Here is a 72,089-nt window from a genome sequence, read left to right on the forward strand (position 1 = left end):
TTTTTCTACCGGCATCAAGCTGAAGTGCCCGCAGTATTTCAGCAGCCAGCTACGTTGATGCTGCTGAAGGGTTTGGCACTGGCCGTGAGAGATGCCATTGCTCCCTGGGCACGGCCTTCACCCCTGCTTGCTGCCTGGAGCTGTGCCTGTCACCCCGCGAGCCCATTCCAAACACAGCGTTATCATCAATATTCTCATCTATCACAATATTGGCGGGTGTTTCTTGCTATCATTTGACAGGCTGGAGGGGATTTTTTTCACTCCCCTTGCAATTATATTTCCAAGTCAATTATTACACCCCAACTAACTATGCCTTTGAGTCCCGTAATGTTTCCATGGGTCCTGGTTTGAGCAACACAGGACTAATTTCTCTTCTAATGCTTGGGAAAACTGCACTTTTAGAAGACTCTAGTGTCAGAATTTGGGAAAATATTTACTTTAGAGACAGCTAGGCTAAGGTCTCAGTGTTTCCGAGCCTTGCCAGGTGCGAGGATGAGGAAGAGCAGGACCTGGGCGCTTGAGCAAGACCCAGGCTGGCCAACAGGATTATTTCATACCACGAACGTCTCATTCAATATAAACTAGAAAGTTTGCTGCATAGTGCTCTCTCTCCCTTGACGGTGGTGGTCTGCTTGCCTCGGTGCCAGACACCTGTGCCCTTCCCTTCCTCCCGAAGCCGTACTGCCCGCAGTGTCCGAAATTTGCCATCCACTGCCGGGAGCGCACAGCTTCCTGCTGGTAGAACTGGCTCAGCATAATTGTTTAAATAACTGTCTAAACGACTATTGTCGTTTGGTTGTTGTGGGTTTCTCAAACCGTAACCCCACGGGGTGTGAATTCACAGGGTTTTTTCGCCAGACTGGAGTAACTGAGGAGATCGCGACATAAAGATCCCAAAATCCCGGTTTATTCACAGATGTCTGCCGGAGCGCCCCTCCGCTGCCCGCTAAGCGCTGTAACTGAGGAAAAGCCCCGTTCCCAACGCCCGCAACCGCCGCCCCACCGGCTCCCCGCCTCCCCTCGCGGTGACCGCCGGCGGGCGGCTGACACTGGAGAGGCCCCGCCCCGGCGGCGGGGGCGGAGCGGGACCCGGATGCAGTTGCTGCCCCGGCGGCGTGGCCCCCAGTTCCTGTGCGTGCCCTCGACCTGTCGCCTCCCTCCCTCGGCGACATGTCACTGGTGGCGGAGGCCTTCGTGACTCAGCTGGCCGGTGAGGGGCGGGGGCGGGCGGGACCGGGCCGCGCCGCGCTGCGCTTCGCGTCCGGCGCTGGGCTCCGGGCGACGGTCTGAGAGCAGGAGCGGGCCCGCTGGAGTGCGGAGCCAAAGCCCGGCGGCCTCAGTCCTCTCCCTGCGTGACCCCTCCGGACGGGGCTGGGGCGCCGTGGGAGGCAGCCGGCCAGGCTTCCCCGGGGAGGGGCGGCTGTGGAAGGCGGGCAGGGGGACGCAGAGGAGCTGTGGAGAGCTCGGCCCCCGGCGCCTTTCCCTGCCCCTCGTCCCCCGGGCGTCCCGAGGTGAGGGCAGGTCACCCGGCCCAGCTCCCCACGGAGCACAGCGGGGCCGGTTCACCGGGCCCCTAACCCCTCGCTGTGCTAGGGTGCACCCTTGAATAACTTCGCTACCTTTGAAACTGTTTACTTCTCGTCAGTGGACTGAAAACCCCCACTCTGTTTATAATTTCAGCAGCTGGAGTTGAGTCCTGCTCTGTGGGAGAGCTCAGTGTGGTGCCGTCCTCTCCCAGCCCCCCACGGGCGCGTGCCGTGTTCCCCATGCTGCTTTTACGAAGCTGAGGAATGTAAGGGTACCTTTCCTACTGTTAGCGCTCTTATGATCTGCTGCAGCTGGGCCATGTAAACTGGACATGAGTCTTATCCTAAAACAGAAATTGCTGTGTATCACAGGGGAGTTGTTTAGCAAAAAATCCTATTAATCTGCTCTGAAGTTAAAAAAACCCAAGTAGGCCTGTTGGATAATTCCTGGCTAGGAAGTTCAAAATACATTTGGTATGTTGTGCACTGAAAATCAGTGCATTGGCCAGTTCTCCTTACTTGTCATTCTCCGTTCCTGATTTCTTGCTGCTACACAAGCTCACAAGCAATAAATACTGCAAGGAAACAGCATTTTAATTGCTACTGACCTGTTGAGGAGGAAACCGGTGTTTTTGTCCCAGGAGCTGGGTCTGCTGCCACTCGGTAGAAGCCCCAGCGTAAGAGTCCAAGATGGATTGTCTACTATGAATGTACAGTTTCCATAGCAGGCTTGCCCCTAACAGCTAGGTAAAGTGAAGGTGGTGGATCTTGAATCTGGGTGTGTAGAGGTACCTGTAGACAAGCTTGAAAGTTATGGTGGGCTTTTGTGTTGACATTCGTTAATTCATGGATGTTAGCACAAACCATGCATACGTTCTAAGGGCCAGAGCCCTAGATCCTCAGGATGTGGGGAATATGGCATAAAGCAATGCTGGTCCTGACTGTTTACTAGCCTTTATGATCTCTTTAGTATATTTTATTTATATTATGAAACACAAGGATAATGACTTTTGTGAGTAGATGTTGATTCTGCTGCCTTTGTATGCTCTGTGACCTTTATAAATATTCTAGAGTGACAGCTTGCTGATATTTCCTTTTTTTCTGGAATTACAAATACTCAAAATTATACTGTACATAAGCATGTCACTGCTTTCTTGTTGCAAGTGCTGGGGTTTTTTTTGCAACAGCTTCCCACTAAACAAGCAAATTGTTGTGGAATACAGCAATGACAGATCAAAATTAAGCACAGTGTAAGGAAAATGCGAGTTTGAAATACCAGAAACATGAAGACAAAGTTCTGCAACAACTGGCTATTTCCCTCCTTGCTGAAGCGTTCTTCCTCTGTTCCTGGAGAGATTCTTGCCTCCCCTTTGATGTAGTTGCATACTGCTTATACTAGTCTCAGACTCTTGTGTTAACAATTGTACTATTAAGGTGTTTTGAGGGCATCAGAGCTGCTTTAGTACTTCTGGACCCTCCTACAATTTAATAAGCTCAAAACAGTAACACCTCATCTTCTACCTGTTGGTCACAGGTTAAGTGATGCTCACTTTCCTTTTATAGGTAAAGTAATATGTAGGCATCTAATAGAAAAATACTGGCAATGCTCCTCTTTTTTTTACAGAGCAGAAACGATTGGTGCTTATTTTATTAATCTTGTACTTCTGCTGGAGGTGCAGCTACTTACTGTGACTCAAGGTACAGCACAAATCCTTGTTGCAGACCTGTCCACTGAATCATTCTTTAAAACAAAATTACGACATTGCCTTTGCTTTCCCAAAAGTGAATCAGTGTCAAAAGCAGTTATCTGCCTTGAAAATAAAAAATATCTTTGCAAATGGGTCATGGCCTTCCTAGCTCATCTGTATTTTGTACCAGTCCCAGACTGAAACTAAATAATGACAAAATCACTTGATTTGTTCATATGGAAGATTTTTCTAAGGAAAAAAGAAGACAAGTTATCTGGGATCTTGGCCAACACTCACCACAGTTCTAGATTTCCTGAGACATTGCACAGACACAGCAAATACTTCACTCTGGAACCAAAAGGTATAAGTGTCCCACAAATGTAAGAATATTTGTGAGGAAGAAAAATGGTGTATCTGCAAGGAAAAAACACCACCTAACAATGACGCTTGTTTTAATAGTGTCTTATCCCCATATCTGTAGTTGTGAATATGGCCTTTCTGTTATGTATGTATGGAAATGTGAGAATGATTGAGAATTTTTTCCATGCCCATACAAATGAAATTTGATTGGTTTGTCATCAAGGATTCTGTTCATGAAGATGGTCACTTTGTCATGGCAGTTGCAATGAGCTACTGCTGTTCCCAGATGTAACACCTATAAAGCATGGGTCTTTGCATGCAGGTGTTTAAAGACAATCATCCCAGCATAGTTTGTTTTCTAGAAATGTTTTAAAAGCTGAGGGGAAGGTTTTAGTAGAGAAAAGGATCATAACTTTCTATTACATATTGACTTGCCTGTGTATGCATTACAATATTACTACCTATCTTCACCTTTCCTGCACCTTACACATTCACTTCTGACGTGCTTATTCACTGTCTCGGCACAAACTGAAATACAGAAAATACCATCTGAACATAAGAGAAACTTTTTTTACTGTGAGGCTGGTTTAACATTGGAGCAGGTTGCTGAGAGCAGTTGTGGAGTCTCCATCCTTGGAGATGCTCAGCACTGAACTGGAGATGGCCCTGGGCAGCCTGCTGCACCTGACCCTGCACCTCCAGAAGTGCCTTCCAACCTCAGCTGCTTGATGACAACCAGTTGCTCAGACCACTTGCACTGCTGCAGTAATTCAGCACCCTCTCTGTGTAACATGCGTTCACTTGAACATGCTAAGCATGGCCTGCTGCTGTAATGCACTAATGATTAAATACAAAACAATGACTAAATCACTTACGTGGAGTAAAACACTTGCTTTAGTGCCATTCAACTCTGTGCTTATTCAGAAATATAAAGAGGTTGATGCTGTATCTCAAGGAATAATAAACAAATATTTCCATAGCTTCATGAATTACAAGCATGTTATGTCACATATTAAATCATCTATTTCTGAACTGTAGAAAATATTAATTGGATAATATGGTAGAGAATTTGTTTAGAGTAGCTCAGCATCAATCACATATTAACAGGATAGGAAATGAGTGTTTACACTGTAAGAAGAATTACAGTGCCAGCTTTAAAGCAGTCCAGAACATTAATCTTTCTAACTCTAGTAGTTGTAAGAAGCTGACTGCTCAAATCATCTATAAAAGATTGTTGAAAAGATATTTAACTGATCACTAAATTACTCAATATGCTTTACTTTTTTCCTCAAAAAACATTAGTTTTAGATCAGTGATCAAAAAAAGAGAGAAAATAATATCCTTGTTTGTCCTTTGATCTCTAGAAAATTACTTCTGTTTATTGCCGTTGAGTTACGTCCAAGGGTCTTAGGCTAGTTATAATACTGAGGGAAATGAATGCAGTTTGAAAAACAGATGCCCTTCTGCCTTTAGATATCTTACATTCTTAGTGAGTCTACCTCCAGTGAGGCATGCCAGAGCAAAAATAAATCTCTGACGTGCATGTTTTATGTATTGAGACAAGCTGCAATTTGGCTGAGAATAAATACAGAGGTAATGAAACTTGACCACCTGAATTGTTCCTGCACATAAAGACATAAAATTTAAACTGAGTGTGTGTTACATGCATAGGTAAATGTTAACATTTCCTGCACATGTAAGGTGAAAAAAATAGTTATTCTTGCTTAATAATAGATTGTTTGTAGCACAGATTGTTTAAGCCTTCTGCAAAGATGCTTGTAGTCAAAAAGAGGTGATTTGAAAATAGCAAATTTGTCAAGCTGTATGATTTTATCTTACAGTGTTCTTTTACATGTGCTTTTTTTTGTGTGTAATCAAACTAAAAGGAATCCCTTTAACTCTTGTTCATTTTCAATAAACAAGTCTCTTACACAGCTCTTGCCAATTTGTGCTCAGACACAAATGTTTTATGACTTGAGTTGAACCAATCCTTTGAGTGGATTGTCTAATTTTTTTTTTTAGGTCAGGAGAAAAATGACTTTCTTTCACAATTATTATAGTACAGTACATATTTCATTTTGAGATATTGTTATTTCTTGTTTTTAAGAAGCAATATAATTACAGTTTATAATAGAGTGTGCTTCTGTAGTTGTTTCTAGCTCCATTAAGACTAAGCAGTCTTTCTCTAATCAGCATTTTATTGTTATATGTTTTCTGCTAAAGTAATATCTTCTTTTCTCATGCCAGAAATTAGATTGCTCTAGAAATAATGGTAGCAAAATTAGTAAATGAAAAGTAACACGTATTTTGATATTGTCCAGTTTGATTTGCAAATGAGCTTTCATCAGTTGTAGAATGGTTCGGATACGAATGCTGTTCAGGAGCCTAACTGTTCAGCTCGCAAGAGGTCGTAGAAGAATGACTTTGGAGAGGAACCAGATTTTTCTTCTCTTTCTCACTCCTTCTTTCTCTCTGGTCCTTAGATGCTCTGTTCGCTGACTGTCCCCAGGCACTAACCTGGTCTCTTCTTGTAGGTTTGTACCCAATGAGCCCCTTCCTTTTCAAAACGAGAATGAATAGAAGGGCTTGGTTGCTGTCCTTTGCTCTGGTTGAACAGGCGTCGCATGTTGCTGCCCTACTGGGCACTTTCATCTGTCTGTCTTGAAAGTGAGTTAGAAACTGCAGGAACACATGCAAGCCATGGGGAGGACAGAGAGAAAGTCCACACCAGGCTCTGAAATTTTTATTATGACTATTTTTAAATTCTGGTCTCTAGTTATTAAGAAGAAGATGTAGATGTAATGTGAACATGGATGCTTTAATATAAACTGGAAGAAGTTAAATGTAGTAGTAAAGCCTATGAAATGTGTAGAAAGGATTGGAAACATCAAAGGAAAAAATTACAATGGTGCTGCAAAGCATGCAAGAAAAATTGATTCCAGTCTCATTTAGGGTGAAAAAGCCCAACAGAAAAACTGGAATGTGCATACTGAGTTAGAAAGTAAAAATGCTGAGAGATGGGAATTTTTAGCAGTTCTGCCTTCTAGCTGTTGCATAATGAAACTGAACGTATCTTGCTAGGTATGCAAGCATTACGTTGGCTTCAAAGTCCAATTGCATGTGTGGTTTTTTTGCACTTGAATGTCATTTTGGAGAAACTCTGGATGCATTGGAGTGTGTTCACTGAAAGCCTTGGAAAAGAAATGAGGAAGACTGTGAGGGTATGGTTAAGAGAAAAGGATAAATGTTTTCAGATTTTGAAGCAGGGAGTCTGCAGTGTTTCCCGGAGGTGAGGAAGAGCCTGAGAGGTACTATCGCAGATGTCAGTGTATGTTTTGAGCTGACTTAAAGACCGTGAGCCCTAAAGCACCGTCTTCCTCCTTGCTATTAGCAGTGCCTGGCTGGCTGGCTGCATCAGTGCTAACTGTTTGCATTTCTGCCCTGCAGAGCTCTCCTGCCTAGAGATCTTGGCTCTTCTTGTGCCTTTGTGAGACCAGCAGAGAGAGTCTCTGTTGTCATCAGTTTGTATCTCCCAGTACTGCTGCGCTCAGTGCTGTGGGTGAGATAGGAAGAGCCTTAACGAAAGCCAGGGGGACCAGTGCTGGGTGAGCAGGAGTTGCGTGTGTGAGGAGCAGCTTTTGGAGCAGGTATGGGATATTGAGGTCCTGTCTGGCAGGACAGATGTGTAGGATCTCAATCATGGATCAGAGTAGGGGTGCTGTGGTTGAGAAAGCAGGGAAAGTGATCCTTTGGGGCATTTTGCAGAAGTGGTGTTCAGACTGACAGATATCCTTAGGGGAGGAGGAATTCAGGCTACCACAAAGAAGAGGGTATTTCAATCTAAGAGAGCTTTCAGAGGACTGATGTAAAGTATACAAATGTAGACAACATAGCTAAGAAATGTCCTACTCCAGTAAGGCACTTAGGGCATTCATGAGTATCGTATCTCCACTGTCCTGCTCTTCATTGCTCCTGTGCTTGAAGTTTCACTTGGCAAGGGACTTAAGTAGCACAAAGGGAAGAGATTGATTTAGAGATCTATGAAAAGCTATAATTAAGAATTACAGAGCTTCTTCGAGATGAAACATTTATGCTGAATATCAGGAAAAAGTAAAATAGCTCCAGCTTGTCAGGACTTTATAAATAAATCTTTTGAGATCATTTTGCTGGCATACTGTCTGATCTTTTTCTGAAGAAATCCAGATGTTGATTTAGGAACAACTTTTATTTATGGATTTGGTTTTATTGAGATTTTTTGGCCTTGTCTTCTGACGGAGGCGTGATTGTGTGAGCACGGAGATGCTGAGCGATCTCCCTCCTGTGGCCTCCCCTAGCAGTGAGAGCACTGAGCACCCTGGAGGATTGAACCGCTGATGTGTACGCCCTGGAAAGTTAACTCAAAGACAGTAACAGAATTGGACTAATGCTTAAATACATGCAATTAATAGCTTGCTTGGAGGGTGAAGAAGCAGATTGTGTCATGCTAAATGGCTGCTGCAGTAGTGTCACACGCAGACTCTCTTAGTGGTGCAGCCACAGGAAACTCGAGTTTGAGAATTGCTGCTGCGATTGAGTCTTTACGTTGACAGTCTGCTTGATCAATAATTACTGAACGGTCATGATTTATCTGAATTGTAATACCTCTATGAAGGAGGTCTGGGATGGATTTAAGTAAATGATGTAATTATTTGATACATGATTTAATGCATATTGTTTAACTTGTGTGAAAGTCAGTTTTCATTTGGCAAGGCACTATGAAACACTTCTTGGTCCTTTGTCAGCAGAGCCAGTGAGTTGCTGATGCTTTCATTTTTTCTTGGCCCTTGTTAGTTTACAGGATCAGGCCAATTACATGAAATTGATCTGTACTCACTGTGGGTGGGTTGAACTGGTGGGTCTTAAGGCAGCTAATTCACAACTTGCTCCAACTTCCTTTATTGATCACCCTTAATTTACGAGATGTATATTTTTAGCTGCTTTGGTTCCAAAGTGGCTGCAGCTTCTCTGTATTAATCAAAATACACCCCTCCACTTATTTCCTGTAGTAAGGATTTAGAAATACATCAGGTTCTGGCATGTTCTTTTTAAACAATGTATTGCTACTTGCAGATATGACTGATTTGTATTATGAAAAGAGAATTAAGTGATGATATGCTTCTTTTTGTTGCATCTTGACATCAAGTGGTGAATAATCCTCTTTCCTTCTGGAGTCTGGGAGATAGCATTCTGTGTGGTTTTCTTTGGGTTTCTTTGGTGCTACATCCGTAGCACTAGTCTTGGGAAACCAGAAATGTTAACTATTTTCCTGCTGATTGTTAAAATGATTGCTGCATCATGTTTGGAGACTTCTAAGTAATGATGTTGGATGTGGATGTTGCCCAGATGTAGGACTAAATTTCTTTCTAGTGTTTACTCTTGTGAGAAAACAGTTTTGAGGTATCTCATTATAATTTAATCAAATTTGTACCTAGGGAGAGGCTGAAGGAAACTATGTGGAAATAATGTGTAAGTTAATCTCTCCGGTTATAATATTGCAATACAGTGATTCAAATTAATGCCAACTTTTTTTTGTTTTTAATAGAGGATATCTTGCCTTTTGGCTGTTTTAACAGGCCTTTAATGCCATGTGAACCAAGCTGGTAAATACGGATGTTTCAGCTTTCCTCCTTTTTATGGAAGTTTAATATCAAAGTGTTTAAGCAGAATATAACAGAATGGAAACTGATCCATGCAAATGTGATGACTTCAGAGAAGTCTTTATTTCTGTACTCTCTGTAAACTTCTTAATGTTTCAGGAAATTGCTCTGTCTGAGAAGATCAAATGTTGCCGGGCCAGGTCCTAGTCTCACCTACAGAACGGCACATGCTGAAGTGCATGGAAGAGATTGTTAGTCGACTGAGTACTTCATTTAGTGATATGGAAGAAAGATAACAAAGGATAAATTGCTGGCATACTGAGAATTCAGTAAATTTTAGTTTTTAGGAGATTTGGGGCAGAGTTTGTCTTCATTTGCTTCTCACTGTATAGTTTCAGCACTTGAGAAATAATCAACAGGATAGTAACATTCAGTCAGTTCTTTAACTTTGATTCTTACAGTTTTGTAGCAGAAAATTATTTCTGTCTGCACTGCCTTCCAAAAATATTCTTGCCCCATCAGAATTGTATGGTATTGCTAAGAGCAGGGAACAACCTAATTTCAAGTTGAGCATTTTCCTCCAGAAACTTAACCTGTTGGTAACTTCATTTTCTGTGCAGGAGGGAACATCTTGATGCCTGGATCCAGAGGTCTCTGATATTTGTCTGTCCCCGATATTCAAGAATGCTGCAGCCTGACAGCAAGTGGGCTAAATGGATGGCAGAGTAGCAGGGCAAACCACACCGCACACGCTACTGCTTGAAACTGGCTATTCATACTAGACTGCTGAAACTGCTGAATTGTTGTCTGGCATATTCCACAATTTAACATGCAAAGTACTTAATGTCTTCTCATTTTCACAGTCAGAGTCTTATTTTTTCTAAGTAATAGGATTAAAGGCCATTTATTTCATTACAGCTCTTTCATCATCGTGAAGCTGCTTGGGGAAGGTGGATGAAAATGTCTGTTTCTCCCCATCCATCCAGGCAGAACTGACACCGGATGAATGGTTTCCCAGTAATTCAGAGTACAGGAGTTGAAACTGAGTTTTGTATACTCATAAAAAGACTTGAACAGCCTGGACAAGGAATTGGTGGGGCTAAGGCACTTTAGAGTGTCTTGGCAATGCGGTGCTTCCTCTTGCACAGACTTCACTTGGGAAATGTTATTGCAGCCTCTCATTCTTTGAACTAAAATTCACCTCTGTGCAAGTATAGTAATGCTTTGAGAGCATTAGTTGGAGCTGAGAAGCGTGTAGGCCTCAGGTGAGCTGCTGATCCCCTGCTGATAGCAGGATCCAGTGCTCTCAAGTGTCTCTTCTTGCAGCATATATGCATTCTTCTCTCTTGCTGTCCCAAAAGTATTTGGGTGGATGAAGTCTTATTATTGAAATGACACTCTAAACGTCTGGAAACATTGAAATCAAAACGCTAATTGAATATCTGTCTCTGGCCTTAATGCTGCTCAAGTAGAACGTTTCACCAGAAAGTCTGAAAAATGCACCTAATGCAATACATTTTTAGCGGCAAAGAATTTGACATGACTGTCATACCTCATTCTGGTTTTTTTTTCAAAGTTTTTTTGCAAGGGCAAAAATGATGTATTTTCTAAGTCATTCTCTGACATGACAGGTGAGTAGTCTCAGAATCTGTTTTAATAGGTAGTTACAAACCTGAGTAATTAAACTCCACTGGGAACATGCAACACACTAGTTCACAGAATTTTCTTCTAAAAGTTTAATTTGACACCTAAGAGCCCTGTTAACACTTTGAAATCTGCATTTTCTATGCTAAACCGTTAGTAAGTAAAACATTTTGACTAACAAACACACTGAGCTTAGTGAAATTTTCATGCATTTGTAGTCATCCACAAAACCAAAGAAGATTTTATGTAGGTGGTCTACTTGCCAATTGACTTCGGTTGTTGTAATGCTGCATCTGTTGAATTCCCAGCTCCTAAGATAACAAGGCTTATGCAGTGATGCTTTCTGTGTCCATCTCCCTTTAATTCTCATTTCCCAGTAACTTTTGAACTCAAAGCTCATTTCAGGCAAACCTAGCAGAGAGGACTGATCCTGCACATGATTGTTTCCTGTAACTTGCATTAAAACAAGCAGTGGGGCAGGGGAGAAGCAGGGAAGGACAACAGTATGAGGTTTGGTTGTCCTAAACAAACAGCAGACAATCCACATGAAAGACTAAATATTTGAATTCTTTAAGCATGGGAAAAGTTTCAGTAGGGTGGGAAAACAACTTTTACTAAAGACTGCAAGCCTGAGAGACAGACCCATTGAAAACCACACAATAGTAATTCCTCTGATTATGGAGGCAGAAGGAAGAACCAAGTAGTTCCTTATTCCTAAGATATGTACAGAAGCTATTCCTGTAGGGCATACTTCCAGGCAGTTATTTCATCCTGTAAGCAGCTAATGGTAAAAATGTCTGTTGCGTAGGATCTAACACGTAAATGTGATTCTGTGTTGAAAGCTCCTGAAACTGAATTGACATCACATTTGTGAATTTTCTCATTATATACCTAGTGCCACAGTAGCTGTGGTTAGCAGGGAAACGAACATCTACAGACCAGAAGATTATAGTTGCCGAAGGATAAACTGGATTTGACTTCATTAGTGCGAAATGATAAGTTTGTGAGGAGTTATTATAGCATTAATCAACTTGATGGATTGGAAATATGACAGAACTGAAGCAGCGTGTAATATTAGTGCCTATTATTCTACAAATTATGTCTTCACCTACATTCATAAGGCAAGAGTCATTGCCACACATTAAAGATGTTACACACTTTCTCCTCTTGTGGAGGCATGTGACATCCCTTCAGCGATTCCTCCTCCTCTCTTCCTCCAGCGGGGTTCTGGTCTCCCTTAGTTGCATATTTTCACCTTACAACTAATAGAAGGCGGCTTGGGAGCTGGTATTTGAATTTAGCTTGCACCTTACGAAACTGGACCTCTCATGTAGCAGTGCGTATTTAAACTTCTTGTTCCATCAGAAAAAAAATAAATTTCATATTCTAAACATCTTGGGAGAAAAAGAGCGAGTAGAAATTGACAGATAGGGGACAGATAGTGAGTAGGTATTTTATTCTTTGATTCTGGCGAATTGTGCAGGCTTTGTGTGTATACCTCTGGTATTGTCAGAACACGATCTGTCGTGTGCAATTCTGAATGCACGCTGCAGAGTACTTTTTCCAGGATGTAAGTAATACTATGTGAATCTTAGTGTGAAGTTGATTGTTTTAAAAGCCAGCCTGTATGGTGGCAGCAAAACCAATTATCTTTTATCTGGTCTGTGCAAAGAACTTAAGGCCTCAGTTCAAAGCTCCTGAGCATGTGTCCACCTCATCCAAACATGGTCAAAATTGTGACCTCCCTCTGGAGACTGTCAGGTGCCAAGTGTAGGGGCTATTATTCATTTATTTTCTTAGAACTGCTGAAATTTGCAGTTTAAAGTGTACTAATAATGAAGGCTGCGATTTTCATGTGGCTGTTTGTCCTCACTTCATTTACTTTTCCAAAGACATATATTAGTACACAACTAAACTGTGAATGAATGAATGCAAAGATTTTAAACTACCCATGTCCTTTTCTTCCCTTAAGTTAGGTGCGTATCCCTGCTTATAGTAAGACTGTGGGATAAAGACTTCATATCATGACTAACAAAACTAAAATCAGCAGGTACAGTTCATGAAAAGCTGTATGTGATCAGTAGAACGTGGAAGGAAAACTTAAGAAAAACAAGTTACAAAAAAATATTCTACTTGTGTTTTCGTTTATAGCATGGATATGGCATGCCTTAGCGACGGTGTAGTTTTGGATTCTGTGTGCCAAGAAGCTGTTTCTTTCTCTCTCTCTCTTTGACTACATATAGCTTAGTGCCAAAATCAGACTGGGATTAGTGTTTTAATTTCTTGAAATATACTTAGCTCTTTTATTGGAAAATGAAAAGTTCACTTGATTTTTGTGGGCCTGAAATATTTCAGCCGCATGCTTTTGTATAAGTAGGCCACTTCCAGATTGGGCTGGAATCCAAGAATTAGATACAAATCTGACATTTCAGTCTGAAGAGGATCTGGCCAAAAGTTTCAGTAGAAATGGGCCCATGCAGTTTGAATTCCTCCGTACCATTTCGGGCATGTAAAAAGGATGTTTTCACTAGTTGACTGGAGTGTTTACAAGATCAGTGTACCTTTGTGACTTAGTTACTTCTCTAAGTATCTCAGAGTCCAGCACGGATAAATTTGTTATAGTAATAACATTCTTAATTTCCTTATTCCATTTGCTCTTGCAAGACTTCAGTGGACCTGAAGAAATGTATGTTAGATAACTTAAAGTTAAGGCTGTAGTACCGCAGACACTCTCTTAGCCTCTTTTTATTTAAAGTAAATGTACTTCCACCTCAAGAATTTTTACTCCAGGGCAAAACTTTAATGGAGGGGTGTAAAACCAATAACTGCTACAATAAAACATAAAACATTTTTTCATGACACGTGATTAGTATCTTTCTCATGCCCATACTAGTATAGCTTTGATAGGCTCTGTGCCTTAATGTTCGAGGTAGTGACCTTTGCAAAACTGTGTACAGTGTTATAAGCTTTACAGTTCTATTTTACTTCCATAAAAATTAATACTTCATGAGTATCCAAAAAGAATGATAGTTAGAAAACTGTGCATTTTTTTTTCTTTGAGTTCTGAGGGCAAAGACACAAAGAATGACCTTATTGAACCCAGAGGTGTATTTCTGTTGGAACCACATATAGTTATTTACATACATTATTGCTTTAAAAAAATATTACGTTATTAGAGCATTAATTTTGTTTACAAATAGCTAGTTTGGGTAGAATGCATGGTATGAATTGGTATTTAAAAATAGATTTTTAATCAGATATTGACAATGGAGACAAAACAATGTGATAACCTGTTATCTTAATGCTACCATTAACAGTAAATCAGTACTGATTATTATTTTTGCCTTCCCATAAATTCAAGTGGTGTATGATTGATTAAGTGCAATGGTTCTCAACTAGAAGGTGTGATTGTCTTTTATGTCCTTGCCTTTTTTTTTTTTTTAACAACTGTTCAACTGTTTTGAACAACTGATTATGCAGGTTTTTTAATGCATATTGACATTCCCATTTTAGGGTTGACCAGTACATCATTTAAAGCAATAGGTAGTCCCAGTCATCCTGGTGGGTAGGTTTCTGACATGTCTGAGCACCTGGCTTTGTGGATATTATATAGGACCAGTGAGTACACAACTTCAAAATGCAGAAAGGTTTTCCATTTCCCCAAAGCATTCTTCACACTTGGTTTTGGAGGTTTGTGCCTCTCTCCTCTGGGTCTTGTTCTGTTCTTTGCAGAATTCTTTGTTTAGTACCTTAATAAATAGTTGCTCTTGAGACTGGCCAGAATTGTGATGGGAATGTGCACAAGGATGTCTTTATGGTGGAGGATAAATAGCTGCTTTAGCTGCTTGAGAATTACAAGGCCATTCTGTAACGTAGCTTGAATTTTAGCTTTTCTTGCAACATTAAATTTTGGGACTTAGTCTTTTGCTCTGTGTTGTCCCGCTGTGAGCCACAGAAAAGTCCGGGAGAAGAGAGTGACAGTGGGACTTTTTTAGGGCAGGTTAAATCCTGCGTCAGCGTCTTTGCAGTTAGAGTTCCTACGCTAGGTAACGTGTTCAGTTAGCATCTGCAAGCACATTGTTGTTTGGCTCGCTTAATTAATTCATCTTCTTTCCACAGCCGCAGAGCCTTGGCCTGAAAATGCTGCGTTGTATCAGCAACTGAAGGGTGGGTATCCTGTCTTTTGCAATTAACAATTACTTTATATTTAGAAAACACATTAAATATGCACTAAGATAATTAACTGCAAGGAAGCACTGAAACTGTTAGGAGTCCTTTGTGTTGTTTATCTGGTCAGAGGTTTTAGCTACACTTGCATCTGCCAGTATAAACCAGCTATTCATGGCCTATAAGGTCCTTGGTTTATTATTGACTCATTATATTGGCTGCTGTAGGCAGTGTAAAATGATGTGGTTGCAGGCACAGTTGGCAGATTTACTGCACCAATAGCTGAGGCAGCAGATTTTTGAAGTCTTGTGGTAAAGTGGGCTCTCAGTAAAAAGGAACTGTTAAAATGTATAGGCTAGGATGGTTCAGGCTCCCTTTAGCAGCTCTTCATATATCATCAGATCACATTATGGCCCCCATTTGGGGCTCAGCAGCCTGCTACAGTTGTCAGAAGACTGCAAAGTAATGAAGACTAATAGGTAGCAGCCCTAGTCTTCTAAGCATGGAATTTTTATTGCAGTGAACTTGTCATCTTTCTTTTGTGTGACAGACCTAGACATAGTGTGCAATATTAACTGCAAGCCGCTTTTATAGGTTTCTGAATGCTTTTACTTTTTAGCCAGAGGAGTTATGAAGATGTGGCTTTATTTAACTTTGATTAGAAGAAGAGTAATTGGCATAAAACTCAAGCATTTGGTTTTTAGTTGTGAGCAATTTTTATTGTATGATAAATGCAATTGCATTTGCAGGAGAAATATTCCTGGTATTCTTTTTTTTTTTTCTCCTCTTTTTTTAATATTCATATCAAAGGTTTTCTATTCCAGCTGCATAATAATTATATATGTGCTCCTTGTTTTATGCGTGAGAAATGCAACCCAGAATGAAAAACAGGTCAGTAGCTAAATGGGTACTGTTTTTTGTAATTGTGTTTTTTTGTTTTTTCTTTCAACAGAGGAACAAATTTTGCTTTCTGATAATGCATCTTCCCTTGCTGTTCAGGTAAAATGTCATCTTTTCTAAACTAAAAATGTTAATTTCATTTTATTTTTTGAATTATTAGTATCTAGCTAAAGCAACTGTATTTAGCTAAATGAATAATTTAAGAATTATTTCTGTCAAAATCAGTGACTTATTTCCTGCATCTGATGTGCTTTACATGGAAGTGCCAGAGCCTAAAGGGCATGAGGATTTTGAGAATCCTATATAGAGTGCTGCTGCTTGTACACGTATTTATATTGGTCTATGTTTGTACAGTATCTGCTTGTCTGCCTACTCTGGGAACTGTGCATGGTTCCCATCTTTTGTCACTTGGTATGCTAGTTCCTCTTGTAACATCTTGTGTGGTGCTTGCTGGTTATTTAATTCTCAAAGTTAATACTGCCCCAAACTCGAGGTATATTTGCTTCATGCTGTGGGCATCAAGTCTTTATATGTCTCTGATAGGTTTTCTCAATTTCATCATGTATATGGAGTTGAGATCCAATGTGGTTTTTAGAAATAGTCCATATAATTGATAAACTTGCATCTGTAATTGACTTAAAAGCACCTCTGTGGTGTGAAGTCTGCGTAAACTGCATTAATGTGTTAGGTTCAGTAACCCCAAATCTCAGGGGATGTTTTCCCCATTAGTAGAGAGGGCCTGGCTGTCAGAAGTGATGGCGAGCAGGATGTCTATAAGGTTCCTGTTCTTCAAAGCAACTTTGCTGCTGCTTTGCGTAGTACGGAGTTGCACTGTTCCCCTGCTGCTTGCTTTTTGTGCGTGATCTAGCTCAGAGCAGCTACAGCAAGCGGTCTTGGAGGGCTGTCCAAAAAGGTGACATCTCATTTAGCTGAAGTGGGACACTTGGTAACTGACGTTACTGGTAAAAAGGTTAGGATCATTTGATCATGGTACTATTTCCAAAATCTCTAACTTTTTTCCTTCTAGTCTGGCAACCTAGGAAATACCTCTAAGAGTAAATTCTATCACAGCAAAAAGGTACCTTTATCCTTTGCTGGAAAGATGAGTCATCGTTGATACACCAAATAAATGTTCTTTTGGTGGCAGTGTTTATTTGCTTGGGCTTGTGTTTTATATCGTGCCTCACAGTAATGCAAATAAGTGTTTTTGTTGCTCACTTGATCTCCATGTTCCTTTTTACTCCAGCAACTATATTTTTTGTGGTTCTCATGAATTTTCTTACCATCTAACAATACGTATAGGTGTGGCTTGTATTTGAAGCACAAATAAAAGAAGCAACAACGTAACCCTAAAATTTCCTTTTCTAATGCATCATTTTGCTTTACTGTTTTGAGTCCATTGTTATCCTACAGATGTCACTTAGATGATAAATTAACTATAATATATTAAAAATGCTTGTTTTTCTTCAATATTCTCTAGCTGGACAGCTGATAGTAGCCATGACTATAAATATGGCTCTGGGGGATATCTGATCTTAAACTTTATAGAACAATTTTGTATTGGGGCATCATATCTATTTTGAAGAATCTGTGTAACATGGTTATGACTGCAAAAGAATAGCTATCCTTGGTGTCTTTGATGCTTTTTGAAACGATACTAGCATCTGTAGTTGTGTATTACTAGCTCAGTGATTAGAAAGCTTTAAATATACCAGTGTGTTTTGCATAAGGAAATTGCTGAGCTCCTGTGTTTCAGAATTTACTTTTTATTCTGATGAGAGTCTGTTTATCTTTCTAGGGATATCTTTTTGTTGGTTTGTTTTTTTGGGGGTGGGGTGTTTCTTTTCCTGAGGAAGAAATGGGAACGGGGAACAGGAGGAGAAATAGGAGCTGGCACCTGTTACTTTTTTCCCCACTGTTTCTGTTCCTTTTCCCCCTGTTACTGACTTGGGGCATGCGAATATCACCAAAGCTTGTTCATGGCTTGTTGAACTTCCATGTGGTGAAAACGCATCAGAATTTTGAGTCCCTCTGATAAAAAGAGCATGTGGAGTCAGCCGCCATCCTTTAAAGAACATAGTTCACAACAAGACTCTAAACGTGCTGCAACTGGTCTTTCAGATCTTTCTCAAAATCTCCTTACAGCACCTCATAATACTGCTCTGGGATAACTCTCAGAGGACATAAATGCAGATAGCTATATATAAAATAAAGAATAAAATCCAATGCCATAGTAAGTAATTAGTGAGAGTAAAAGTTGACTGTTTTAAAATTGCCAACCCTGCAATACAGATGGCATTACATGTACCTCTTCTCAACAGAGCAGATCAAGCAGACAGCAGAGCGAGTTACTCTCAGTGAAGGTGTAACAGACTGTTGAAGGCATTTTGTTTGAATTAATGAGTAGTGAGGGCTGCAGACTGAACATAGGAAGTTGGTTGAGTCTTACCGTTTTAATAATGATTGGACTTACGACTTCTCATTGTGCAATGAAATCTGGACTCCTGACTATAACTATGTGTGGCATAAGAGAGGGGAGGACAGAGTCTTCTGGGAATTGCTGAGTAACTCTGGTGGTGCCTTTCAGTAGTTAAAACCCAACCAAACCAGCCAAAAAAATAAAAATCCAGCTCATCTCGTGGAACCTCTCTACTGATTTTGGTAGGGTTTGTTTTGTTGTTTGTTTCTTATTCCCTCTTCTGCCCATTGTTGTTCTTGGAAACAGACTAAATTATCAATTCCTTTGTCTTTTACTCGGTTCAGATTCTTTATATTTGCTGAAAATGCAACATAACTTCAAATGATCTAGTGCATTATCTCTGGTGCATCTTGGTGCTTGCACTCCTTGTTTATTTTCACTGCAAAAAAATTAAAATCAAGGGAAAATACTAATCAGTAATGGTTATCCAGCTACAGGAAAGAGAGCATTGTGCATAGAATGAAGGCTCTGTTCTTGTGAGATGTTCAGTCCTATTCTCATTAAAGTTAATGAAAACACATACACTTCCTGGGTAACATGACTCACGGTTAAAACCAATCTTCGCTTATTTATTGTACAGCTTCCATTATACAGCATTCCTGCTTATCACTCTTATCATAGTAAAAAAAGCCACCAAAACCCAGAAGCGAATACACAACTATATTTTGATAGCAAAACAACTCCACAACTTCAAGGAGGGAAAAATGGAGTTTTAAATGGATTAAAATGGAATTACCACAGGAGGGTATGTTTCAATCTGAAGCAGAGAGCCTGTCTAGGCCCTGTCTCCTTGTTGATGCCCAGTGCAGGTAACGCTTTTTTTGTTTAGTGCTGGGGTGGAAGTCGTGTGGCTGAGTAGGAGGGAGGGGGTTAATACAGCTGTGCTGTGCCAGGCCTCCTGCCTCAAATGGCAGTGCAGAGCATCTCTGAGCAATGCTCCAACTTGTTGGGAGGAGGAATGTGGATCTTGAAACTGCCTCTGTTGTTACAGGTTCTTCTGAAATCTTTATGCAGGTAGTCTCAGAGTCTTGCTTTAAAAGGCTGTCTAAAATGTTCAGGATTGTGGAAATTCTCATAGCTATCCTGAGGTTATAGAGCCTGCAGCTCATTATGTTAAGATATGTATTAATTGCTTGTGAAATTGATGTCCTTGTAAATGGTCTTAATATATTCCAGGAAAGTGCATTTAGAATTGTCTGTTCTTAGTCCTGAATGACAGAAGGATGTTCGGGCAATTTAAAATTGTGTTACACAGACCAACTGCATATTTACTTCAACAAATAATCAAATAAATGTGTAAATCATGCATGATTAATTGCCCTCGACAGATTTCTGATTTTTTTTGTGTGTGTGTGTATGAATTGTGGTTTGGTTTCTCTCTAGACAAAACATTAGCAGAAATTTGAACTTGTTGCTGACGCTTGGAACAAAGGCTTAGTACTGAAATGAAAATCTGACAATCTCTTTTTTTTTAAAGAGAATAAAAGCTGGAATTCTTCACCATGAGAAATGCAGTATCAACATAATCAATCTAGCAGCATTGGTTGTAGCTGAAAACATGCTTAAATCCCAAGCCATACAGGTACTGTTTGTGAGTGAAACATCTTTCATATAGTTATAAGATGAAATTACCCCTGAATGAATAGCATCTTCATTTATCTTCAAAACCGCTGTGCTACCAGTGAGTCTACTCTTTCTGCATTCTACAACAAGAATTACATTATACCATTAGAGCAGTATTGTGCTGCAGTGTAAAATAGATTGTTTTGGAGAATGAACGTGACTTTGCTATAAATTACGTTCACAGGTACAAAGGAATGTGTTATTTTGTTTAAAATAGTCACAAATATAATTAAGATCTTAATTTATGTTAAACTACAAATGTGGCCATTACCATAACTGGATTAGGAATTTAATCTGTCACTCAAAGAATGATACTGAACAGTTTTCATTTATAACCTTAGACACACTATTTCAGTTACAGGGTCTGCAGCTGTTTGATATGAAAACTGAGTTATTCTGTAGATTTGTTCATGGTTTTTAATTTTACAACGTGTTCCTGCAATAAAGTAGAGAAGAACTCTTTAGTTGTCATCACATGTTGTCCTTTGTATGCTCAAGAAATAATGTAAAAATGAAAACAGAAAATGCCTTTCACTCTTTCTTCACAACAGTATTGGGTGAATGCTTTTAGAAGTGCTGCTGAATAAGATATGGCTTGGAATGGCTCGCTCTTTATTAAAAACTAATCATGAATATATCTTCTTCAAATGAATCTTGGAGTGTGCCATCCGAAAATAGTGTTCCTCATGTGGGGACGTAAGTTGTGAACTATTTGAGTCTTGGCATAAGTAATTTCATTCTTGCCTCTGATCTCAGAAACTGCAATCTGGATATGATTTACATGAAGTTGTAACTCATTTTTAATGAGTATCTGTGTTTTCCCATATGTATTATTCTGAGCGGGGACTGGAGAGGAAGAGGAGAGCGTTGTGATGGAGCTCTGACAGGCTGATTCGCTGCCCAGTGTGTGTTATGTTTGCAACTGATGGTGTCCAAACAGCCCTTCCTTAGCTGGGAAGGGCAAAGAGGAAGGGAGAGCAAGACTGAAAATGGCACCTGAAACAATTAACTGTAGGAATAAATACAAAAGTCCCCCCTCCTTGTCTTATTCCTGCCCATTGTATTTCATGCACAGTCATTTTCCATCCTTGTTATCGTAGGAAGACACAATGGCATGACTTTCTTGCATTGTTTCGGGGGCAGCAGCAGCAGCGGAGATCAGAACGTCAGTTGTGTGAGACGAGGAGGGTGGGGTGAGTTGCCCCATGGCTGGCTGAGGTTTCTGGGATCTGGGCTTTTGAACTGTGCTAAAGCAGCACAAAGGTGATTACTCCGATAATTTTTTTTTTTAGATAATTGAAATCCAACGTACTACCTACATTTAGAATTTGAAATTGGGCAGGCTTTAAGAAAACAAAACAAGCACTAAGTTGATTGTGTCACTTAAGCAATGCCGCTGTTGTAAATGTACTCCGTAATTCTGGCAGGAGGTGTCACCTGCTGTGATTGAAATGAATGATAGGCATAAGATTGTTGATTTAATTTTGTAACAAGTGTCACCTCAAAGCTTCCTATCGGCCCTTTTCACACAGCTGCTGCTACTTCATCCTCTCGCGGCACAAAAATGAACTGGCTTGTTCTGAAAACAGTGTCATGTGCTGCTGCTCTCTGGGAGGAGGAGACAGTGCAACACAAGCCGAAGTCCTGTATGGGTCAATGTGCAGTAGGGCAGGAAAGGCACTGAGAGGCTTCTCCATGCTTTTTCCTCAATTCATTATCCTCACTCACATGCTCTTTCTTCCCTAGTCTATAACAGTAAATGTTGGGAGGGCAGGGAAGGACAGACATAATTCATCTGGTGGCACCGTTTTTTCCTGCCTGTACTCTTGTTTCTCTTCATGGGCTTGCAGCAGCTCTCCACCTCTCTGTCTACAGCAAGATCTCCCATTAAAAACAAGGTGCACAGAGGAAGTAGCAACTTGGTAGACTTAGTGCTTTCAGTCTGGAAGAAGAGAGGTAGCATTGCTAAAAATACATTGTCCAGATTTCTCCCTTCCCTTCCGAGATGCTGGAAGAGTAGGTGACGCTACAGGTAGAGAGGCTGGAAGAGGGTGAGAGGGGAGAGTGCTAGCCTGCAGGGAAGAGAGGCAGAGAGCATGCATGGGAGAAAAGCTGACAGACCCTATTAAGCTAAATCTTTATTTTTTAATGCCTTTATCTGTTTCTCACATTAACCTCATCCAAAGAAAGGACACACTTTGTTCCAGAAATAACTTAGAAAAAAGTTTTTGTGGCAGACATTTTATCATTCACCAATGCCGATACTGCACAAGAAATTGGGCCCGTTTTTAAAATTACAGAAATGCAAATAATCAGTGGAACATACAGATAAAGGAGGCACTGCTGCTGATGCCAGGGGAATAAACTCAGTTCTTCCCAATCTGAGATTTCATTACCCTTTTATGCTGCATTAACTAGTATGAGCCATGAAATTACTCATTCCTTTTAAAAGCCTCTGCGTTTTGGTTTGATATCCTTCAGTTGCACACCTTCTGTGTATTTATGCTTGAATGAAGTTTCCTTGATTTGTGTAAAGTCTATCGGACAGTCATCTCTTGATCTTCTGTAACATGGGCAAGGGGAAATAAGAATGTTAATCCCTCCTCTTTATGAATTGATCCAAATAGTTAACTGTTCGGATAGGTGTTAAGCATAAAAAAAATTAAAGTTATGCTTTCCAGCAGGAATTTAGTTCTCCTTTCTCTGCTTAGATTTTGTTTGGAAGAGTTGTTTTCAAGGTATCAATAAACATTTTCAGTGAACATCTTTACAGTTGCTTCGAACCAGAAAACTTCAGATGAAGTAACGTGTACCAGTTTTACTACAGACAGGAGAGCTGTATTTTTCCCCCGTTCTGAAGAACTGCAACTGCTGTAGTGTTATTGCATGAGAATCCTAGGTGCTGGAGGAGAGCCAGGTTGTGGCCTACAATAGTCACTCTGTTCAGTCTGTGCTAGTACATTTTTTTTCCAGAGGGGAGGGAGCAGGAAATTTAATGCTTTACTTTGGAATTACAAGAATCTTCGCAAGGTATAACAGTTAGGCTGTGCTCAGTTAAGTGTCTTGTTTCTAGTTTTCTGTTACCGTCTTGCTTACCATTTTTAGGTGAATTTTCACAAGGGCTTGATTAACTAGCTGATGTGTCTCTTGGAATTCAGTTGGCCCCTTTCAGTCCCATTTTAAGTTGATCAGCCAAATTTATGATGTTAGCAATAAAATCTGATGTACTAGAATAAGCCTGCACCCTTGATCTTTCAGATTGCTCAGCTTTTGATGCTGTGTCTTTGAAGGGATATTGATATCTTCACAAATCTCAGTAGAACTAACTGCACTGGGGTGGTTTCAGCCCTCAATCTCTCGCCCTTCATTCCATAAGCGCTCAGAGGAGCTGAGCTCACTCCTATTTACTGATGGTTTCTCTCACAAGAAAAGCAAGGGTTTACTTGCCTGCTCAAATTATATATGTGAGGTACCCGAAGGGAAATGAGATGATCTGAAGTGCAGTAATCAGTGTTCCGCTGCATCTTTTATCAGAGTTGGAAGCTATGGTGGTCTGATACCATCTGCATACCAAATGTGCTGGTTTGTGACATTCTCCGTGAGTGGTCAAAAAGGGAGCAAATCCCCCCTTGATCACTGGGCTAAAGCGTTAAATGAGATAAAGACTCACAAAAATTGCTGCGTTGTCCTATATTCTCTCTGTAGGATTTCTTTGATCTGTGCCAATTTCAACTATTTTGGTAACAGTTCATGTCACATTCTATCTAACATTGTTTATTGTCTAAAATCTAATTTATCTAATTGAATGCATCAGAAAAAAACAAAAAAGAGGTGTTCTGGGAGTGGATATTTATAAGAATGCATTCGTCATGTTCCTTGTCCATCTCTTTCTAAAAGAAACCATAATTTCTATAAATATGGAATACATTCACTGTGCTGCAAAAGTCAAAACCTCCTGTAACTATGTTGTTAGTCCTGTTGATTTCCAAAGCCTGTCAGTCACATCAATGAAAGAATGTGAGTACTCTCATAGGCATTGTAAATTGCAAGGCATATTTCTTAGACTGAGCCCTCATAGTTTGAGATAGTACTGTCTCCTCTTATCAGTTGACATATATTTGTGGTCAATTTGAAGGCTATCCAATGGACCTCTAGTTTAAGATGGAGAAGAAATGGATACTGTCCTTTTTCTTTAAGTAATGATTACTTCATCAGTGTGGATCCAATAAGGATTAAACTTCTCTCATATTGTGGAGCTTTCCTTCATTTTCTTGCAAACAATATTTAAGGAGTACTTAAAATTGAATAGGTCGTGCTTTGGGTACAAATTACAGCTCAATGTACTAGTTTTAATTCTTAGGGCTTCAATCTTTTTGAAGACTTAATAGCAGTTTTTTAATTTTTTTTTTCTTAGGTTTATTTAAGGTGTTAAATGATTTTGTCTTCAACTCTTTCGCTGTTCTGTTTCCTCTTGTTTTTGTATTTCGTTACTATTTCACCACACATATTAAAGCTGATCCTAATTATAGACAAAGGCTGAAGTGGAATAGGTGTTGGCACGTGGATGCTGAAGGGGGTTGCTGGAACGGGCCTTGTAAGCTGCCAGAGAGGCGGTCGGTATTTCTGAACCTCGCAGGAGGGTTGCTGGGGTGAACACAGAACCAGATGAATTTGTCCAATTTTAATCTCGAATCACTTTTCAGTTTCTCAAACTCAGTTCTCATCTCCCATCTGCAAAATGTTAATCAGAACTGGAGATGACTATTCCAAGGGAAGTTTTCTCAAGTTTTTAGTTTTCGGTCTAGTGTTTACTTTAGGGTCTCTTTGGGTTGTTTTTGTTTGTTTGTTTGTTTGTTTGTTTGTTTGTTTTTAACCTCACTGAGGGCAGACTGACTTATTTCTAAGCTTTCTAGAATCTGCTCTTTAGTATGCAGAGTAATGAGTGTTTTTATTTAGTTAATATTTGTTCCCACATTAGATCTCAATTCTAGTTCAACCTCTTCTCTCCTCTTTTCTTTACGAAGTGCAAAAAAGGCACACTAATCCAGCGTGTTTGCATTTCCGAGATGCCGAAATGGCAGTGTGCACTAGGCCAGAGGTAGAATTTCCCTGCCAAATGTAATAAAGGTTGGTATTCCTTCCTCTGTGGTTGTTTATTGAGGAGAAGGAGAGAGAGAAAGGTCAGATTCAGATTGTTGATGGAAACTTGGCTGAACTCTTTACACTGAAAAGATTTTATTTATAGTTTAGCCTGTATGCCGAGGAGTGGTTTTCACAGTCACAAACTGGGTTTTTGGTAGAAACCTTGTGCTGTGCAGGAGTGAATGTACAATACGCTGTACTGTAGGCAGTAATTTGCTGAAGCAACTCATGTAACCTGTGTTCTGTGCTAGCATGTCTCATTTTTGACATGCTGGTATGAGAAAGTAAAAATAGTTCTCTGATTCACCTCCTTTTGCTTAAATGTGTATCTGTGCTTGCAAGCTTTTCAGTTGTTCCTGCGTTGCCCTAACACCAGTGCAGTTCGGACTTTTTTTTTTCTTCCGAGCTTGCAGTGAGAGTAGTACACGGCAGTTACAAAATTCATCTCTAGCTTAATGCAGAATTGCAGAGTTAATTTGGTGCCTTACTGCGAAGGAAATTCATTTAGTAAGCCTAGACCAAATGAAACTTCACGTATTTTTGAGATGGAACTCAACAGCTAAGGATTAAGTAGTATGATAGAAGTTCATTCCACTCCTCCCACCCAAAGATGAAATCCTTTGAAGCTGTTCTTTGATGCCATCAGTCCCGCTGCAGCACAGTACTGTTGAGGAGATGTTGTTAGCTACTGGTAAAGCTTTCAGAAGAACCAAGTCTGTGTATCACTTGAGTTAGAGTATGTTTTTGGTGGGTTACACTGTGTCCAGCAATGGCATAGGAGTGTGTATATAATCTAAACCAAAGTCTCTTCATTCTTATCTCTTAGCTATTTCCAAAAACTTTGCATATGAAGGCCGAGTTTGGGCAGAAGACATGATGCATATATCATGGAGTTATATATATCATGGAGGTTGGGATGCTGAGACAGCAAGAGCAGTGACTTTTGGTGGACTCTGGTGGACGCACAGACTTAGAAAATGGGGTGGTGTCAAATGTGGGCGGTGCTTAGTATATTTTTGGGTCATAGTTGCAGTGATAGAGATTCTGGTTGGGATGAAGTTTTGGCACTCTAGAGACCACTTTATTGATAAGTAGTCCTGTTTTTTTGCTATTTCAACAGAAACACACGAAGGATTTTGTGGTGATGGCAGGTGCTGACAAAAATTGGTATCCTGCTGAGAATGCTTTGAATCTAAGGTTACAGATAGAAAGAAACAGTAAATTGATCACTTACACTCTCCATGATTCACATAAATTACAGATAATAAATACTTCCTTCCAAAGCAGACTTGTGCTCTGACAGTATCATAGAGCAAAACTTCTGGCAGCTATTGTAAATATAACGTGGGAAGGTGCTATATATGCTTCCTGTGTTACACAATGTGAACTTGGTTAGCCAGCTTTAGCAAAAAGAACTGTAATTTTCAGGAAGGGCAAAATATCACTTGATTTTGTACAGCTACAGCACTAATTGTTTCTGTCAGATACTGCGTCTTTGCTCATCTTGAAGAAAACCAGTAAAAGTAGATGAAATTTCATTAGAAGAATTCCAGTCAATGACTAGATGATAAACCGTTGTCTAAGGAAGTTTGAAAACCTTCGGTTTTTTTAACTGAACCTTCTTTCTTCCTAAAAGCAGTATGCAAGGAGCCATACTTCATGTGTGTGTGCTAAGAACTAGCTAAAACATAGTCAAGTGTATTGAGAATAACACGCTTATTTGTCACTGGTGTATTAATGCTTTTTAAATGTGACTCTTTGTTTCCAGGCCTTTTTGCAAATGTGCAATCTGCCAATCCAGGTGGTTTGCAGGGCAAATGCCGAGTACATGTCCCCATCTGGTAAGTGTGGCCTTCATTTAGATTACGATGTTATACCTCCATTTTGATACCATGGCAACTGCACCTTGTCTCGCTGATAACAGTTGGTCAGTGCTACCACGTGTGAGTTGTCTTCCCCCCCTCCTCTCCAGTGCACTTTCTGCTCTGTAAACAATTAAAACAGTCAAATGCAAAGTAACATTGGTGTACTGTGTAACTGCGACTGCAGTACCTATATATAGCATTCAGACATTTCAAATACCTGGTGGAAACCTCTAAAATGCCTGAGAGGAGTTGTGTCCTGAAGCAGAAAGACTTACGTTTCCAAAAGTGACTTCATTCTGCATCCAGGAAATATTCCAGTGAATGCTGTTATATTTTTCCCGTTGCTGGGGTGAGACAACACCAGAAGAGTATCTTTTGTTACGCTGTCCGGAAGATGATTGCCGGGATGTTGATACAGGAGGGAGACTGAAGGATCCATTGTCACTATTAAGGGTGACAGGAGTTTTTAAATCTTCCTCTGATCCATGAGACTGTCTGGGGAGAAAAATCCAAACCCACCACCACCAAATTAAGTATTAGAAGGGTACAGGGCCTGCCTTTTGCTGGTTGCCTAAAAATGTCCAGAGGCTGGCTCCAGAAGGTTGCCTAAAATCCAGAGAGAATTGGTCAATGCAGGGTGCAAAAGTCTGGCAATCCTCGTACCCTGTCCCAGATTTTTGTGGTGTGAAGAGGTCCTTATTTACTGATTACCTGGCTCTAGCCGATGACTGCCACTTGGAAGTGCCTGTCAGCATGTGTCTGCCAGCTGTATGGGTTCTGCTGCTGCTACTGATATTTTCATCAAAGCAGTGGAATTATGCTATTTTTTAAAAAAAATGTTTGCTGGGCAGCAGGAAAAGACAGCAAAATACGAAGGTATATAAATAATTCGTTAGTAAATAAAGCTAGCTTTGAAATGCTGAATCCATGCACAGAGAAGCATCTTGCATGCGCAAGAGTAGGGTGGTGGCAGTTGCATGCTCTTGCTTCACTGCCACTCACACCCCCATGTCCACACTTGCTGGCATCTGATGTTGTAATATGGGTCTGAATGGTTCCTTCTTCTGCTGAAAACAAGGAGCACAAGAGGGAAAATGATACTGCTTCAATTTTAAATGTAGGTAGAAATACATGCCATCTTTGTGCCCTTACTTCTGGAGTCATGATTTGTATTCGCTAACCACATTTCCTTTCTTTATATCGGTTATTTAATGATAATTCAGACAAGGTTTTCATTTGTTCCCTTCTCCTCCCCACCACCTTTTGTCTTACAGTAGCAGCAGACAAAGATCTGCATCTTATCGTGTTGGGGGAAAGCTAATTTATCTCATAGTCGTTCTAATGACGAAACCCATTCTGAGGGAGTCAAAAGTATGATACCAAAGGATTGTCTTGGTGTGTGAAGTACAGTCTGACTGAAACCGCTGAATTCTGCAGCATAGAGAGGTCTGCATTTCCTTCTGCATCACGCAGCGTGTGGACGCAGATGAAGCCTTGGTTGGTGTGATGCACTTCATTTATTACCCTTAGGCTGATTGAGCCAGTGAGAAGTGAATCTCATGATAAAAACCATGACTGAACCTGCTGTTAACATGAGCTGTGTTTGAGCTAGGCCGAACAGTAGGTTTATTGTGTTTCGGTGAAAAGAATGAATGTGTTGCTAATAACATATTTGGAGTCAGGCAAATACTGATCTTGTTCTTTGGGCTCTTGTCTATGGAGAGCAGAGTTTGCCCACAGCGAGAGGCGGAAGGTAAAAGGGTGCTGTGCCCCACTGCGCTGGGCAGGCTTGTTTACTGCCTTTGGGCTTGAGGACGTTTTCAGTAATACAAAGCATCCAGCATTTATCTGCATTTTATGGATTATTTCAATCATATAAATAATCCTAAAAGATTTAGTCTTAAATATTAGGTTGATGTTTTTGTCAGTTGCACTTGGATGAAGATTTGCAGGACAAGCAACCTGGTTAGGGCGGATTGGAGCAGGAGCCCTCAGCTTCACATGTTGAGAGGTGGGAAAAATGGGCATAAGGAAACTTTTCTTATTCCTTGTGGCTTGCAGTGTGTAACAGGGCTTCACCTTGTATCTCTGCCTGCCTTAAAGCTTTGGCTCAGTTCTGCGTTGGTAATAAAAGTTGGTAATAAAAGTTACCAAGCAGAGACGGTGACACATACAGACTCAGGAGTCCTTCACGCCCCGGGAAGTTCTACCAGTGACACAGTCATTTCCCAGTTTCCTTTTGAGGACTGGCCATTTTTAGCCCTGCTCCATGCTGGACCCTCAGGGCTCAGATTCATAGACTGAACATTGAGCCTTACTAGTATTAAGCTTTAACCCCATTTTGCTTCTGTGATGATGAAACAGCTCCTTCCCCCTGCCAGCCCCTGAGATCATGAAGGTTTCATACGGAGAACCTCTTCCTGACCCCAGGACCACAGAGCCTCGAAAATACCAGCTCACAAGTAGAGGGTGAAGTCTGGGGCAGCCAACAGGAGCCGGCTGGTCCAGTTGCTGGAAAGCTGAAGGACTGGAGGAGGGAGAGTCAAGATCCTGCCTGGCTGCATGTGTGTTTGCTCTTCCCCCTGCTTGCTTTTCTGGGCACAGCGCCACATCTCCCGTCATCCTTTCAGCAGCCCTTTCCCTGCTAGTGGGTTAGAAGGGGAGGGTGGGAACGCGTTGTGTTGTGAAACTAGCCAAGGGCTCTGTCTGCTTTCCTGGGGTTTCTCAGCTGTGCTTCAGAGAAACGCTGAATGGAGTCTTTCCAGCAAAGCAAAATCCTTTATTAAAATACAAGTCAGTAGATCTCGTAACTTTGAAATACACAATTGCAAGTGTTGCATGTAAAAGAGGATCAGGAGGAGGAAGATCAGGAGGAAGATGTTTGTTACTACAAATGTTTGCTGGGTGAGCTATATATGTTAGAGCTTTACCTGTGCTCATTTGGAAAAAAACCTGATGTTCACTTTTACCTGCAATATTTAATTGCTTTGAAAATTGTAAATGATGCTCTACAGGAATAAAAAGCTCTTACTAAAATACATCTCTCATTTTGCAGGCAAAGTACCCTTTATTCACGTGGGAAATCAAGTAGTATCTGAACTTGGGCCCATAGTCCAGTTTGTAAAAGCTAAGGTAATAGTACAATGTTTTCATCAGTTACTGAATTTAATCCGCTTACTACTTGTGCTGATTTAGGGTGCTCTTCTGGAATGTTACGTAATTTCTTAAAACAGTGTAGAAATCTAATGCCATTTCAAAAGAAAAATATCCTGTAATAGGAGTTTGTTGATGTGGAAATGTTTGTCATTTACTCAAATTCTGGAAGTAAATTTTGTGTGGGATAGATGCACGGCAGTGCCAGTTTCTGAGACTGTTTTTCTATGTGCCCTGTGTCTGGGTCTCAGAGCTCCTAAACCCAGAATGACTGGTTTAAATCCCGAAGTGTCAGATAATGTTCAAACTAGCCTTGCCTCCCTCTCCTCCTGCCCCCATTTTTTAAAAAATCCTGTCTTTTCACCGAACAGCTGATAAAGCTGTATCACAGATGTAAATTTATGTTTACTTCTTACCACAGAGATACGCTAGCCAGGAGGCTGTGTGCTCAAACTGTGTTCATCTATAACTGATAATAGTGTGCATTTTTTGTAGATTAGCTGTATTACATTATGATGATTTAATTCTAAAGGAAACTATATGTAAAAATTGCATATGTAATTTGCTATTGAACTCTCTAAGAGATCAGGATCTGAGCCAAAGCTCATTGACTTCAGAGGTCCTTGGGTCAGGCATTGCTGAATATTCCAATATCCTTTTTTACATGTGTGTGTCTGTCTTTTTTTCTTTTCCCCATTAGGGTCATTCTCTCAGTGATGGGTTGGATGAAGTCCAAAAAGCTGAGATGAAAGCCTACATGGAATTAGTCAATAATATGCTCTTGACAGCGGAGGTACAGCAAACCATAGTAACTCCACACACTTACATAAGGGATTATAAGCAAGAGAGCTTTAGGATTTTTCCTTATATTGGAAATACTGCTCATTCTTAGATTATGTTGTCAAATTTTGAGGTGAAAGGAGGTAGGAATAAATTCTCTAGACCCTATGGATTGCTTGCTGAAATTTTCCTCTAGACACAAGCCCTGGGTATGATTCCCCTGATCTGCCTGAAGTGTGTTATGTAGCTGTAGAAGTAACCGATTTCCACAGATGGAAAATGCCAGTGGTTCCCGGGATCCTACCCTGTCCCACAGCCAGGCAGGCACCCTGCTGTCAGCTTCCACAGTGTGTCTAGTGGGTGGCTGGGTTCCCTTGCTGTTTGCGTCTGTGGCCAGTTAATGTGACATAATCCCAGCGTAGGAACAGCACTGGGAACACTGGCAAGCTGCAGGTGGTACTGGGCTGGTAACCTGTGTGCTGAGTTGTGTGCTGTCTGTGCAACAACGGGAGGGGGGCCTTTGGTCTCAGACTGCTCCTGGTGCTGGCAAAGTAAGGACTAGCAACTGGGCTTTGCCTTCCAATTTTAATTTATTTTCTACATTCAGAGGCCTAACAAAAGTAACGAAATGGAAATTTAATCTAATATAGAAAAGAAAATTCTACTAGTGAGAAATGATTGTCTCTGTATTCTCCTTTATTAGGAAGTTTTTAGTAAGTGTTCTTTCTGTTCCTAGCTCTATCTCCAATGGTGTGATGATGTTACAGTAGAGGAGGTGAGTGGTTCTGCAGCATTTATCTTAATTAAAATTTAATGAGAAAACACTTTTGCTCACAATTGCAAGTCCCTACTCATAAATGAAACATTGAGGTTTATACCATTAATGATACAATCTTTTCACTTTAATTTTGCTTGCATATACATTTTAGGGAAGTTGTGTCATTACTGGAGGTAGCTGACTGCAAAATAGATACGGGTTTTGTATATGTTTCTGAAGTAATAGTTTTAAATGGTTATGCTGCAAACTATAAATTCTGTGCAAATAATTACAGCATATCACACAACTCGCTTTCTCTTTTACAGCTCCCTTTCTGATAGAAATATGTGAATAGTAGCTATTTTGGGCATAGAGGTATCTGAATTTTCTTACATGATAACACAGTACCTTTCTATTTCTAACCAAAGATTACCCACCCGAGGTATGGCTCCCCTTACCCGTGGCCTCTTAACCGCATTTTGTCCTATCAGAAGCAATGGGAGGTAAGGCGAAAGATGAAAGCCATTGGATGGGCTGGCAAGACACTTGAACAGGTCAGTATGCAAAGTGAAGCTTATTTCTTTACCCTGTTTTATTGTTTTCTTTCTTTCTTTTTTATTTTTTAAAGGCTTTAGAGAGTAACACTTTCTTGAAACAGATGCAGTAAAAAATATATTTAGTACTTAAAATATTATCTGGAGTCAGGTATTTGCCTTCAGCAGCAATAAATTTTAAATTATGTGCAACCCGATGGGGTGGGAGGAGGTTTTACCATGAGTGTACATCCCTGGTGATGTTAGTTTAGGCCATAGTCCTGAAAATAGGTTGTAAGTTGCTTTATGGCATTAATACGTGCTTTGCAGGATTGCGGCTTCCCTTGTCAGAGGTCTTAAAAGAGAAAAGAAAAAAAGGCAAAACAGTTTTGAGGTATAAGTTAGTAGCTTTAATTAAGCTAAGTTATAAATGTTATGGGAAGCACTTAATCAAAATTGCTTTACATCAAATGTTAGATTAAGTAATATTTAGCTACCTGCCTACTGCGTAGGTTTGACTGACTTTAACGGCTTTTGATGTTCCAACATCGTATATTCCTTGTTCCCACTGTCAGCGCAAATACAGTAAAGAGGTTATTTTTTGCAATGTTGGTGTTTCCTGGCAATATGGATCTTTTATCTTTTGTATGTTTTGATAGGTGCTTGAAGACGTAGATCAGTGTTGTCAGGCTCTCTCCCAGAGATTAGGAACACAACCGTATTTCTTCAATAAGCAGTAAGTTACTCTTTACTGAAATATTACATCTAGGAATGCGAGATATAGGTATACATCCACATATATATATGGAAAACTCCTGTTTTATTTTAATGCTGCATGATTAGTTCAGGAAATACAAATGTGCAACTGGAATATAAACATGAAATTTCAGAAATAAGTAATTAAAGGTATTAAAAGGAAAGTTTCTGTAAGTTTCTGTTGTGTGTTTTTTTTTTTTCTATTAATGATTTAGTTTTACTTCTGCTCGTCTTCTCTACAGAATCTACCACAGCTTATGTAGGCTACAAATGTACACCTTTATACAGGTAGTTTTTGATTAAAAATGACACATTTAAAGCTTCACTTGTATTTCTTGGGTAGCATTCTCTGCTAGGTACAGGGGAGTGAGACCATCCTGACCAGGACAGCTTCTCTTGCCCTGCTTAACACCAGGGGCAGCCCTGAATTAACTGAGTTAGCGTGAGGGTGCCTGTGAGTTGTAAGAGCTGGGGGAGAAGGTGTCCTTGTATCCACAAAGGATCAGTTGCAAAATGAAAACTAAGATTCACATTCCCGGGGAGAAAAAAGGAACAATGTGGCCTTCATGGGATGTCTCTGCTTTCACTCATTTCTTCCAATTGTAAAGAGCTTTTTTTTCCTCTCCAATAATTCAATATTTTTTAAATGTTATGGATTTAACATCACATTAGTTCCCTCTCCTCCTGTGCATAGACCAGACTGCAAATGCTCCGGTCTGGACTTCAGTTTGGACAGGGAGATGTCTTCAAAAGGCATTATATGGTCTTGGTTACTTTTCTGTGTGGGTCTTTGCCCCTTAATTTTTCCAAGCTGAGAGTAGGTGGGTAGTGCAAATTGAGTGGATAGAGAAATATGTATTATAGAAGATAATTTTAATTGCATCTTCTCATCATTCTTTAACAGAGTATCTCCTAAATTTTCTTTCTGTATTTGTAAAGAATTGTAGCTTGGGGATTTTGTTTTTGTTGTTTGTTAACCAGGCTTTCTTGGTAAAGTTTCAACCTTTAAGCTTTTTAGCTGAAATACTACTAAGGAAGTATGTATTCTTAGTCTAGTATTTTTCAGGAAGTCTGTGATTTCTGGGAGTCTGTAGCAGGTAAATAATAAAGGCAGCCTGTTGCTGCCAGATTGAAGTTTGTTATACAAGGGTCCGCATCTCTGCTGGAGAGTTCTTAGTGGTCCACAAATAGAAAGGCAAAACAATTATCAGTTAAAAACCCCTCATGCTGCTTACCTTGAACACTAGAGAAGGACTCTTAAGTTAAATTAATATACTTGAAAAAAAAATTTATTTGCATATGGGCTACTTACACACAAAGGTCCAAGATGACAATTCAGAAGGCTTGTATCTAAAATAAGGTAGGACTGAAAATGTTTAATGGATCACTGTTTCCCAAAATACCTGTTTTCTTCTGTGTGGTCCCTTTTCAAAAAAGAGATGTTTCCAGCTGCTGTCGCCCTGGAGCTCCTTTTCTTACTGGTTGAATAGTTCCTGACTATTGAAAAGCACAGAAAGGGAATAGGGGTTTTATGCCTTTTTTCCCCACCTTCTCTCTTTTTTTTTTTTTCCTTTGTGAGATAATAGCAGAGTTTTTTTTATAAATGTCTGCAGAGAAAAAAGAAAAACCCCCAAAAGATAAGCATTTGCCCTTGTTACAGAACTAAAAGGTGGAGCATGGTTTGATACTGGATCAGTAACTCTGGCCTTTCTAAGAAGTGTTATTTCCACATTTCCAAGCTACCAAAAGCAAAGAAAGATGCCATACTAAGAACTAGCAGTATGGTTATGTACTGCATACACAGTTTTCCTGCATTTGGTAAGTTCAGTATTGCCTGATTTCTTCCCAATTCTTAGATTGCATGGCTAGCGAGAAGTTATTCAGAACAGCAGGGTTTTCCTTAATCAGGCCTTGCCTTCCAAAATACCTGTTCTTATTTCTGTTTGCTTTTACAGACCAACTGAATTAGATGCGCTGGTATTTGGACATTTGTTCACAATCCTCACTACTCAACTGACCACTGATGAACTCTCTGAAAAAGTGAAAAACTACAGTAATCTCACAGCCTTTTGTCGGCGAATAGAGCAGCAGTACTTTGAGGGTCATGATAAAGACATCTCTGCGACTGTCGCAGCCCGACCTGCTAAGAGGTCCTTGCTGAGATAAGCGTGCTGGTTGGTGGTCAGGGCGGATTGCATTTCAGTTTTGGGTTTTGTTGTTCAGTGGATTTATTTTGAGAACGGAAATGTGTGTTAACTTTTTGAAGCTGCCAAATCATTCTGGAGTGAGAAAAAAAACTCTAAATGCAGTTTTTGTGTTGTAGAATATACTGTGCACATTTAATCTGAAATGACTGTATGCCACTTACGCTAAAGTGACCTTGGAAAAATATTGTATCTGTATGAAAAAAAAATAAAATATTTTAAAAAGTTTCTCTCAGATTTTTCTAAACTTTCTTACTAAGTTTTATGTCTATGTAATTCACGTCTATGTAGTTAATGAGTGGGGATCCTGTTGGCAGGACACCTGGAAGACAGTTGTATGGTAAACTAGTTAGAATTATTAAACTAAGTTTGCCTGCCGCAGCCAAAATTAATTCAGGAATTGGCTAGCAAAAATTTCTTGGAGGTCTGCAGCACACAAATAATGTGATTTTATTCAGTCGGTTCTTACTTTGTGTCAGAGTAGCTCCTGGCTGTCATTTCTTCTTCTTATGTGTGTCCTGCCTCTGCTTTTATTTCTTGTTCACCCTTGGTTTTTGGATTTACATTTTTTTTGCTTCCTAGGATTCCCCAGTTTTAATCCTCAGCTTGCCTTGCTCTTTAAGAAATGAATTTGCTAGGTGAGTGTCTGTTTCAGTGTTTCCACTGCCAGTATGTTCACGTTGTTTCTGAACTTTGACAAACTTGCTGGGGTGATTCTCGCAGCACAAGGAGCTGGTGTGAGCCTGTGGCTGGCATCCCTTGCTCATCCTGCCTCCATATTATCCTGTGCTATGTGCAGGCACAGTAATGCGGCAGTAAACAAATAAATACAATTGCGGTGCTCCAAAAACCCTGACAATGTGCAGCTTTTCAAGGGAGAGTTCCTGCGTGGAGGCAAGGACTCGGTCTGACTAGTATTTCTTCAAATGCATTAAATGGCACCACTCTGTTCTGCTTTGTCAGTTGTACTTGATACTTTTCCAAAAGCACCAGCAACCCTGGGAATGTGGAGTCCTTGTGCACTCAGGAGGTCCTGGGCACAAGCAGGAACCAGCTCAGGATGTTTGGCCAGTTGGAACTGTCATGTTTACTTACTATGAAATATACATTTTTTGACTATACTCCTCAGTGTCAAAATGCTTACTGGCTTGAACTGGTTATGCAATGATCATGACATTTTTGGCTGCCAGTTCCTTCTCTCTTAGAAGCTGAACAGAAAGCTGCTGCGTACCTTGGACTGGCTGGGTCTGTCTTGAATCTGTAGCTTGTGAACCACTACTACTTACTCATTCCTCTTGTCAGCTCCGCTGGAAAATGGAGCTGAATTCTTACTGCCTGCTTTTTGATACAAGAGTCCTACTGGAGTCAACTTCATGTAAGGACTGATGGGTCTTTTATCAAATCACTCTTGCCAGGATAGGAAAATTGCTCGTCCTGCATTTCAGTCTTAAAATTTCAGATGTGTATGTTCAATACCTTTTCAAACTAAACCCCATCAACTCTTGGTGGCTCAGTGACAATTTCTGCTATTGAAGCAGTCAGTAGCTGAGAACCCAGATATTTCTTTCAAACCTGCTTTTCTGCATTAATGCAACTTCTGGAAAAACTGGAAAAGAATTTTTTTGTGGGGATTTTCTTAGTTTGGAGAGAATATTATGATATACACTACTTTGAGAGAAAAACACTTTCTAGTAGTCTAGTCTCTAAAGCTAGCAGTGTCACAGTGATGGGGAAATCCTGCGTGAAAACTAAAGTGTCTTAATCCAGAGCAATAAAACTTGCCTTTTACCTCCTGCTATTTACAGAGCACCATTCATGAGTCAAGATTTTACCCTAGTTCCTGTGGCTTTGGCAGTTCTTCTCCTAGCAGTAGACTGAACTACAGGTGTAATTTACTTAATGGATTTTCAAGCCCACCTATGCACAGGCATTAACTTACACGCCATCTGAAAAAGTGCAAGTGGGCACGTATTCCTCCTCTTTCAAGGCTGCAGTGCCCATTAGCCAACTTGTAACCAAATTTTAGCAATTGCTTTGAAACAGCATTGAATGAAATAATGTTTTTCTACTTTGGCAAGGTTTCCATGAGGCAGAGCAAGCATTGGTAATAAATACCACACTTTGAACGCTGAACTGCTAGTTATTGCAAATTTTGTGTGGTAATATGTAACAAGCTTCATAACTTCAGAGGATTAAAAAACCCCAGTGAGGTAGCCATATGCATTAACCCACTTTGAATGTCTCCTCTAGAAAATATACTCAAATGCTGTGGAAGTGGTTCAGCAAAGATACTGATCTGTTAAAAACAAAGCTTGTGGAAATCCATCTGAGCTACTTAGACTGCACTTAAGGATACAGAGACAGGCAAATTACACGGAGTTTTCAATATTGAAGTGAGAGAACAAGCAGAGACTGAGCTCTGGAAGCTAAACTGAATAGTTTCTGAAAGTTTAACCACCCCTCGTTCCTTGTGTATGACTTCTTTGATAACTTAATTAGTAAAACAAAATTTAAATGGGAAAAAGCATTCCTTACTTCCTTGACTGAAGAGCATACTTTCTGTACGGTGTGTTTGCCACAGGGCTGGTTTCTAGTTCAGGCTGCACCTCGTTCTAGGCGATATCTAAACTTAAAAGTACAAGAAAAATATTGGCTTTGCTACTGGTGTTGAAAATAGCTATTAAAATCCTAGACAAAGGACAGACTTTGTCTTTCATAAATACAAGAAACCATTATGCTTTTTTAAAATGGCATTGCTAGCAGAGCGACTGAGCTGAGCACCGAGGACCAGAGCTTGTAAGCCCTGCTTTAACTCTTGGGAAGCCACAATCGTATAAAGGACACTGATACTGATTGCTCCTGAAAGGCTGTGCACAGTTCAAGAAGAAGAATAATGAAAAATTGAAACAAGACCACCAATAAAACCAGTTAAGGGTGGAAAAAAACCAAACCCAACCCCAACTCAAACCCAGTAACTTTTATAGCAACGGAGTTGAGCAAGTCAACAACCTGCCTTAACCAAGGCCAAGTAAAGAGGGCTTTCTATGAGTCTGAGCGGCCCTCTAATAGACAAGGCTGTGCAAGTGCAGCCTGTGAGAATTTTACTCTTGAGTTATGTATTTTTCTAGATCTCCCGTGACTGAACCACAACTGCTGCACCAGAGGCAGGAATCAGGCCAGGAAGTCCTATGGTCTGTTTCACGTAGCAGGACAATGTGGATGATGACTTTCTTTCCTCGCTTTTCAAGCTTAAAAACCCCAAGCTCCCAGAGGCTATTTTGGATGAAGAAAGCAGACAGCTGGAACTTCTTAAGTTTCCCAAAATCAAGACAAAAATTAGATTTCTAACAGAAAGAATGTCAGGAGCAGCTGCACCATGGCTTAACATACATCCTCTGAATATGCCCCACCAGGAATTGCAGGAGTCACTCAACCAGAACAGTACACAAAGTCATAAAAGCACTCATAGCTACAAGTGAATAGACGTTACTGAATCTGAACAATGTATAAGTAACTTGCCTGTGGTGGTTTGCTTCTTGCAGTCTTTTTGTTTCACAAATTAATAGCTTCATATGGAGATGCTCAAGTTGAGCTAAATGCTAGTTGGAAAGTAGCAGATGCTTTCCTTGCCTGATGGAGCTAAAACAATTGGGAAAGTCCTGGTGAAAACAAGACTGCGCCTCCATTCCCGAGATGCTTCTTTGGGGTTCTGGAAGGGACTAATCTTGCTCAGCACAGACCCCCCCACTCAGCACAGTTACCTGGTGGAGTCCTTGGTGGATTCTGGTGTCTGCTCCTATCAGAAATGCGTGGTGCCAGTTCCAGATGTTGCGGAGGTCTCATGTGCCTGACAGCACAGCACCGTATGCACAGCTAAACTGTGGGTCCCATGTACCCTGCACCTCTGCATGTACAGCACAGGAAATGGAGCAACCATCCTGCTCCACCACAGGCTGTGGCAAACCAGCTTATGCTTTGAAAGTAGGCAGGATTTCAGCCATAGGCTAATTTGTAGTATCATAGAGTCATAGAATGGTTTGGGTTGGAAGGGACCTTAAGATCATCTAGTTCCAACTCCCCTGCCATGGGCAGGGACACCTGCCACTGGACCAGGCTGCTCACAGTACTGGATCAGTGTTTCCAAGTAACAGCCTCTCCTGAGCCCCTGGTTTTCCTGTCCCTCTCCTTGACTCGGGAGTCTCTAATGCTACCTACATTTTATGATGTTGTGATGAGATTTCAAGACAGACATTTTGTGAAGGAGCTTTGGTGGTAGCAGCTTTTGCTAGGATCTATCACTCTTCACATATCACTAAAAATTAGAGTATTGAGTGGTATTAATGAGATAGTCATCTGCTATTGTCTTTGCCTTTTATTTTATTTCCCCTCTTCCTCCCCAAGGAAGGAAAAATAACCTGGTAATCTCCTGCTTCTCAAATGTAGTTAAAGCTCAGTGTTGTGGAAAAAAAGAGCCTAGCACAGCCCTGCACATGGAGAATGCTGCTGAGCTGCACTTAATGATGCCTCTTAGGATCAGCTGTGCTGCTAGAAAACGCTTCATTTCCTGTGGCTTTCTTTCTTTACAAGCAGAGTGCAGCTCCAATGGCTCTCACAACAATTAGCACCCACTTGTTCTGCAGGTTTGAAGTTTTTTGCATTAGTCAGGTTGAGAAATTCATGGTATTAATCATGACTGAAGTTGTTATTTATCACCTGCTGGGTGAGAAATAATAATTTTGGCACTACTGGGGCAGCAGGCCAGAAGTACCAAATTAAGTAAAACATCTAAACACTAGCAAGGATCATTTCTCTGATTAATGAATTGTTACAAAGAAAAAGTGCTACTCGTTATCTGATCTTAGGATAAAAGTAGGAGTTGGAAGTAGAAAGCATAAGCAAAGTCAGGCTATACCCTGCTGTAGTTTGAAACTTTCCTGGCTGATCGCTCTTCTGTCATTCACTAACTGCTAACACGCGCTCCTCTGCGTCAGGGGTTCGCAGTACTTGGCTCACGCCCACATCCCCGACTTTGTAAAAAAGTAGGTTTTGGCAGGGAGAGCAAGGCCCATTGTGTAATCGCCTCGAAAGAAACGTTGAAATGACTTTAACCTTCTAGGGCCTGTCTGGGCTGGAAGGTTTTGCCATAGGAACAGTTACCAGCCTGGCAAAACACCATTGTGTGAAGGCAATAATAGGGGTGCAGGAAACAAAATCAGCGACATAAAGAGAATTGAGTTTACACCCAGGTAACTATCCGTACTGGGGCCATTAGTCACCTACGGGATTAAAAGAGCCCACAAGTTGTAGCCACCTGATCAGAAGTATTTAACATGTAAATACAGAAAGGGTTGGCCTACACAGAAGCGGTTACGTTGAAATGAGGTCTGTGTATTCTCTTACAACCCTAAGCCACCAAGTCACTGAGACATACCGTGTCCGTCCTCTCCCTGCGAGACCGTTGTGGGGAGCTGAGGAGCTGACAGCGTAGCAGTGCCCACAGAAATGCTATTTTCTAGGCTCATAAATGAGATGTAAACTGACTGCTAGCCTTGAATACGGCTGAAGAACTCAGCCTGGGAGAGAAGTGCCACCACTGAAAGCAAGCAGAAACTTTGGGTGCAATTTTAAGGGTTTCAGAGACCTTTTTTGGCTCCAACTAATTTCACTTGCTGGAAAGGCAGCACAGGCTTTTTCCACAGAGAGCATCAACCATTCCCCTCTATTGCTGCAGACTTCAAATTTGGTACTAGTTTACATGAAGAACTTCCACTGTTGACACAGATGGACTGCCCCTGCTGACATCTGTGGCAACCAAAGTAACCCCTGTTTACTGAGCCAGCGTACCCAGAGGCTGTCTTGAAATAGTGAGCTGACATGAGAGGTCGACAGGAACTCATGCCTCCCCTATTTGGCTTAATGTTGACAGTAACCCAGTTTGTCAATGAAGACATTTTGTAAGCAAGCTTTATGTCACATAAATGCTCTCTCATCTACATTTATTATTATTATTATTTTTTACCTAACAGTTTATTCTGCATTTAAGAAGAAAATCAGAGATCTTGAGGACACAGGGCATGATGATCACCTGCCCTACAAGCACTGTTTAAATTATCAGTCTTCAGGGTTTGTGGCCTCAGTTCAGTGACAAAGATTTGAAACAAGAATGAAAAGGATGATCGCTTATAGAAAATAAAAGCAGCAGCAAAGGGCTTGTTGCAAACAGAAGACCATCTTCCTAGGCTAAGCAGGCAGCTATCAGAGGGTATCTGAATGAACCTTGTTGCAGATGCTGTTGGGGGGAACCAGTACAGCTTAGCCATGACAAATTGTATACAGCTGGAAAGAGGACCAGCCATCATGCAGCTGGTCTGGTCAAACTATGGCATGGCCCAGTCCCCAGAGCATCTTCCTCTTCCAAATTACTCTGCTGTCGTCATGAATTTACAATTTCTACCACTCCTTCCTGCCAAAGATTTGAAAGCAGCAAGTACACCTCCCTAGTCATACATCTCAGGTTGTCTGTCATCCTCTCATAGCTGGTGATGTCTCTCTCTACTTTCAGCTACGAATTACAATTTTGGCCAGGTGTTCTTGACTTTGAAGCTATCTGTTGCTGGTCACACCGTTCTCTCACTGCTAGGGTCAACAGTTTTGTCACTGAGGCACAGGATTATTGCCTGATACTATCTTGTGACAATTATCCTTCATCTCCCAGATGTTATCACTTGGACTGCTAGGTTAAGAGCTGCCCATTTTCTTTTCTTGTCAAGACAATAAAAACTTCCCTATAGGTCCACTGCTGTTTCTATCATGATTCCTTTAAATTCCTCTCTAAAATTCCTTTGCAGTTTCTGTCGACTCCTTCCCTCAGAAGTGCGTAGCGTTTTGATCTACGATGCCTCCTAGCCAAGAAGTATATGGCTGAGATTACTGACTATCTCCACGATCTCTTTCATTTGCAGCTTTAAGTGTGTGTTGTGGCATGTTTAAGGAACCAGTTGATGAAGATCAGTAGTTTGGGGGCATTATGGGAAGGGTACGTTTTTATCTACTTAAATAAACTCCTCTCCAGCATATTTTGTTGTAGGTTATAATGTTTTGTAAAAGACAGGTAGGTTTCTGCCTGTGTGTGTAATGATCCCAGATGCCTGTGACTTGTATAGTACATGCGAGCGTGAGTGCAAAGGTCTTGCTGTGATGCCAAAGCACACTCGTAGCAAAATGTGAAAACACTGCTGGGGAAAACGCTGCTCGATGGAACTGCTTTTGACACACAGAGGGCAGCTCCTGCAGGCCCCTTTCTATGGAGGCGCTTTCCTTTGGTTCAGTGCATATTCCTGGGGCCTGTCCTACTGCCCCTTCTCCCTGACATCCTTTCGTGATCCCCCTGCCTTTGCTGCTGCTTCAGGGTTTTCCTGCACCAGGGGAAGGAAAGAGGTCTCCCTTAGGAAAGGTTTTCATGCCTGTGGACTGCATTCCTCCCTCTGCTTCAAGAGGGATTCCTTGTGCCCATAGAATCACCTTACTAGGATTTGTTTAGGCAGAGGGAAGCATCCTACAAGCCTACCACCTTCTGTCCCTTGTATCTATAGTGAGTCCAAATGCTACTGCCACAGGAAACATATTGTGCTTCCATGAGCTACGATGCCTAAAATATGCTTTTCTAACTCACTAATCACAAAAAATGCTAATAACAAGGTAACGCGTTAATTTTTTTTCCTGAAGTTTGACAAAATTCAACACTGGAAAAATGGAAAGTAAGATTAAAACTCATTTGGATAATGCAGTTCTCTCAAATTTCTTTGGCATTTTTGTATTATAATAATAAAAATTTATCAATGTAGTCATAAACTGTGATTTACTGAGAAGTAGGCTGAGCAAAGCTTGGAAAGGCCAGGAGCCTCTCCTGAGAGGGTTAAAAGTCCAAAACACTTAAAAAAGGCTTCCAAAAGAGGAAAAAACTGGTAGAAAGGGAACTGAGTTCTCTTTCAATCCTAAAATCAGCTCAGTGAGTTTCTCCGTATATTGGCCTCCTTACCACAGTGAACTGGAGCTATCTCTTGCACCGAAGCCAGCAGAAGTTGTTTGATGCATCCCGTTTGAAACGTCACTGATCTGCAATCAAACGAGTGATTTCTAGCCAAAGATTACGAAATACTTGGCAAACTTAGCTGAGTGGGTGAGTCAGACAGAAAAACCCGCCTGACAGAAGAGTAAGTCAAGCCACAGCAGTTGCAAGTAATTTGTCCCAAATGTGAGCAGGGCGAAATCTAGAGCAGGAGGCTGGCGGCTGGTTTCCCAGCTCCACGCTCCAAACACTGCACTGCATTCTTTGCTGCTTTTTTAACCACAACGGCCTCTGAAAATCACCCTTCAAAGGTGTTTCTTGGTGGTAATAAATGAACCATCAAAACCTAAACAAAGAACCCAGCAGTTGAGATAATGCAACTTAACAAATAGAAATGACTAAGATTGCCTTGTCCTCTGCTCATTTCCAAAAGAATAAAGCCCAGGTCATTTATAAAGCCTTCCCCCTTCCCCTCTCCTTTGCAGCCCCTTGGGAGTCACCCAGGAGACAGCACCACTTTCCTCTGCTTCCCCATCTTTAAAATATATTCATTCCAGTTTTCAAATTGCTATTTTGTAGTGCTAAATCTCTACCCACACTAATTTCTCCAGGTCAGAATCTGACCCTGATTTGAACAAAACCTGGAGTCAAATATTCACACCAGAATGCTTTTGCCTTGCTGCATGTCAGATGCCATCTCCCTGCAAATGTTTCACACACCTTGGAGTGCAGCTTGTGGAACTGATGAGGTGAAGAGCACTGCAGAGCAGCTCTGTGCTGGTAATCACAGGACTGAAGAAACACATACATCATCTGCCACATAGGTTGGCATTTCAAGTAAAAAACCTTCACAATGTGTAAGATGTTGGACAAATGATGGCCATATGCATGTTTGTCTCTGCGCAGATGTCTTTGCATTCTCAGCTAGGAAAAAGCTGAGGTAGGCTCTTTTTGCCGACAGTTTAATATTAGTGACACAGTTTATGTCCTCTGCAAAAACAATAATGGAGGATAAGGTGACATAAATTATTTGCAAATCGTTTGACATATGCAGGGCATTGTCCTTGCAATAATCACCATCAGTCTGTCAGTTTAAGATATGAACCGTGCCACTGCCATTTTATATCATTGTGTTAAGCTTTCACATGTTGTAATTTTACAGATTTGTTCTTTGCAGAACACTGCAACACAAATCAAATTGTATTATGTTTAGTCATATGCTGTGCAGAGCACCTCCCTGCAATTAGGGACAGGGGGAGATGAGGAGCAAACAAATAGTCCTAGATAAGAGGCAGCTCCTCAAAAGTTGGGATATTTCCTAGATACCATTACTCGACTTTCGTGGTCATTATTCAAGGCAAGAGGAATTATTTAAATTCATGCTAACATCAGTTGCTGGCTGCATGAACAAAGTGAGCACTGGAAAGCACCATACTGACAGATCAATTTAAAACACCCTTGTCTGTTTTGTTTCTCCCTAACAGTCAGGCACAACATTTGATTCTTATGAATAATGTGGGTTTTTATAAAATAAATATACTGATTTCTTTTCAACTCACCAAAGATCCCTTCAAGACGCAGTAGGTGCCTGTAGTATTAACTCTGCTTTTCATAGATGTGCAGAATGGTTCTGGAATAGCAATGAACTCAGCATTGTCTCTTTTATTCCAGGCAAATTAATTCCTGTGGTATAGTTTAAAAAAGACCTAAAGTTGACTGCTTATTTTTAGTCTTTTTTTTCTTTTAAATTTGAACTGCAGAATCATGCAGTTCATGGGAGTCATTCACAAGTGTATTCTAAATGTACTCAGTGCCAGATATCTTATATTAACCATCTGAGAAATGTATTCGTATGTAAGTGTGTCTTAATTGGTAAAGCAGTCAGTAGGAAATACTGTAATATACATTCTGGAGTACCATATTTTGGTGGCTTTTTACTATATTTTGAATGGAGAAACATGATTTGTTTTCCCCTGGGAAAGTTCCCCACATTCAGTTGTCAGCAGAACAGAATCTTTCTGCTTCCAGTGAGCCCTTAAACTAGAAAGATTTATTGCACTTACACCCTTGAAAGAACATATCTTTTTCTTTGAAGGCAGCCATTATCACCATCCCATTTTATATCTTTTCTGATAAGTGCAGGCAGTAAAGCAGATAAACTCCTTGCATACCAATTAAAGACACATGCACACTAAGACACTGTATGCTATCAGAGATGCTCAGAGTAATATTCTTCCTAGCACAGTAGATATATCTAAGGAGTTTGACTTTTATTATTCTCAGCTTTACACCTCTGACATTTCTAAAAACATGGAGGAAATTAATGAATTCTCACCCAAGACTCCATTGTCTAATCTTGCACCAGTGCTCATGAATTATGGAAAATGACAGATCAGCTGATGACGTACAATGGGCTATTTTAAAACTACCCTTTTTAACAAAACCCGGGCCATGAAAGGCTCACTGAATTTCATGCAGTCACCTAACAAAATATTGGTCTCATGTTAATTGATACCTTAAATAATGGCCTCGCTTCCTTGCATCCAAGATGCGATCATTTTTATGCACCAAATGTATGAAAGCCTGAACCCTGAATCTCAGGAAGCCGCTTTTTATCTTCTCAGATAGGATGCTGAAGTGCAGTCCTAACTTGGCAACCTGCCTTGGATTTTTCCATTTTGAGATCTCCACAGGCTACGTGAGGGCTCAGTAACATTTCAAGGTTCTTAAGCGCAACCTCCTCCACCTACCCATGTAACTGCTTCTTTTTCTACTGCCTTTTCCCAGGCAGAGAAGATGCCTTTGCTCATCCTGAATGGTGAGACCAAGAGGATCTGTATGAGAACGCCCTCCCAGCTGAGATCATTGCAGTGACCAGGCTGTAACAACCAAGAGACATATTAGCAGCTGCAAGCCCCAGGGCTGCTGCCTGACCCACAACATTTGACTGGGCAGTAAGAGGCCAAACTGCCTATGAAGCCTTTGGCTAGGACATCTCCCACACCCTCTCTGTCCCAGTCAGCGTGCAAATTCCCTTGGGCAGGAGCCACTCTGTTGTCTTTCTTTCCAAATAAATAAAAGCCCCTGAGCATGACCCCAGCAGATGATGCCAGCATCCCCAGCTTGCTTGCAGGAGCTGTTGGGGCAGCCCTGTCCCGGTCAGACAGCTGCCCAGCCAGGGCTGCCCTGTGTTCCTCCTGCAGCCAGGACCACTGCAATCTCTGGGCTGCTCCCCAACCACCACATGCCCAAGGAGAGGTGACAGGACAAGAGGTAACTGGCACAACAAACTCGAACATAGGAAGTTCCATCTAAACATGAGGAGGAATTTCTTTACTTTGAGGGTGGCAGAGCACTGGAACAGGCTGCCCAGAGAGGTGGTGGAGTCTCCTTCTCTGGAGACATTCAAAACCTGCCTGGACACCATCCCATGCAACCTGCTCTAGGTGGACCTGCTCTGGCAGGGGCGTTGGACTAGATGATCTCCAGAGGTCCCTTCCAACCCCATATCATTCTGTGATTCTGTGAAGGAGCCCCACACGCTCAGTTCCTTTCTCCTTCTGCACTCCAATTTAAAGTAAATTACTATATTTACTCACAACATTATTGTTGGGTGGAAAACTAGCTGTCTGCAGTATTATCTGTGAACTTATTTTTACCTCTCCAAGAATGTCATCCAGGGTTTTCCCTGAAGTACAGTGTCTGAACACATCAATGACTTTCTTGTGCACGGTGGCTGAGATACCAGTTTTCTGTCAGGGTTCCCTTTAGATAAGAAACTATAGAAAGCAACACATCTCATTCGAAACATCTGAAAGAGATGAAGATACAGAAAGCACTAATCAGTAATTAATACAAATAAAAGAAACAATCTTTCATGTAGGTGGTAATAATAACACTCCGGACTTTGTTCTAATCCATCTTTTTGTCAAATGAAGCACCAGGGAATTTGTCTGCAACAGAGTATTTTCAGAGTCTCTGATTTGCAATATGGGGTTTAGTCCTGTGTTAACACAGGACTCAGAATAAATAATCAAAGGAATAGTTTTAAAACTGATAAGCTAGGCTTTAATATGCAGAGGAATTCTGCTATACTTTTATACCCAGTTTACAAGTAAATTTTCCAAATTAAGAAGCCCCCGTTTCACTTTATGTGGGAATTGCAAAAGTGCGACAATATCCCGTTGCAGAAATCCTGATAGTTCCCTTTCTTCTGTATTAAGCCACTGACAGGACCTGGAATATGGGGCTTCTACCATTCCTCTGCAGAGAAACAATGTCTTCTAGAACATCAGGCAGTCCTGAAAACCCTTAAATAGCCTTGCATTCGTTATATTTAGTGACAATTACACAAGTGACTTCCTGAGTGCAAATATGATTCATTACTCTGCAGCAGAAGTAATACCTATAATAGACTATGCATTGAGTTGACCCAAAATAGCTGCTGAAGAATAGTTGTTCCTGAACTACTCCATGGATAGATTTTTAGAAATTATTATAACCATATATAAGGAGAACAGATTATCCTGCCATGTAATTATTTAGCACTACTCCTAAATATTTATGTAAACTAAATTTCAACTGTGGACAACAATAAGCAATGTTTAATAAGGAGTTTTTACAAACAATTTGTCTGGAACTTGCCGGGAGGTTATAAGCCCTATTTTAAATGAAACAATTTGCATTTAGTGTTTAGTCACCCTTTAGCTCCGCTACTACCATCACTCTCCAAGTTAAAAAAAAAAAAAAAAAAAAAAGAGAGAAAACGGGAAATATTTTTTCTGAGCAAAGAGAGTAGAAATTGAGTATTTCCAACCCTGCTAGACCTTAGGATGCAGCTCCAGCTCCCTTCTCACTCTGGGATAACGCAGACAACTTAATCCCGCCGGCAACAGCACTACCCCAGGGCCTGCAAGCCCACCTTTAACAGGATGGTGCTGCCCTGCTATTGATTTTGATGCCTACACAGCGCTGAGCATAAGGGTTTCACCACATACACAGAGTAGGAAGCCTGGAAATGACCTTAAAAAGATTATCATGTTTCCACTCGCCGGCTGCAGAGCCTCACACCATCAAGACAGCCCTATTTTGCTTGGGCGCTATCACTGACCTCCTAGGAAGGGATTGCTCACAGGCCTGCGCCGAACACCTTCAGGTCATCGTCACCGTTCAAGGCAGACCTCAGCACTGCCGTGTGCCACGCCAGCTCCGTCCTGTGGACACAGGGCTCCTCAGCACAGCCCCTTCCCAAACCCAGGGCTGCAGAGCTGGGTGGGCAGCAGGGCTGCCCCCTGCCAAGGGGATTTTTGATGTCACCAGGTCCCTGCCCTCGCTCCCAGGGCAGGCAGAGAGTAAAGACTAGGGGAAAATCAGAGCCTCACCCCCTCCCTCTCACTGATGCCAACTGCAGGTAAAAAATTTACCCTTGAACTTCAGAGAGGCCAAAATTTCATCTGTATTATTCAGGATTTCTGCAGGCAAGGCAGCCAGGTACGCTCAAGGGGAAACCCAACCATCTTTCAAAAGATGCCACAGAAATACTCCATTGCCTTTACACAGATACTAAACATATTTGCAGTAATCTTCCTTTAGCTCCTTTTTTATTCCTTTTCATAGCAGTCGCTCGGGTAACCTTCCAGGCAACAGCTGCTGCCAAAGAGGAAGGCTGGGAGGCCTGAGCTGTGCTTGACACAAAATTACCCAGGTGGGTGCTCTCAGCTCAGCTTTAAAATTTATATTATTTTTTCAGCTTCCTGTCCAAGTGTTGTGCCTGCTCCCTTGATTAGAGCAACGGCAATTTAAAGTGAACCTCACACCACGCAATGGCTGATGCTACAGCTGAAAAACCTCACTGATGAGGTCCCAGAGCACTCCCAGTGTCCCAGCTTACTGTGCATCTCTCTGTTCTGGCTTGTAAAATGGCATTCTACAATGCTGGTATGTAATCTAAAAAACATCATAAGTAATAATTAAACATTAAATCAGATTAATTCCAGGCTTGTTTGCCCTTGACAATAATACTATTAATTCTCTAGAGAAGAAAGTAAGACAATCGTGTGAAAACAAAGCACAAATAAAGTCCATAAAATGCAGAGGAAATAGTTCCAATATTAATTTTGTAATATGGAGTATTCATTTTGTAATATGGTGGTGACATAAAATATGCAGCAGCAACAAACAGAGGGAAGTTGATGGACTGCCAAAGCTGTTTCTCCTTAAAATGCAGATTGCTCTGGAGCAGTTAAGCTCAGTGCTGAGACGAGACTAACTACACAGGCATTTTCAAAGGGCTCTTTCAAGGCCAACGTGCCACTTTCAGCTCTGACATGAAACCCCAGCCAGGCTGTGTGGGACAGCCTCAGAGAGGAGTGCTACAGGAGCTATATTTGTGGTCTCATGGGGTGTTCCCATGCTTGCTGTCTTCATATCAAAGGTGCTCTGTTTATAGACAGCAATCTGTTGGTGCCAGGCAGTGACGGCCGTATGATATATGGCTGTTTGCAAAATGAGCCCGTCCGTGGGTTATCACCGGCTCTAATTAAAGGAAGACACAGGCTACCGAGTCACGGTCCCTTTCATTGGAGCTGAGAGGACAGCAATCTCCACAAGAGCCGCAAAGGAGGACAGATTCATTTGACTGATTGCATGATGTCTGAATTAATGGTCAGGAAAAGAGCTATTATTGTGCCCTCACTGGAAGGCTGCCTCAGAGAGCTTGTGCTGCGCTATCTGCTTGAGCCTGGAAGCAAAAGCAATGCACTCCTCAACACACAACCAGCAAGGCAGGGGCCCGGCTGGTGCGACGAGCCTTTCCTGGATCGATTTTACAAGGCCGAGTGTCTGATACATAATGAATGTTCAATAAGCTCAAATATAAATACTTTGCAAGGAGCAGGCTGTTAGTCAAACCAATGCTGCTCTAACTTTCAAAACAGGTTTTTTTGTTTTATTGACAACATGGACGGCAGAGACAAAGCAAAGCAGGGGAGTATAAACCACGGCACCAAGCAACTTTGGCTCCTCATTTTCCTTCTGTTTCCTGGTTTCTGAGTCTAGGAAAAACTCATTAATTAAAACCTTGTAGCTAAGCTGGAGCTGCTGGGAGGAAAGGGGCGAGGAGTAATTAATTGTTATCAAACAGCAATGGCTCAGCATGTGTCTGACAGGTGGGAAAACCTGGTTCAAGCCCTTGGTGTTGGGGGGCGCTTTTTTTTGGGCGGTGTAATTCCTAAGAAAACACTGTTGTGCTATTCATGCTGCATAGAAGAAATCTGGCTTCTCTCAGGATTTCAGTAACCTTACAAAGCTGGAGCAAGTTCCAGAGCTAAAATTAAATTTACAAGCTGTAGCAGGCTTGCAGGCTGGAACAAACTTGCAAGCAACAACCTGCTTCCAGCATCACATTTGAATGTAATGCTTACATTTCTAAGGTCTTCAGGATCACAACAGACTTCTAGCTAAATGGAATTAAGTCCAGACTATAATCTGCTCTATGTGGCTCACATCATCTCTTGTCAGGTGATGCTGGATCAAGCCATAGAGGTACTTCAGCATGACCCTCTAATGCAAGAGAGCCTCATCAGTCTCACCCTACTCCAAGTGCAGTGTGTAGGTTTGCTTCTGTGGCAAACTTTTCTGCAGTTCGGAGACTTCCACTAGTAAGTGAAAGTCTCAGAAAAGACAAAACTAAGGCAACAAAAATGACAAGCCAGCCTGGGGCCTGATTTCTGATTTGCTCCTTCCCTTTGGGAGCCAGTAGACAATTTGAATAGTGATAAATTACAAACCTCCATTAAATCACCTGGCAGTGACCTCCTTGGGCCTTTGGCTCTAGCTGGGCACACTGCTGAATACCAGCACTGTTACATTGCCCCTGGAGGTGATACAGCACCAGAACAGTGAGGCTGTCAAACCTTCATCCTTGGAGGTCTTGAGACTTGACTATACAAAGCCAGGGCTGGCCTGATCTGGAGCTGGCAATAGTGTTGATCTGAGCAGGAGGCTGGACTAGAGACCCCAGTGGTCACCTCCTGACAGCAGCTCTGAGGCTGTGACTCTGTTGGTCCTTCTTTGCTTCATCTATCTGGAACTTTAGAAGGCAAACTTCTTGGTCATGCATCTCTTAAGAAATTATCCCTAGGATATACCTGCACTTCCCTATTTCTGCAGGAAGAAACATGGTTACTAAGCCAACAAAAGAAACCCCTCACCAAGATCTTGTTTTCAGGAGTTCAGACAATAGCCTTGTAAGTGGATATATGAGAGCTGATACAGATAAGTGCACTGAGGATCGTATCATATTTCTGTGTGATCAAGATAACCTATATTAAACTGTTAGCGGTCCTTTAAATATTTAAACCAGTAGATCATACAAAGAAAAAGGAAGGACAAAGTTTTATAATGTGGCTTGTTTCTATTGAATATATCTGTGAAGTGGTATTTCTGGTTATTTGTGAGTGGAAAAGCATTTACTTACTAAATTGCTTCTCACTTATAGTCATCATAGGCTTAGGACTCAGTGATTTGTATGGCCAAAACCATCAGATAATCTGTCTGATCATGTAACATGCAGAGAATCTCAACTGCCAAACATTTTCTCAAGCCTATAGGATACATCTTGCTGTTACGGATCATTGCAGTTGCAGAAATGGGGCCTGTGTATATAACTTTAAAGTAATAGCTTTGTTTCTATTTAAAGGAATGCAAATACACTTGACTCAGGTACTCCCTGGATATCTATTCATACTTGGCAAAACATTCAAAGCACACTTTTAAAAATTCCCTTTAACTTCCATGGAAGTTACCTACACACCTAAAATTAAGCACACACTATAGTACTCTGCAATTTGAAGATGATACACATACACAATTTTGAGTACTATTTATACAGGATTAAACCATAAACAGTATGATATCATCTTCCTCAGTTTTGAGAATACAAATGAAAAATCCCCAAATTATTTGGGATAAGAAACAAATACAACAAATTTTTATATACTTTTCTAAATAATTTATAACTTACATAAAATGCAGCTGCATGGCAGGGCCTGGGCCCCATGGCCACTGTGCAGAAGACATTCACTTGCATACTGGAGATGATGCTTTTGCCAAGACACATGCACCATAAGTGACTAGTGGAGTGGCATCTGCAGAGACTGCATTACTACACGCTACTGAATCTCTAAGCTCATAGAAACTCAATGTCTTTACTAGTTTACCATGATGGGTTTTTTTCCCCTGCTTTTGTTGGAGGCTTTGCTGAATGTGGTAGATTTTTTACAAGAACAGACAGAGTAGCAGAACAAGTATCCTGACAACTTTCCTGTGACAATGCATGGAAAAGTTTTTCAACATCTGTTCTATTTTTTTATCAGGAACAAACCAATCTATTTTTCTCTCAACTTGTTATGAGAAATGGTTAAATGTTTTTATTTGACTAATAAAATAATTTTGAGCCACAGCAAATCTCAGCTGTTCTGATTAAGATTTTAGCAAACAGTAAACAATTTAAACCATGGTCTCATAATTACAAATGTGAGGTGATTTTAACCATGCCAACAGCTATATGAGAAAAGCAGAAATAAGATGTTAGATCTTTCTGTATACTAGAAACAGTATCAAAATGCTCTAATTTCACTACATTCATTTCTGAAATGTCCTTTCTTACAAAGTTCCTAAAACAATGCAGAATTATTTAACAAATTAGGAAATATGTAATAAGAAACTTCCTCTGTTTTTACTACTTACCGAGAGCTGCTGAGATGCTTATTCGTGAGCCAAAGTTATTCAAATCAGCTGAAGGATAGTATGTGTCTACATGCATGTTTGTACATACTCAGTCAATATACGAGGAGCTCATACAGCTGTAATAAACTGGAATAGCAAGAAGAAAACACAATTAACAATACTTCAGAAGAAAGAGCTAAACAGGGAGGAATTACATAAATGTAATGTGCTACAAAAGGTATTTTCTCATTATTCACTTAGTGCTGATTCATTCTTGTTAAATGGTAAAATCAGCTTTGACATCACCACTCAACACCAGTGTGGTATTACAGCTAAATACTACTTCACCAGTAATCTGTTATTATAAAATGAACTTTTATATTGGAATATTCAAATATTTATATTGGAATAAATGCACATTGATTTGACTCTTCCATGAACACAAATGCCTTCCTAGCAAGTGGGGACACCATGTTACAGCAAAGAAATATTTAAAACAATTTATTTACAGCATTTATTTTAGTGGCTTCTGGAAAAAAAATTACATATTTAAACTGTCAGCATTAGGACATAGAATTTATTTTCTCTATGCCAATTTAAAAGTCTTTTTTCCCCTTTTTTATATGTCATGGCTCCAGGGCTCTTCACAGCAGGGCTCTGCAGAGTCAGAAACAAATCATCATTTGCAGCCTGCGTATTCAGAGGTCTTATTCCTATTAACTCTGGCTGAAGAACAAGGTCTAATTCCAGATCTGCATTTTGATCATCTTCTTCTTTCCGCTGGTGCTCCAAGACCATCTGAGACTCCCTACAATCACTGTATACTCCATAGTTTAGATTGTTAATTTTTCTTAACGATACAGAGCTGGTGCTGACCCTCCTTCCATTCCCAGACACCCGTAATACATGCTCTCCTGGCTACAAAAAATTTTGTGCATACTTTAAAGCAATCTGGGGCTGATTTATTCAGTGCACCTGCATGAGGCTTGAGGGAACATGCGGCACCACCCATTGCCTCCCAGGCGCACGCATTCCCTCTCAGACTTCTTGGTCACGACCCTGTCTCCTTCTCCCTCAGCCCTGCATTGCATATCTGAAATGCTTCACAGAGAAACATGTCCAAAGGGTGTTGGTTTAACAGTTGGGAGATGGAGCCAGGACAAGCATGCTGGGTCTGGTGAAATCTGCAGCCACCTGCATCGGCTGTCCACTTGGTGTGCTTTCCTGGCCCAGGCGCTATGCAGAGAGGGGGAGAAAATGCCTTATGACTTTCACAGCACATCAGAAGACAGATATTGTGATATGTCTTCAGGGAGGAGGTATGAAAGTGGCAGCTTTGGGGAGAAGCAGGAATACAGCAGTTGTTAGGGTTCCCTGAAATGAAAGCTACGCTTTCCATGATACCTTCAAAAAAGCAGAAGTGCCCTGGAAATCTTACAGGTCCAGCATCTGGCTCTTAGTGCAATCCTTCTTTCCTTCATTAGGACTTCTGTCTGTTTGGATGAATCAGAGAGGAAGTCCCCTTGAGTGACACAGAAAGCCAGATAAAATGAGACTGATGGTCTCCCTGTACAGATAGCACTTCAGCTAATGTACACATGCACGTGGTCAGTGCTCCAATAAAGGAAGCTAGCAGATCTGTCAAGCCATTTTTGGTCAATCTGTTTAAGAAATTAATCATATCAATGTTTCCTCCACAAGGTTGTGTGCACTTCAGGCACTGTTCTTTCCTCCAACTCTTTAAACAAGGAATCACTTCTTTCCTAGGATTCAGGGGTCGAGTTTGGTCCCCTTTTGACATCTCAAATCCTTTCAATTTGCCTGCTGCTGCTAAGCTAAATGGTGGTGTGAGGTAATTTATTTGGGATCAGGGTTAAAGTGTTAATGAGAACACCACATTTCTCTGAAGCTCAGCAGAACTGAAAGCAGCATTCTCAGCTGAGAGAAAGAAAAAAAGAAATCCTCAGCACATACTGGAGCCAAGAAGCATATGGAGCCATTTTAGTCCATGGTTGCATAGCTGCTTCTCAGGTTTCAATAAAGTAAATCTGAAGGGCAGTTTGAATCCTAATATACATGCAGGAAGTGCATGCACTCAGGATTACTATAAAAGCAGGCTAATTGGAGCCCTTCTCCAGCGAGGTGCTGAGAGCCTTCAGCTCCACTTGGAGTTAAGAGGACTGGTATGTTTAACACCTTGAAGGATTAGGCTTCTAAATGTTCCTACCACTGATAGCACATTTGCTAGGAGGATTGATTTGACAAGGGTAGCGATGTATGGCCATTAAATTGTTTGCAGATTTGACCTATCTGTCCATAATGAGAAATAATACCTGAAGTGCCATAACTCTGTCAAACATTTCAAAGGAATACTTGTTTAAAGATCGAATGCATTATGTAATCTCATAATGTCAGATTAGGACATAAAACTATGGAACATGACACAGAGCAGCACTACAAGGCATACTGTGTCAGAAATTTTATAAACAATTTCTTCTGGACCTCTCACATGTTATCAGTTTGAATAGTGACTATGATGCATTTCAAATTTCTTCTGGCAGCTGGAGACAAAATGACGTGGCAAAAATGTGACTGGAAATATCATCCAGGGGCTCTTGAAAAATATTTTTTCCATAGCAAAACACTACAGACCTGCAGATTTTGTCCTGGTGTGGAGGAACCTATGGGGAGAATAGGAAAAGAGAAAGGAGAGCACAACGATCAAAACCAAGGAAAGCAACAAAGCCTAGTCCTGCGCATCATTAAACTGAACCACAGCTCTCAAGTTAACAGCCCCAAAATAATTAATAACAAATTAAATGTAACAATCTGTTACCTACAGCCAAGTTACGCAATGCTTATGCCTACAATTTCATAAGCATCATTTTTCTCCATATGGATTTATTTTTATTACATGTTATTTGCCTGAGTATGAGACTATATAGGCAAGATAGATATCTTTTACCTTGGAAGGATCTATCTGATTTAAGTATAAAGCACCTTGGAATTTGGGGAAATAGAAAAGCAAAATAAATTCCCACAAACTAAATCTAAAATCAAGACAGGTATAAAAAAAGAGAGCTGAGAGCAGAGAAGGAAATAAACCAGCAATGAAATAAACAGTGATCGTTTTTTATGAGACTCGTAATAAAGAAAAATTATTTTAACTTTCCTTAAGTGACAACTGGTGGAAAAATTGGAAGCAGCTAAAAAAGTAGCATTGAGAACACTAGGCTGGTGAACATCAGCTGGAGTTGCCTTTTCTGTGATTTTCTTTTTATGTTTAATCTTCATCATTTTTACGACCTTATTCAATTCAAACTATGTATATATGTATATAAAAGTATATATAAATGTCATATGCAGCATTTTTTGTGAATTGAAATTTAATCAAGCAGAACCATATGGTAGGCCCCTTCAGCCACAACAGCCTTGGCCAGTGCAGAATAACAGAGCCCACGAACCAGTGCTGTGAAGGTCGTGATTTTCACTCCTATGTCCAACCTCCACCAACCTGCACCACTGCCAACAGAAGAGGGGTTAAAACAGAGCTATACCAGGGTGGGGACCAGCTCCCATTCAGCTCCTGTTTTTCCTATGCAAAACAATGTGTGTTGAAGTGAGAGCAGCCCTGCAAAAAAATTCAGGAATTGAAAGTTCAGGCCTGTCAAAGCAGCACTAATGCCCTCTGGGATATGCCACCCCTTCTTGGAGGAGCCTGGAGTGCAGCAGGGAAGTGGCGCCCCAGATACTGCCTCTCTGTCCTTGCTGTGATGCTGTGCCTTGGGGAACAGGTGACAGAAGAAAGATGCCGAGATATGGCTCTGATGGGGACCAGCTGAGAAGACTCTGGGATCTTGTCTTGCTTGCCTTGACACAGCGAGTGCCAAGCTGGTCCTGCACCCCAGGAGCCAGGGTTTTAGGGAGAAATGTGCAAGTGCCGCTCTGCTTGGCACAGCGGATTTCGAATGAGCCTCCCTCTGTGAGCCATGTGGACACGCGCAGCATGGGTGCACATCATGCATGGTGAGTGGAGGAGCTGAGAGCTCTCTGTGCTTCTCTGGTCTCAGCACGAGCTTTGTCCTTTGGCTGCTCCCGCCCCAGCAGGCTGTTGAGCCTGCACCCTTGCTCTTCGCACAGGTAGCACCTTGCAGGCTGAACTTTGCTTCTGCCCCAGGACAAACTGCAGAGAGCTTCTCCTGAGATGACAAGCAGGCTACAAGCCTGGGACGTGCACTTCTCTCAAGGGACAGATGATTCCCCTCCACCTTTCCCTGTCTGCATCTCCCCATGCAGGAATTGTGCAGAGCAGGGCTGTCTGGAAGCTGGGACTGAACTATGTTGAGCAGCATTAGCTTTGGTACGTCTGTGGGATGTACCACCCACCAGAAACGTTGGTGCCAACTCCCTATGGATGGCTGCTCTCCGAAACCTGTCAGTTTGTCAGCACCTCCGCATTAGCAGATGCTAACTGGGTCAGCATTACTTCGCGTTAGATGTAATAACGCTTTGTTCCCTCCTTTTTCTTTCTAATAAGTAGCTGCTTCCTTACATCCCTTCTGGTCAGCCCTGCCTGTCAAATGACTTGTCTGTCAAAATATGTATTATTCAAAAACGGACCTGTTGCCAGTGCTGTGAGGCTGGGGGATGGGTTCATGTATCATATCACTCTTCCCTTCCATACATCTCAATTTCCTGCTTTCTGCATGATTAATGCGCATTTGCTTCCCTCTACATAATGTAGACAGCAAAGAATGAATTATGCTGCTTCATTACATTAACTGGTTAACATGTCTTTCCATACCTATATACGCTAATCACTGCTTTCTTGTGCCTTATGTTTGTAAATGAACTAGCTAGAAAGAGTAAACATGGAATAATGTCATGTTATGCTCCTCTAATGTAACAGAAATCAAAGAGGGGGCAAGAAGCTGTTTCTCCTACTACAGAGTTAGTTTAGTAGGTTTTCATAATTTTAAGTTCATCACTGCGCTCCTAACACCTACATTTGACCTTTGATGTCGAATTTCAGTAGTTTTTATAAATTCAAGAAATAGAAGATAGACCTTTTCTGCAGTTGATAGAAAATGGATACAAGTAACTCAAAATAATTAACATATACATTAGAAATGTAGACTACAAGATATTGTTCATGCACTGAGTGGTTAATCTCTGCCTAAACTTCATACTAAATAAAACAAGCCAATATTGGCACTCTCAGACAAACTCCAGGATTGCATCTGGAAATAACAACATTATGCAGACTTGAACATATTAGTAGCTTGAAAACAGAGAGCAATAGCAGATGTTATAAAATACACAGAATCAATCCTGCTTGGACATTTATTGCATTAATACTATTTTCAATTTATTTAGCAGCAAAGTGCTTTTATTACTGACTACTGACTATGTATGAGTGAGAATGTGTATGGGTGTGGGTGCTGTACACACAAACGTGTGTGATGGTTGTTCTGCCTGGCATAAACAGTCCCTAAGAGGGCAGCAATAAAATGTTTTTACAACACATAGCAGCATCATGCAATACACCACAAAGACACAACAGAAGACAATATGGATGCCACAGATCCAATCATTGCTTAGATACAGGGGATAAAAGCATAATTAAGGAAACAGAATTTTATTAGAAAATTAGCACTATCATCTTATCCTTAATAAATGCTATGGGATCTTTAACCAGAAGTAAGAAACCAGCTGTTGGTTGTTGTTTGCCTTTTTTTCCCCTTTTACTTCACAGAGCCTCCCAAACCTTATCTAGAAAGAAAATCAATTAAATAAAAATGGACAATGATGAACAAATCAAGAGAGCAATTTTAAAATCAATACATTGCTTCAAAAGAAGCTCACAATGTGGTCACAGAATATGGAATAGAAGCTTGACGTACCAAGCAGGCACAATGTTAAGAACCAAAGGAAGATCCCACAATAGTTTCATATTTATGAGAAAGGATGGCATGGAAAGATTGGTAGTAACCCACGGTTGTGCTATTATAAGCACCTCAAACCAATCCTCTGTTGCCTACCCTGACTCCTAGAGGATAGCTAATGAAGCTTCAGACACTAGGCCATGTCTTTAAGTGGACAATGTTTGGTTTTGAAGAACCCAAAACTTCAAGAATCAGCCAAGAATGAGCTCTTGTAGTAGCAAACATCAGCACAAATATCACCAACTTCTGCCCTAAGTATAAGACATAATTCTTCAATTTTCAAATAAACACATGCCATGGACTTTAAAAAAAAGCAACAATTAAACAATAAAACTCTGCCAAAGCAAAATGTTCCATTATGCATGCAATTTTCTCCCCAAGGAGAGAACTGAAGAAAGAACAAACCACATGTGAAATGTTAGTCATGTTTTTTGACGCACTTTTGGGTGGTTCTCAGATAGTGTGGTAAGGACAATGCAAGAGTTTTCATGGACTAGTGGAGAAATCAAGGAAAAAAATGCCAACAAACAAATGAACTTCATCCTAATGCTTGCTTACAAGTTTGTGTTGGCAACTTTATGAAACCATCAGAGATTAAAGTCACCTAAATCATCATAAAATATGGTGATCTCAACTATTTCTCGGCAAACAGGCTTAGCAGAAAAGGGTCTTAAAATAGTGAATAACTTGCTACAGTTAGCTGTGTTTCAGTGCTGTTTCTAAAAGTACAAACCACATGTGAAATTCATGCACAGAAATTTTCTTGACCTCTTTCACTCTGTCAAAATTAAGGCAGAATTAAATATGACTGAAGTGGTCAGGCAGACTATCGAGTTGAGAAATTCTTAGCCATATTCACTTTTCACTTCAAAACCGTTTCCATTTTAATGCAAGTCTGTGATTCTGAAACCATAGCTTAAAAAAAATGACTTTAAACAAATTCCATGTTTTCGCGTGCAAAACATCTGTGTAGTGATATACCATGATAAGCGTAAGGCGTGCAAATACAACTCAGAGCAACTGGCACTTCTGTCAACACAGCACTGAAAACACTGATGTCATTTGGTATTTGTGGTAAGCCCCAAATATTCCTCTTGCAGCAGAACATTTGTTGTCTTCTTCCTACGGAATTTCTGAGCTGGAATCAGGACCAGCTATATCGTATTCTATTTCTTCCCTTACATGAGGTTTTCTTTTTTGAATTCTTCAGTATCAAATGCACACAAGTTCACATCTGAACTTGAATGTTTGGAAGTCCTACCTCTCCTTGAATACAGACTTGGCTTTTCTTTCAGCATTATTATTTGCAGGTTTCTCATTCATGCTCATGTGGGTGAAACAAAATCTTGTCATATTTTCCCTTCAACTAGTACAGTATTTTCATTAATTTCAGTCACAAAAGCATTTGTAATGAGATTTTTTTTTTAAATTCTTATTTTTCTATAAGGTGTGCTTATAGATAATTAACACTGAACTTTTAATACTGTCACTATGCTTTTAGAACTTGACATCATCAACATAATGTATTTTTCCATAAGTATTGGCTAAATTCTATAGCCATGGCAGAGAGAGTATCAGCAATACTGTATCTCCAGCCCTCCTGTGGTTAATATCCCAGGATTCTTGGGGATTATCATAATAAAAGCAGCGGCGGTAGCTGAAGGACAAATCTACAGTCTGTTTTCTGTCACTGCTGCCCTGAGATCGATGACTGTGCTGGTTGCCTCTGGACCAAGAAAAGTTGGTATAAGACCATAAACTGGAAAACTGGGATAAAAAATTGAGTGGTGTATGTGAGATGCCTAGCTTGTGTTCAAAGGAGGTATATGCTGCTGGGTAGGCATCAATAAGTGTGTTAAACCAGCAGCGTCACTACTAGGAAAACTTCAGTAGACACCTGGCTTCCTCCACAGCAGCCTCACAGAGAGTGTTGACTTACTGCTGCTCTTTAAGAGCACACAGGGCTCAGGTCACAGCCAGCACTGTTGCCTGGCACGCTGCTCCTCCTTTCATTCTGCACAGAGACCCACACTGCTTCCTTCCCCCATTATTATCTTAATCCATAGATTTAAGGGTAATCAAGCAGCTAATCTGTCATATACTGCCTGTTTTGAAATAAAGACTAGTAGCACGGGGGCCATACCATATAAAGCCCCAAGTGAGTACCTGCAAAGACTGCATCTCTGCTTTGAAGAGCTAACAGTCTGGGAAAAAAAGGCCTTGCAGCTCTGGAGATTGATCAAAAGACAAAACTTACAGAACACACTGGGCTGTGATTTATCTCCACACATCAGCTCTGCTTTCTAATCCAAACTCATTGTAACCCACCAAAGGCCCTGTTCAAGCAATGAGCTCTGCCACAATGAGCCCATAGACATACACAAGGCAAAGCTGGGGTTGCCCTTTGGGATGCTCTCCAGTCTATAGCTTTGATAGGTAACACAGATTTGGATGTATAACAATTGTATCAGTCACAACTTCATAAGGTACTGGAGGTCTTTACTGGCTGCTTGTCAGCTGAAATCCCATGAGGACTTAAGTTTGCCACGCTAAAGCACCAAAAATATTTTCCATAAAATATATTGGAGTTAATTTTGTATAAATTACTCTTTTTTATAAAAAAGGCTGTCTGATTTATCAGGAATAAACTTCAGAGCTGATGACCGTGATCTGCTTGTGCAAGCAATGGTTTCTGGGATCAGCAAACTAGCACTAGCAGAAACACAAAGAATTTGCAAAAGCAAAAAATCTCCAATGACAAAATGAGTGTTACATTTCAACATATACATTTCAGATATTTGAAACTAATATTCCCTGGTCCTTTGCATATGCATCTGTGACTTGTATATAGGAAACTTGGAAAATCAACGCAAGGAACCAGAACAAATTAATAAGCCCCTCCTTCAGCAAGTTAAACTTCACTGCTAAATTAGTTGACCTTCAAAGTTTGCCGTGGGGGAATGATGTAAGATTGGAAGGTTTATCTGAAGAAACAAAAAGATGAAAACCGGGATGAAGAATGTGAGGTGGCTAGTGGACTGAATGGGTCCAGAAATGTTTGTTTAGTTACGTTAAAAAAAGTTCATTGAAAGGGAGAACTACCCCCACCTACACATAAAGGCAGATTTTATCATGCTTTACTATTTACTCTAAGGGACTTCTTTACCTCAGTAACAATATGTGTAGACAGGAAATATTCTACACGACTCAGCGCAAAGTACACTGCACCAGCTTGGACAGGGAACCAAAAGAGAGGGCAGTACAGAAAGATGCTGTTTTTTTCAAGATGAGGTAGAGTGAGAGGTTTGCTCAGCTAACACGAGTGGACTTTATTTTAAACCACCCCAGACATGAACTGAGATGACATGGATGTCTAAGAACTGTAGCTCAGCTCCAGAGCATCTTTCCTCCAGTATTTCAAACACACTAGGTTTCTTTCTCAGTGAACGCTTAGAGTTGAACATCTAACAAGAAAAGAACTAGAACAAGTAGAAAAGACAAACGATCATGTGGCTACTTAAAAAAAATTCTTGTTAAATGTGGAGTGTTAACTCTCATGCTGGAGTTCGCCTGCTCCTGCACACTTAGAGTCTTATCACTTTACCAGAAAAGATTCAGTGCCACACTGTACAAAATCTTCTGAGACAAACATGAATTTTTGCTCATTTTGTAGGTTTTATTAATGGTGGTTATTGATACACAATTTCCTAAAATTTGTGATATGGGCTACCTGTATGATGGTTAATGATAATTGTGAGTAGACAGAGGTACATTAAAAAGACTCACACAATTTCTCGAACTATGAAAGTATATAGTTAGTCCCAACTACTAGGAAGACTGTGACGCATCTTCTTGATACAGCCATAACTTTTCTAACTGTTACAGGCGGATTCTCAGTAGCATGGTTCTTGCAAAAAGGTGATCTGACTAATATCTGAAAACACTTACATGCCGGTTGCATTGATGGAGAGCAGGGAGTGTAACCTTTGACCAGAGAAGTAATAACAGTGTGAGCTTTTCTAAAAACAAAACCTAGGGGAATTAGTGTCCTGTATCAGTCACAAAATGCATTTAGGGCTCTCTATAAATCTCACTGAAACATTTAATGAAATGGTCATCTTCCTGTGTAATTTGAAACGGGCTTAAGAGTTTTGCACTGACAATGAGGATGTTTGAACTTCCAGAGGAATAGGGCTAGAACCAGAAAAGCATATGACACCGAGGAGTAGGGGGCTTTCATGGGCTGTGACCTAGTACCTCAAACCCACATGCAGGACTTTGATGTCTGGAATGGCAAATGAGAACCAGCCACCTCCAGATGGGACCTCCAGCATCAGCAAGCTGAGTAAGGGCCACCTACCTCCATTGGAAACAGTGAGGAGAGCAGGCTTATGTGGTCTTTTTAAAAAAATACATAGGGTTTTTTTTTCCATTTTGTTTGTCTTTTTGTTTTTAACACCCCCTATGTGTATCACAGTTCACGGATGAGAAGATTTTTCTGCCATGTGTAAAGTTTAGATTCAGTTCCCTTTTCCCCCTTCTTTTCTGAATGATTCAAAATCTATCTATCTATCTGCTCCATTTCCAGCAGAGTCTCTCCAAGGAGCATCAGAGAAGGACCCCATCCTAACAACGCTGAGGATCCTCACTGGCTACTACAGCAAATGGGAAAGGTTGGTCGTTTTTTTCCTCTGTACTTACTGGTACCAGGCATCACTATCTCGTAAGAAATCAGCTCACAGGCTCAAGTCCATAAATATTAGTAAATAAGGGATGGACCAATAAACATATTTTAAGTTGATTTCCATTAAATAATTAAAGATGGCTTATTCTAATAAGGTGTTTGATGTCAGCTAGGTTGTTTCTTTCTTCATTTGAGGAAGATTAATGGGCATATTTTCTACCTAACTTTCATCACGATAGTCAATTTTTATTGTGGCTTTCTATTTAATGTGCTTTTATCATGATTTTTTAATCACCATATCTGAGCTCCCCTATGTGAAGCTTTTGTATGACCTTACCGAAAATTTCTTTCTGATGTCAGAACCCCTGCGTGAGCAGGTGTTACATGCTTTGGCAGAATTATTCTTTCATAGTCTATAGAAGCTCTTAAACTGCTTTCATCCCCATAGCATCTAAACTCCATTGAGTAGCACATTAACTGACAAGACTAACATTCATCATCTTTGCTTCATTCTCCTCTCTTGAGGAAGTGTGTATGTAGGGGAGCATATGGTTTGGGTGGGGTTTCCACTGTGTTCTACTTTAAATGTCCGTGCTGCTAGGTGTCTATCTCAGAAAAATTACCCCCTCACATGGAGAAGAGGCTGCAGAAAAGTTTCTACAGGTCTTTCACTCCTGCCATTATTTATGCTTGTGTCTCCAGTCAGTCTCTATCTTGTCCAGAAATGAGATTTATCATGACAAATAACCTAGTCCAAGTGTTAAAAAAAGAGATCCTTCATCGGCAGTTTATACTGATGAAGCCTTTTACATCTACAGTAGAAAGAGCTTTCTAAACTAAGGATTTTTTTGTATGGTCTCCCAAGTATGCAGTAACACTAGTAGCTAGAACCTTACATACATAGCTACCAATAAAAAGAAATTCAGAAAGACATTTCAGTGAAAATTCAGTGAAGTTTCACCAGTAAGCAAAAACTGATGATTGCTATTAAAGACCACCCTTGAATTTATGGTTTACTTCTTGTTTTACTTGTTCAGCTTGATATTTTAGGAACACCTCCAGGATAAGGGGATCTTAATACTGATGTAATGAGGTATTCTAGTGTGAGGGTACTTAACCTTGGAGAGCTGGACAGTCACTCCATTATTAAGAGATGTCATGAAATCAAAATACAACTGCAGATTAATGTCTTGGCAATGTTACTGTGTTAACATCAAAACACTGTATAGGTACCACTGCCTTACCACGCTTCAAAGATGGATTAGGAAAGCAGCATTACTATCCATCCAGGCCATGACTATCCTGTGATTCTATACCTTCACCCACTCATAGTCTTACTTCTGTGGCATTCCTTCTCAGTCTTAGCTCACTGCTGCTCCTCCTCAAGGAGAGGAGCTGCTGAGTCCTCTGGCACCGTCAGTTATCCTTGTAGCAAGACACAGCATCAGATTAAACAGGAAACAGACCCACTTCAGTGTGCCATCAAATATGTAGATGATAAAATGCTCCTGGACCACAGGAGTTCTCATCTAATCTAATTAGTCACAGTCCAGTGAAATACTAACTCATACGATTTTGTTACCAGTTGTGGTGAATTTGTAAAGCTTCAGTTCTCAAACTCCAGTGATTTGTTGAAGAACACAGATAATTTTTTTCATTATGTTTTAGTCCCATGAAAACAGAGTTCAAGTATGTAAGGCACCTAAAACATATAAAGAAAACCCAAAATCTAGTACTTTAAAGAAAATTTCATTGTCTGAAGAGAGCTAGAGTTGTGATTTTTAAACTCTCAAGTTTGATACTGCTTATGTTGCCAAGTATGAAACAGCCCTTGCTGACAGATCTATGAGGAAAACTTGAACTCTGTGAAATTGCCGTACCTCCCAATTTTCCCTGCTTTGTTTTGAGCAGATCAGTTTTCCTCTTCCTATTTCATGAAAAATCTCCATTAATTATTCCCCTTACTCTTGCCACAAAGCCACTTATACCATTTCCTGTTGGATATCACCCTCCACCTCCTGCGCAATTAGCAAAGGAATTTTTACTCATGCTCTGATTTCTTCCCACTACTGCTGTTATGCTCTCTCCCCATCCCTCACAGCTCCTTCCCTTTCTTCTGCTGTCTGCTTTTTTTCCATCCCTTCACTCTCGACGTTAGCCCTCCTCCAACGCCTTCTGCGCTCTCCCTCTCCCATCACACCCCTCCATTTTGTTTCCCTGTCAGCCCAGCAGCAGAAACCAAACTGACTGGCGTCCCCGTCCCTTGCTGGTATTTCAGAGCTGCGGAGCCAGATCAATTTTGCCGTGCTGCTAGCAGAGGCAGGGGAGAGGTGGAACACATCTGCTGAAGGGGAGGGAGCAGGGAGGCAGCACAAAGGGCACAGCGAGGAGGCAGGCAGAGCGAGGATGCACGGCGAGCGGGAACGTGGCTCTGACATGAAGGGAGACACGCGGCTCCGTCGGTGGATCACCATGCTGTGTCTGCCCCCTGCAAAGGCTGCGAGCGAAAGGCAGCGAGTGCCGCGAGGGGATGCGTGCGGCTGAAATGCCTACGTGCCTGCGGGGGCTACACGGGCAGGTCTCCATGAATTCTCGCCAAGAGCAGGGAAAAAATTCAGGACTTTCCCCAGAGAGGACTTCTGGAAGGAACTGAAACCTGGGACTATTTCAAGGCCTGACTGACATTTCAGCTCCACAAAATGCAAACTGCTCCCGGGTCTGGGGAGTGCACAGTGGCTGATCCCTTTGTCCATGAACACAGTATCTAACTTGCTACTTTGCAAATGCTGGGATATCCTGAAGATAAAAGGAACAATGTACAGTCTCGCAATTAGCATTTGGCACCGAAGAAACCATTAAAAAAAGCCATGACTTTCCTGTGAGCAACTACTTACTAGAAGTTCAACATAACCTTTGCATATTACTGACCCAATAATCCAAAGAGAACAAAGAAAGAAGTGCTTTTAACTTCCCATGAGCTGTGACAGTGGCGCTCGCTGTTACCCTCCTGTGTTCTGGGCCTGGCCCTGGAGATCACTGCCACGGGTGTATTTCCGATACTTCCCCTTCCTTTTTGTAAAGAGATCACATTATGCAGAACAGGCTTGGTATGCAGCAGCAAAAACACACATTCCTGAGAATGAATGTCTTGTGTCCCACTGTGGGGAATACTGACTAGATATTTCACTGGCATGGAAACCCTATACTGTAGCTTACCATATCAAAGGCCATACACCAAATACATCCCACAGTCTGTTGTCAGTTTGTACACTGACTCATCTAGATCAATCTATAGGTTGTTTCAACTCCATTCGGTATGATGCTGAGCTGTCATTCACACACAGTCTTCCCATCACCCCATTCAAGTAACCTGCCTCCTGGACCACTACAACAAAGACACATCAGGAAAAAGATCCAGAAAACAAAGATGAGTCAGAGGAGGTAACCAAATGCTCCCATTTATATCTTCATTCCCCTAGATGTACACTAAACTAAAACACAGCAGCCTTAATAAAGAGGAGGGGAAATGCCTTTTGGCCAACACCAAATTAATCTGTAGCTCTTGTTGTGGCAGGAGTCAGACAGTATATTCCATGATAAATCTGAATAGGAGGTGCTGGGAAAATTTGTATTCACTGAGTTATGATATATATTCTGTTTACATATTATTTTCTGTGGAGTTCTCTGTCCTCATGTAGTCTGTAGGGAGTCCAATCAGTAAAAATACCAGACTTGATTATTCACATAGGTCAATCCCAGCAAATAACCTAAACTCCTCTTAAACCAGTTTTAAGCTTCAAGGTTGCTTGGCCAGGCTTTCTGGAGACAAGCACACAACCACACAAGATCAGTCCTATTTTATGTGAGTAATCCTTCAGAACAGAACCTTGGGTTGAGCAAGGCTACCTGTTATGGTGCTTCTAGACCAGTATGGAACAGAAAACTACAGATGTCTTTAGATATTTCCATGCATTTATAAATAGGAAACAGTCCCTCCTACCCGGAAACGCGGTGAGAACCAGGGGGACTTGACACAGGTGCTACATTCACTCCATTCTAGCTACTGTCAGTATAAGCAGGTATCTTTGCCTAGCTCAGGTCTTTTGTATGACCTTCGTATGTTTGGATGAGAAAAAAAATCCTCAGTTACATGGGAGAACTTGCAGAAATGTTAGAACGGCTGTTTTTAACAGTATAAAAGTCTAGATGACACGAGAGGGTCTAATCTTTACCTTTGTCAAAAACCAACAGAATATTTCTTTTTAGTAGAAAATCCAGTAACTTTTAAAGACAGTTATCTTGGTACAGCCATATTACAAAAATGTTACATTTATTCTTGTACCCAAGTGATCTTTTGATTTTATTGCCTATGCAGATTACAAATTTTACATTAATGTTAAGAGGGGAAAAAAACAACTATCTTTGAGCATACAGAGAAGTCTGAAACTATCAATGAATTTTCTGTCACAGACTTTTCTCTTTATTGAATCCTACTATGTCCCACTATTGGGACATAAGAAATACAAGGGAGAAATTCCTGCTCAGCAGTCTGACGCATATGGTATCATTGTAGTGAAATTATACTCCTGCTTTGCCCCAAAAGCAGCCTGTTGTTATCCCAGGAGGTAAAGGAGACTTAACCACTAATTTACATTTGTAATAGATTTCTTCCTCTTTCCTGGTTGAAACCTACAGTCCTGGGGAAGTAAGTCACCTTCTGCAGACAAAAATGCAGCACTGTGCTAATTGGAAAAACGTATCCACTAATAAACAGCATCTTTTGCAACGTGCAAACGTGCAAGTGTTGTGATGTATCAACACTGTAATGTCTCTACAGGGATATGCTACAAATGCATGAAGAGATGTCTGACACAATTTAAAGCTCATATAAAGTATCATGTCAACCTGCAATACCCAGACTTTATCAAATAGTTATTTTTAAGATAAAGTCTTGAATTCTGGTTATGTTTGCAATGACAATGGGATTGCTCTCACTGCAGAGTCCTGTTCTATGTTGATCAGAAAAACATTTTAGGCCCAATTCATCCTCACTGTCTCTAGCAAAATTAACATAACAGCTAGAGCTGTTCTTGGCCTATATTTTTTCCATCCTCATTTTATAAAATACACTGTATTTTAGAGATAGCTACTTCCTCTACAAGACATAGTCTAATGATGAAAACACCATTAATCTATAGCAGGGAGACAGATAGATCTTTGACGAAACACCTTGTAAATGGCTCTAACAGAGTAATATTGACTGATTCTGTCAATACATAGTAAGGAATTTGTTGCAATATCACAGAATCATAGAACAGTTTAGGTTGGAGGGGACCTCTGGGACATTATCTGATCCAGCCTCCTGCTCAAAAGAAGTCCAAGTAGATGGGGCTTCTCAGGGCCTTGTCCAGTCAAGTTTTGACTTTCTCCAAGGATCAAGCCTTTGCCTCTCTGAGCCCCTGCTCCAGTGTTTAACCACCCTCACAGTGAATTCTTTTTTCTTACATCTAATAAAAATTTCCAATGTCACAACTTGCATTTGCTGTCTCTTGTCATATCACCATGTGCCTCCGAGAATTGTTTGTCTTCTCTACAGCCTCTGATCATCACAGACAGCAATAAGATTCCCCTCTCCACCTTCTTTTCTTAAGGCTGAATAAGCCCACTTCCCTTAGCCTCTGCTTATATGTCAGGTACTCTAGAAGCCATCTTGCTGGCCTCTGCTGGACTTGTTCCTGTACACCAACACCCCTTTCGTGCCAGAAAGCCCCAAACTGGAGACAATACCCAAGATATGGTGGGAATAATCGCTGCCCTTGTCTGTATAACTACAATCTTGCTATTACAGTACAGGATGCTATTGGCCTTATTTTTAAACACGCTGCTGTCTTCTTTTCAGCAGCTTGTCTACTGAGACCGTCAGGTGTTTTCTGGCAACACTGCTTCCATTGTCCAATCTGTATGGTTGCATGGGATTATTTTGTCCCAGTTGCCAGATGCTGCACTTGCCTTCACTGAAACCCACAAGGTCCCTGACAGCTCATTGCTTCAGCCTGCCAAGGTCCCTCAGAACAGCATCACTGCCCTCCAGCATACTGACTGCTCTCCACAACTTAATGTTGTGCACAAACTTGTAGACCACGACCTCCATCCCATGGTCTGGGCTGTTAACAAAGATGCAGAACGTTCTGGCCCCAGTGTCAATCTCTGAGGGATGCCACAAGGAACCAGATACTAGCTGGATTTTGCACCTCTGAACAAAACCCTTTGCACCTGGTGGTCCAGCCAGTTTTCCTCTTGCCTTAACATTCACTTATGCAGGGCAAATCTACCAGTTTACCTACAAGGATACTATGGGAGACTTTGACACAAGCCTTACTAAACTCAAAGTAAAAAACATCCACTAGTCTCCCCATGTTCACATAGCCAGTCGTCTCATCAGATCAGTCAGACTTCCTGCAAATCAGAATGACTGTTCTTGTGTTTTGTAGAGGTTGTCCTTAAAGATAAAATATTAATGTAAATTAAATATATATGTATGTATTTCAAACACTGCTTAAAAGCCAACACTTTCATCTATCATATTTAAACAATTAAGAATTGGAAAGCATATCCTAAGGAAGGTTTGTTCAGTGCTAGGTATTTGATTGGTGAGCCTGGTACTATATATCTGTTTCTCATTCAGGAAACAGAGAAGTGGCAAAACCAAAATCAATGCAAGCTCATCACCAAAAACCTGCAGACTCATATTGTCTTGGGCAAAGGCAGTTTCTTTTGGGGACATTTCAGTAACATCACAGGTGCTGACAGCCACCTGGAAAACAGAATGATTGTAGAAGCTTTGAGCAGTATGAATTGCAACAGGAATGAATTGCAACAAGAATGAATTGCAAATCCTCAGCTCTTCCCCACAAAAGGGGGACTACACAGATAAGATTAGTTGAATGACAGGCACCGAATGACACATCCAAATGCAGCTGAAATCTACTCTCTCATGTCAATTACCTGTAGGGTCTTTCAGAGGTCTGGCTTTCCACTTGTGTCAAGACCTCATAACTACAAAGCAGATATTGGCCTGAATGTAAGTTTTTGGGGAATCCTTTTTTTTTTTTTTTACAAAAGTGTTTATATGGTTTTACAAAGAGACTCCCATGAAAGATGTTTTTAGGAAGTGCTCCATGATCAGTGTGAAAATGCAGTTAAAGCATTTGGGCTACACCATCCCACCTAGGAAACACCTGTTGTTTTATTAGAACAGAGCGACATCAAAGAATTTGATGTCAAATAATGAACTACATTATTTCTGATTGTGGTAAAAATTATAGACTGCTTCAGAAATGCCTGTGTGAATCTGGGTACTAACTAAACTCTGAACAATTTGTCTTTTGGTGGGACTGCGCCTCTGATGAGCTCCTGGCCACCTGGGCAGAGATGCAGAGCTCATTCCCAGCTGATCCTTGGGTTAGAGTGGGATGGCCCATGGAGGCCCTATCTGAAAGCCAGACTTCCAGTTCCTAACAGAGCACAGATATGTGAAATGCTGCAAAGTATGTACTGTGCATATAAATAAAACATGAAGCATGCTAGTCTAGCTCCAATTAGGAGAACCAGCACACTTCTGTGAAATGGAACTACATTACCATATAAACCATGTGAATTTTCAGAAATATCCAAGAGAGACTTTTCCAGACACTTGCAGACAAACCAGAGGAGACTAAACAACATAGGTCAAAAGTAGTAAACTGATGTTCCTACTCGTTTTTGCTAAAGAAAGAAAGGTTTAAAAGGAGCTGGAGCTGTGATTACATATAGAGGAAAATTCCACCAGTGTGGTAAATTATTAATTAATATTGATGCACTATCAATCAGTATAGTGCATTTATGGAGTATTCAAAGTTAGAAAGGCTAATTAGCAGTCTTGAGGGAAGGCCATTTGAGAAAGCATGGCAGAAACTTTGTCTTAGATTTACAGTGGTATTTATTTACAGATTTTATGGGTGCCATTGAATCTTTGCATTCAATGGTTTCATAAAATTCGTTACTAGGTGGTACTTAGTAGTGAAAAAGTAAATCTAACTAGACATAATATGTTCTTCCGATTAAATGTAATGGAAATGCATGCACTGGACAGTGAGAGGAGTTCCCTCAGACCAATCCATCACACCAGTTCCAGAATTGCTCATTTGATGTAAGAAAATATAGAGTTAGTTTAGCCAGGTAAGTGTTGAATTTTTATTCACCTCAATGAAACATATTTATCGGTCTGGGCAATATAAAAATACACCTACTATGGCAGTTAAAGGATACAGTGATTTTGGATATTATGTGAACAGAGATCCACATGCATACCAGTTTTCTCCTAACATAACATCTATTGTACAGCAATATAGATTAATTAAAATAGTTTCAAGAGTTTTTCTACAGCATTTACAGTATTGAGAGTCATCCTTATG

At 40.8% G+C, this 72,089-nt stretch overlaps 1 protein-coding gene across 2 annotated transcripts; it reads left to right on the top strand.

Annotated features, from left to right (window-relative positions):
• Window positions 1-1,080: 1,080 nt before the first annotated feature.
• Window positions 1,081-35,447, top strand: MTX2 (metaxin 2). 2 transcript variants are annotated; one of them, XR_012463227.1, is made up of 11 exons: window positions 1,161-1,210; window positions 14,974-15,021; window positions 15,974-16,020; window positions 26,934-27,006; window positions 30,086-30,162; window positions 30,884-30,976; window positions 31,700-31,738; window positions 32,149-32,274; window positions 32,913-32,989; window positions 34,670-34,827; window positions 34,965-35,447. XR_012463227.1 is itself a non-coding variant. In XM_074145213.1 (10 exons), exons 1-10 carry the CDS (start codon window positions 1,171-1,173, stop codon window positions 35,173-35,175), a joined length of 831 nt encoding a protein of 276 aa, XP_074001314.1. In that variant the 5' UTR covers window positions 1,081-1,170; the 3' UTR covers window positions 35,176-35,447. The 2 variants fall into 2 exon arrangements, 1 of the variants encoding a protein (XP_074001314.1); XM_074145213.1 differs by lacking the exon at window positions 34,670-34,827 and having other exon boundaries at window positions 1,081-1,210.
• Window positions 35,448-72,089: the final 36,642 nt, after the last annotated feature.

Source organism: Numenius arquata, chromosome 3, assembly GCF_964106895.1.
Source record: "Numenius arquata chromosome 3, bNumArq3.hap1.1, whole genome shotgun sequence".
Classification (NCBI taxonomy): Eukaryota; Metazoa; Chordata; class Aves; order Charadriiformes; family Scolopacidae; genus Numenius; species Numenius arquata.

Coding starts and splice junctions, on each gene's coding strand:
- MTX2 (XM_074145213.1), top strand. CDS start 1,171: ATGTCACTGGTGGCGGAGGCCTTCGTGACTCAGCTGGCCG. Junction 27,007..30,085: donor CGAGTACATGTCCCCATCTG/GTAAGTGTGGCC, acceptor CTCATTTTGCAG/GCAAAGTACCCTTTATTCAC. Junction 32,275..32,912: donor CTGGCAAGACACTTGAACAG/GTCAGTATGCAA, acceptor ATGTTTTGATAG/GTGCTTGAAGACGTAGATCA.